We start from the raw sequence: 72089 nt of genomic DNA, 5'->3' as shown, positions 1-72089 counted from the left end.
CTCCCTGCTGTGTCTGTCTCCGAGGCTAAGGGAGGCTGGGGAATGGGTGAGCCGTGCACTTACCTTTCCTCTCAACCCGTCCGTCTTCTGCAGGACAGACGAAGACCCAACACTTTTGCTTCTCTTGTAGGAGTCTTCAACTTACTTGTTACCTTTGAGATTCTGTTTCCATATGCAGTCACTTTCTAAGACAATGGGTTTTTGTTCTCTAGCATGATTTCAGTGGGACAGTAACCAACACATAATGTATTACTTAATGGATAGAAGAAAATCTCATAGGAAATTGTTTTGGACATGAAAGTTATGGTTATATTTTTAAAAAATAGCAAAAGAGGTACAGGTTTCTTTAGAGCTTGTAAAATGAGTATGAAGTCTTGACCTTAAACATGCCAAATTCTTACCCTGGCACACACTAAATTCCTAGCAGTACTGTAGGATTGAACCCAAAACCCTGTACTTGTGAAAAAGCATATCTATTACTACCAAACTTGCAGATTATAATTGGATTGTTTATTTTGAGGTACTATCACTATGCCTTGGCCTTCTTGAACTGTAGTCCTCCTAACACAAGCATAAAACATTGCACCCAGCAAATGGTCAGAGTTTCTGAAACTTCTTTTTGTGTCTGGGCTTGCCTGGAACTGGAATTCTCTAATCTCTTTTTTCCAAGTAGATAATATTATAGCTTTGAGCCACTTTATTCAGTAATAGTATACAATTTCAAAATATCTTGATATTACCTATATCTGTGCTTAACATATATAGCTAACCTTAATTTTCTCCCTCTTTTTTTTTTTTTAGTACTCTGAGTTGAGAACATTGGCTTTCTTGATATACATGGCTTTGTTTTGGATGGAAACCCATCACAATCAAAAAAATCTACCAAACGTTTATGTCAAAAATCATGGAAAAGAAGGCTTCAGGTTGGAAAAAAAACACTGATCCCAAGTCATAAATGAAGTATATTCATAATGTTAGTCAATGCTTTCTTAAATATGATGAAGAAGGCAGAAATGTGAGATGTCAGGTCTCTGTAGAAATTCTCTAATTGTCACTTCACGTTAATTTCCTTCCTTAAGGCTTGCTTTATTAAAACCCTCTGGGTGAATATTGGTTGGACTGATTGGTAATCTTCTCCAGGAAATGAAGCTGATTTTAGAAGGCTGATGGTGTGTGAAATAAAGGAATGATGAGAATGAGCACAGATATTGTTACAGAATGAGCCGACTAGGTTAATTGCTGAACAGCAAAACAAAGCAAAGTTTCAAGTCTGATGATCCATATTGTAACATACATAGATAGATACATATACAGATACAGGTAAATATACATATACATATAAATACATACATGAAAAATTAAATCAGTACAATATAGAGAACCTTGGCGTGGCAAATATTAAACTAAATAAAACGTGTTTAAGGAAAAGTAGAGTAAAATATCAATAGTTTAGCATAGATTTTTGTAAAGGATGAAAATTCTTCCTTCATTATATACTTTACAAATATCCTTAGTATGTTTTAAGGTGATTTTTGGGAAAATACCATACAGAGGGGTTACAATTACATGGGTAAGGTAATGAGTACATTTCTTATCAAGCATTGTTACCTCCTCCTTTGTTTCCCCTTACTATCCCTTCCCATCTCCCCCTAATGGCCCTCCCCCCCACCCGGAGCCAAATTTGTAAATTTTGTTTTTCTACTTAACATCTTATATATCTCATTGTTGCAATGGGTCCACCTGTCCTAGCTGCTGAAAATAGAATGATTAGGTATCTTTTGTCAAAAGGTTCATATTTGTGGAAACAAATACCAGCAGTGGTAACTTTTTTTCCAGTCCTTGAACTCTGGTTCTGGGTCCTGAACATGGTTTTGCTGGTATATTTAATGTGAGTTAGTTTTTTATTTATTGGATTACTGTCCATGTGGGTAATTACTGGGTCTTAAGGGAGATCTATGTTTAGAATATTGAGGAATCTGCATACTGCATTCCAGAGGGGTTGAACATGTGTAATTTCCCACCAACAATGTAATAGAGTTCCCATTTGGCTACATCCACGTCAGCATTTGCTATTTTTAATTTTCTTGATAATGGCCATTTAACTGGGACGAGGTAGAATCTATCTTGTTTACTTGTAGATATATAGGCACTTTTGAGCTACCATAAATGAATGAATCTAAGAAACCTATATTGCTCTGAGTGTGCATTCCTTTCTCTTATTATAATTTTCCCAAGCCTTTCATTGTCCTTAAGACTGGTGAAAAGTCATCCTTTCTGATGGGTGAATAGAGTTTCATTGTGTGTGTGTGTAACATGACTATTTGCCCATGAGTTCATTTCTAAGCCTTCTGTATCTACTGAAATTTTGCAATTCCATATTAAATTTGGATTACTTTCTCTACTGTATTGAAGAATATTGTTGGGATTTTGATGGGTATTGCATTGCCAATTGTTTGGGGGCAGTATTGCAATTTTCACAATGTTAATTCTTCCAACCAGGAGCATTGAAATATTTTCCATTTCCTTGAATCTCCCTCAATTTTTCATTTTTAGATTTTTAAAGTTTTCACAGTAGAGGTCCTTCACATTTTTAGTTAAATTAATTAATTCCTAGTTTTGTTGTTGTTTTCTTTTGCTTAAATTTGATTTGATTTTGAGGCTAATACATATGTGGTTGTTTTTTGGATTTCAGCCTGGATCTTCTCATTGTTGGTAACACAGAAAATCTACTGATTCTTGTGGGTTTTATACCCTGCTTCATTGCTGAAGGTTAGCATCACCTTTACTAACTTGACTGAGAATCTATAGGGTCCTTTAAATACAGGATCATTTCATCTGTGAAAAGGGATAAGTTTACTTCTTCCCTATTTGGAACCTCTTTTTGTTTTGCTCTTGCTTATTGCCCTTGCTAGAAAATCCAGTATTATATTGAACAGTAGTAGATAGAGTGGACATCTTTTTCTCATTCCTGATTTTAATGTCTTCATGCCTCCACTGTTAGGTGCGTGCTTATAATCTCTTAGTCATATACATACTCTATTATACTGAGGAAAATTCCTTGTGTTCCTAGCTTCTCAGACCTTTTAATCATAAAGGGGTATTGGATAATTTTAAAAGCTATTTCTACATCAATATAGACGATCATGTGGTTCTTTTCCCTGCTTCTGCTGATGGTGTCTGTTATGTTTATTGACAAGTATATTGAATCCATTTGTATCCTAGGATGAATACTGTTTGATCATAGCATACAATTTTTTTGTTAGTTGTGAAATTGGTTGGTGAGAATTTTATTGAGAAGTTCTCTATCAATGTTTATCAAAGAGTTGGGTTCATAGTTCTCTTTCTTTGATGAGTCCTTATCTGATTTGGGGAAGAGTCTAATTCCAGCTTCATAGAATATGTTTGATAATTCCATTTCCCTTTCTATTCCAAAGAAGAGATATATCTGAGTATTGTAAGTTCTTTGCAAGCCTTAATTTCATGGTAAATCCATTGAGTCCTACATTTTTCTGTTATGAGAAATTGTTTATTGAAATTTCATTTTCATTACTTCTTCTATATCACTTCTTGGTTCAGTTAGAGTACAGGAAAGCATAAATTTCTCCAGGATTCTCCAGTTGATTGGCATATGCTTTTCAAGTACTCTCATATAACAGTCTCAATTTTGCTAATTTATGTTGTGGTCTCATTTTTTGTTTCTCTAATTTTATCTGTTTGGGTGAGTCCTCTTAGGAGCTCTTAGGAGCTGTGAATCATCTACTGAATATATTTAACTTGTTCTCTGGTAGGAAGCATGTCATATAACCACGTCCTGTTCTTCTTGATCTTTTCTGTGGAGGATATCTTTGATTAACTTCCATCCTGCTGATTTGGTGGAGATACAATGTTTCTAGTTTTCTTTGTCATGAAATATTTTTATATATCCTTTAATTGTAAAGGAATATTTGGCTTGGGACCATATTCATGGTTCATAGTTGTTTGCCCTTAATGTTTGTTATATATCATGCTGGCCTCTTCTTTTTTTTTTTTTACCATATCAGCTAAGAAATCTGTAGTTATTCTGACTGCATATCCTTTATAAATAATCAATCTTTTCTCTTTGGCAGCTTTAAGAATCCTTTCCTTGATTTCTAATGATCCTCTAATGGATTATGATGTGGTGGTGGGTTGTTCTTTTCTAGAATTCTCTGCTTGGTGTTCTAAAGGCTTCTCTTCTCTGAATGAATCTATCTCTTTGGATGTTTGCAATGTTCTTTGCTAGAATTCTGTAATATGTTTCCCATCAATTTAGTGTCCTGCTCTTCTTGATACCAATCTTCCCTAAATTTGATCTTCTCAGTCTTGAAGTTCTGGCAAGATCATTTCTTATTCTTTGGATTTGTTCTAAATTATTACTTCCTCTTTCCTATTAGACCTATTTGGTCTTTGACCCCTGAGATTATCTTCTATATCATCTATTTGCTGTGGAGATATTCTACTTTGTTTTTGATTTCCCTGTCTTCTAATTGGTCATTTTTTATGGCTTCTATCTCTTTATTAAAGCTTTGTTTTAGGTCTGGGTATGGACTTTCCTTACATCTTTTCTTTGGGTGGTGGGGAGGCGGTTGGAAGGGTTGTTTTTATAGCTGTGTCGTCTCTTATATCTTTTAACTAGGCATCCATTTTTTCCTTGGACTCCCTTGCATTTTCAGAATTTATTTCTGTTTGTAGTCTCCATGGGTTATTTTGCTAATCTATAGTTGGTCTTATCTTGTTCACAAATTTCCTTGTAGAGGTTTTGTATCTTTTCATTAATCACATTTTTCAGCAGTATTTGTAATGAATTTTGAAAACTGTCTTCTACGTCCTTAATTGTCTGTTCTAATGCGTGGTTATTTACTGTGTGAATTATACTACTTTGACATCTTTTTCTTGTATTTTTCTGATTTGTTTTGTTCACTTGGGGGATTTCTTTTGGGGCATCTATGATCTTAATAAGTGACTCTTTATGTTCTTGGTTGAATTGCTAGGTGTTGGTTTGATCTTCTGTTTTGATTTGTTTTTCTGGAATTAGGTTTTTGTCTAGACCATTAAGTGTAGGAGTAGAAATCAATTGTGGGAAGATGTTGTGATGTTAATACTTGTGGTTCCAGTTACAGTTCGGGTTGTACAGTGATATCTTCAATTGTCCCTGAGTATGGATTTGGCTGTCTCCGTTGTACACTTCTGATCCTCCTTTTTTCCCATATGGACCTTTTATTTCCACACTGCAGCTGTATTTTGAATATGTTGGCCACCACCTTCATAGCAGGCACCTGCCTGGCTGGGCACCTTTTCAAAGATTTCTGTTTGCTTGGAAGACATATAAAATCTTCTTTTGAATTGTATATCTATAAGTAATTATAGTTGACTTGGTGTGACCCTCTAGAAGTGGAGTACCCTGTAGGACTCTAAAGATCTGTTTCATTAGAGAGAGCTAGGGTAATTTTCTGTTGTTATTGTGCCATTGGTTTTCCTCGTGCTCAGATTTATTTTATTCATTGTTGATTTTTTCCACATAATTTAGGATTTGTGATGGTGGTATTAGGTTATTTTTGTTTTTTGTTTATGTTAATTTGATATAGTGATTTCAGGCTTGTATGAAGAGACAGTAAGAATATTAAATGTATGTTATTACATGGAAAGAAAGATAGCAGACACTTTAACCTATTTACTACAAGTAAATTAATATTAAGCAAAGCTAATTAAATAATTACATCTTGATTCTTCAGAGGATGAATATAGTACTCTTGGATATCTTGGAGGAAAAAACTTCAGACTCTTTACAACTGATGCCTTACATTGATATTACTGGCTAAACTATCTTCTTCAGAAAGGCAAAAGCTCCATGTCTTTCATATTAATATAAAATCATAATATCTGCATGTTGAATTTTTTTCTCTGCTATTTTCAATTCTATTCTTCATCCATTAAGTATCTAGGGCTTTGAATGACCAATTCCTTAAAATAACTATACTGCTTTTGATGTGATATAAATCTCAGTAATATTTTTTTCCTTATAGATTTTTTATTGTGAAAATACCATTTCCCTTATTGCAATAACTAGTATACGTTTGAATCAAGCAGAAAAGTAATATTAATATGAATTTTCCCCTGAGTCTTGTCTTAAGCTACATTCATATGAAATTTATGCAGTCTCAAGCAAAAAACCTGACAATTTCACCATTTTCTGTTTTAATCAATCATTCTCTTTAGAAATATGTTCTCACCTTTTATATTGCTCCAGTAAACATTATGTATTTCTAGTACTTTTACTGAAATAAATATAAAGTATGGAACATGAATACTAGCCCCCCTTATCACTTTAAAGTAAATCCTTGGGAACTATTTTATATATATAAATAAAAATAAAATTTGTGGAAGAGATGGGGAAAAACAAGTCGTTTAAGGATACAGGTGGACCCGTTGCAACAATGAAAAATACAAGTTGTCATGTCGAAAACGAACTTTACAACTTTGGTGCGGGAGGTGGGGAGAGAATTGGGTGGGGGGCCGAGGGGGGAGTCTGGGAAGGGATGTGAAGGGTAAACTAAGGAGTAGGCTGCAATGCTTGATAAGAAATATACTCATTATCTTGCCCATGTAATTGTAACCCCTCTGTACACTATGTTCACTAAAAATTAAACTTAAAAATAAAAAATAAAAATAAAACAGTGCAATGCACATATTTATACATGAATCATCTAATTGTTGAGTCAATTAGAAACAAGAACTACCATACCACATCAAGTCTCAATTTACTTAAAGGCACCAAAAATCTTAGTGTTCATGAATATCACTGATTTTTTAAAAAATGACTAGTCACAGCAAATTTTATATTACATTTCAAACTTAAAAAGTGAAAATTACCACCAGATTTGTTGTCAATATCCTGTTTCCAGGAATACATTTTTTCAGTAGAGAAACAAAAAATAAGGATTTTTCACATAGAAAGACAGATGTAGAAACAGACTGTCTTTCCTTAAGATGATAAATATTTGCATTCGAAGATACTATAGCAATTCATAAGAGAATTTGTGTTCAGAAGTGACAAGTAAGCAAAGCAACTGGAAAACTGTATATGTAGATTGAAACTTCACTATAAGATCACAAGTTTACAATAAATTAGTCTACAGAAGATGATTCTGTATCTCTAAAACACATCCAGTGTTCTACGTTTTCCCTCATACTCCTGTTCTCTTACCTCAGTTCCTGATCAATATTCTTCTACTTTCATGATGTCAATTCTTAATAATATAACAAGGTGGGTATATTTTGGTTTGTAGATCCAATAAATTTTAGTATTTTGGAATAGTAGGATGAATTCATGGAGTTTGACTTGAATGTCAAGATTAAAGATACTGCATTCAGGATACTGTTAATTGGCCTGAAGCAGCCAGGAACAAACTATCAATATATAGAAACAGTATACTAAGAGCAAGGGACTTGATTTCAGAGAAACTTTTAGGTCCAGGCAAGATCTTCAAGAAAAGAAAAACCAATGGAACAAATATCAATCAACTATCTTTACAAAGGAACTGAACTGATCTCTGATGTGTCTTGGTGGCAGCTGGGTGTGTGTGTGTTTGTGTGTGTGTGTGTGTCTGTGTCTGTGTCTGTGTGTGTAGAGAGAAAATTTTAGTGTGGCTTCCATATTTATAGCCCATAGAGCATTACTTGTTAAAAAGAAGGTGCTCATATCAGAGCTCTGATACCATTCATCCCTTTTTACTGAGACAAACACTTGCTTAATCTGTACTTAAAAAGAGAAAAATAAACTCACATCTTAAATGATTGTTTTGAGAATTAATTGGTATATTGAAGGCCAAAGGGAGGAATTGGAGATTAATATAATCTTTTTCCTCTCTCTTGCATATTACTCAGCAATAACTGTGATTTCAGGAGTCTCCTACTATGTACTTACAGCTGAATTACTAATATGCTTAATAACATGAAATATATGATAGAGAATTAGATCAGCCAGCAAATACAAAGAACTAGTGATGAGACAGAACTTTTGAGCAGGGTTGTCACATCTTTTAGGAATGTAATTCCTTCATATGAACTTCAAATTTTGTGGATTACCGTGTGTGACTAATTGGTTAGAAATTACTGTAGAAATGAGAATTCCTGTTAGCCAAGTAGAACGAGCTCATGATCCCATCGTCACGTTACAAATTTCCATTTCATAAAAAATCTCTTTTAGAATGCTTTTATTTAATATATTTCAGCACCTCACCCTTCCCTTTTGGAGACAGGAAAAAGATGATTTTTTTTGAATATTATCTTACATAAGTTAGTGTGTACAGGCATGATTTGTATGCTTACAGAAGTTAGTATTAAGTGTAAATAGGAATCATGTCACAACTAAAAATATAATTAACGTTATATAACAAAACTAGAAGTCACAGCATTTTGTTCATGAAAACGTATATTAGATTAGTTGCAGAATTTCTATTTTGAGATAAACTTTATATTAAAGAATAATGCACTTTACCTAAGGATTGAAACATCTTATTAAAAATATATTTTAATATATTTAACACATATAATATATTTAATATATATTTAAGATATTTTAAGATATTTTTGCTGCATAATTTTAAGAAGAAAATGCTCCCAAAGTAATCATTTTTCTTATTATTTTCCTGTTTCCATGTGATCAATCTCTAAATTAGAAATCCAGATAAATGATTTGAATTAATTTAAACAAAAATATTATTGAGTATAAGGACCTCCTACTCTCCATAATCTTCACATGAAGATCATCAAATATGATGAGTTTGAAATAATTAGACTCTGTGTGAACTATGTTAATATTATTTACAATGTGAGTTAAAGGTTTAATAAGTAGTATTTATTTTAGTTTAATTGCTTTGAAGAGACAATGAATGACATAATCAAAACCAAAAAAGGATTAGATTTAAAATTTACAATTCAGGAAATGTTTTTGACCACACTGTTTACTGGAGCCTTCACAACAACTTTATTAGATAATTTATGTTACTGATGCAAAAATTCCAGAGGTTAGACATTTACGAATAGAAAAACCATGTCATTCTGAATATGTAGGGTTACATAACAAACATAGAAAATTTAGCTTTTAAGTACCTGAATATAGTAATACATTTAATTGCAGGGAGATAAAAGGAGATAAAATTGTATTTATTTTGAAAAGTAAATATAAGTATTCATTTGAATAAAAGAAAATGTTTCAAACATCACCCATTCAAGAAAGAAGATGTACATTTAGAAGATTTTTATGCCAATCATGTTCTCTAAACTTACTAGAAATGCTAGATTAGTAAACCTAAATCATTGCTTTGTAGGGAACTAGAAATTTAGTTTATTAAAAGCCATGACTACTTTTTCTTTTTTTTAATTTTAATTTTTATTTTTTGTGAAGATAATCTACAGAGGGATTACAATTACATGGGCAAGATAATGAGTACATTTCTTATCAAGCATTAAAGCCTCCTCCTTTGTTTACCCTTCACATCCCTTAACAGCCATCCAACCCAACCAATCCCCCGCCCGGGCACCAAAGTTGTAGAGTTCGTTTTCGACATGACAACTTGTACTTCTCATAGTTACAACGGGTCCACCTGTATCCTTAAACGAAATGTTTTTCCCCATCTCCTCCACAAATTATACCGACATCAAATATAGTGAAAGCAGGGGTTATACTTTGGGGGAGGGACATACAAAGCAACAAACAAATAATCTTACAAATGCGTTAGAAGCAAATGCATGAAAGAAAAAACATTTAAATACATACCTAAGGGTTCATTTTCCTAACATCACATTATCGGACCATTTCTGCTTTACTCATACATATACCAGATATTGCAAATAAGGGAAACCATGGGACCTATGTTTCTTTGGGCTTAGCTTACTTCACGTAATATAATTTTTTCCAAGCCTTTCCATTTTCTAACAAATGGGGAAATGTCACTCATTTTGATGGAGGCATAGAATTCCATTGTGTATATATACCACATTTTCTTCATCCATTCATCTACTGAGGGGCATCTGGGTTGGTTCCATATCTTAGCTATGGTAAATAATGCTGCAATAAACATGGTTGTGCTGGTAGCTTTAGTGTGGTCTTGTTTGTAAACATTTGGGTAAAAGCCGAAAAGTGGGATTGCTGGGTCATAGGGGAGTTCTATGTGAAATCTTTCCAGGAACCTCCATACTGCTTTTCAAAGTGGTTGAACAAGTTTACACTCCCACTAACAATGAAGTAAGGTTCCCTTCTGTCTATATACCCTCCAGCATCTGTTGTTGTTAGAGTGCTTGATTATAGCCATTCTAACTGGGGTGAGGTGGTATCTTAATGTTGTTTTGATTTGCATTTCTTTTATGGCTAAGAAGGTTGAGCATTTCTTCATGTGTTTATTGGCTATCCTTCTTTCTTCTACAGAGAAGTTTCTTTTCAAGTCTTTAGCCCACTTATTTATTGGGCAGTTGTTTCTTTGAGGATTTGTTGCTAAGGAACTTAATTTCTTGAGTTCCAAGTATATTTTAGATATGAGACCCTTGTCCGTTGTATGGCTAGTGAAGATCATCTCCCAATCTATGGGCTTTCTGTTGATCTTGCTAGCTATGTCCTTTGCCATGCAGAAGCTCTGCAACTTCATGCAATCTCATTTGTCCAACCTTTCTTTGATTTGTTGTGTTTCCGGGTCTCTATTAAGAAAATTTCGGCCTCAGCCAAAGAGACCTAGGGTTTCTCCTATTCCAACCTGTAAAGTTTTCAGAGTGTCTGCTTTGACTCTGAGGTCTTTGATCCATTTGGAGTTGATTCTGGTGCAGGGTGATATACAAGGATCTAGCTTTAGTTTTCTACATGTAGTTAACCAATTTTGCCAGCACCATTTACTGAAGAGGCTGTCTTTCTTCCATTCTATTATTTTAGCTCCCTTATCGAAGATTAGATGGCTATAGGTCTGTAGGTTCATTTCTGGGTTTTCAATTCTATTCCATTGGTCCTGAGGTCTGTTCTTATGCCAGTACCAAGCTGTTTTGATTACTATGGCTTTATAGTAGAGTTTGAAATTTGGTATTGATATTCCACCAGCAGTGTTCTTTCCGTTGATGAGTGTTTTTGTTATTCGGGGTCTTTTATTGTTCCATATGAATTTTTGGATTGCCTCTTCTATTTCCTTGAAGAATGAAGTTGGAATTTTGATAGGTATCGCATTGAATTTGTAGATAGCCTTAGGAAGTATTTTCATTTTCACGATGTTTATCTTGCCAATCCAGGAGCATGGGAGGTTTTGCCATTTTCTAAGTTCTGTTTTGATTTCCTTTTTCAAGTTTTTAAAGTTTTCATCATAGAGGTCTTTCAGTTCTGTGGTTAAGTTGATTCTTAGGTATTTTATTTTTTGAGGGGCTATTACAAATGGAGTTACTTTCCTAATTTCAGTCCCACTTTTCTCATTGTTGGCATACAAAAAAGCCATCGATTTTTGAGGGTTAATTTTATACCCTGCTACTTTGCCAAAGTTTTGAATCACCGTGAGTAATTTGGGAGTGGAGTCTATGGGATTATTTAAATATGAGATCATGTCATCTGCAAAAAGGGAGAGTTTTATTTTTTTCCCTATTTGGATCCCCTTTATATTTGCTTCTTGTCTTATTGCTGTAGCTAGGCATTCTATTACTAGATTGAAGAGAAGTGGAGAGGGTGGACATCCTTGTATTGTTCCTGAATTAAGAGGAAATGGCTTTAGTTTTTCACCATTAAGTATAATGCTGGCTGTAGGTTTGTCATATACAGCCTTTATTGTATTGAGGAATGTTCCATGGATTCCTAATTTTCCCAAAACCTTCATCATAAAGGGGTGTTGGATCTTGTCGAATGCTTTTTCTGCATCTATTGAGATAACCATGTGTCTCTTATCCTTGCTCCTGTTGATATGATGAATAATATTAATTGATTTGCATATATTGACCCAGCTTTGCATCACTGACATGAATCATGTTTGATCATGATGTATGATTTTTTGGATCAATTGTTGAAGTCAATTGGCCAAAATTTTGTTGAGAAGTTTTGCATCAATGTTCATCAAAGAAATGGGTCTATAGTTCTTTTTCTTTGATGAGTCCGGGCCTGGTTTTGGGATGAGGGTTTTGATGGTTTCATAGAATGTGTTCAGTAGTGAACTTTCTCTATCAATTTCATTGAAGATTTGGAGGAGTATTGGTGTGAGTTCTGCTTTGATGGCCTTGAAAAATTCTGCTGTAAAACCATCTGGTCCTGGACTTTTCTTAGCTGACCAATTAGAAGGAAAAGAAATAAAAAACAAAGTAGAAAGTCTTGAAAGCAGGTTAGACCATGCAAAAATCAAATCTCGGGGATTGAAGACAGCCTAGATATTATAGAGAAATTACATACAAGCATCCAAGACAAGTCCAAGAAATATGATAGATCTATCCAACACTTGGAAGACACCATCACAAGGCCTAATCTAAGGATAATGGGTGTAGAGGTGCACCTAGAATCAGAAGGTAACTGTCTAGGAAATTTGTTTAACAGGATCCTAGCAGAGAACTTCCCAAACATGCAAAAAGATAGGCCTATTCAAATACAAGAAGCTTTTAGAACTCCAAATCGACCAGACCAGAATAGGACATCCTACCATCACATTATAATCCACACAGGATCAACTCAGACCATGGAAAAGATCCTTAACGCTGTGAAGGAGAAAAGATTAATCATCTATTAAGCAAAACCAATTAGAATCACCTCAGATTTCTTAGCAGAGACAATGAGAGCATGAAGAGCCTGGAATGATGTATGCCAAGCTGTAAACACAAACAAATATCAACCAAGAGTACTGTACCCAGCTAAACTCTCCTTCATAACTGAAGGCCAAATGAAAACCTTCCATAGCAAAGAAAAATTGAAACAATACATCACCACCAAACCAGCCATACAAAAGATTCTTAAGGATGCCCTACACATAGAAAACCAACAAGACCACAATAAAGGCCAAGAAACTGCACCCAAATTGAGAATACAAGAACCATAGGAAGAACCCAGTTTTTGCAGCCCCCAAGAAGGTGGATAAAATGGCAGGAACTCCCAAATACCTCTCTGTCCTATCTCTTAACATTAACGGACTTAACTCTCCAATTAAGTGGCATAAACTGTCTAGTTGGATTAAAAAACAAGATCCTTCTATCTGCTGCCTTCAGGAGTTACAACTTGCCCGTAAAAACAAACACATTCTCAATGTTAAAGGTTGGAGCAAAATCTACCAAGCACACGGCCCCCCAAAACAGACGGGAGTTGCAATCCTAATATCAGATAAAATAGGCTTCAAATTAAAATTGGTGAGAAGAGATAACGCTACATACAAATTAAGGGATCTCTCCTTCAGTAGGATATTACAATTCTAAATATCTATTCGCCAAACAATGGAGCACCCAAATTTATCCAAGAAACACTACTTTCCTTCAAATCCCACATAGATCCAAAGACATTAATAGTTGGGGATTTTAACACACCACTCTCCCCACTAGATAGATCAACTCGGCAAAAACTCAACAGAGAAACTGCAGATCTAAACAGCTGCATAGATCAACTAGATTTAAGAGACATCTACCAAATATTTCACCCAGCAGCATAAGAATACACGTTTTTCTCAGCAGCACATGACTACTTTTTCTCAAACAATTACTAACTGATTTATATTTTTTTATCATGGAATTTTATTTGATATATTTTTATTGATTAAGTTAAATAATTCGCCAATGGCAATATGAATTATGCATGAACAAATTTTATTTCACACAAGTATTTTATTCCCAAGACATATTATGGCTCTCTTAAAGAACACTAGATGGCAGTGTGTTATTTACTTATTAATTTTTAGTTATTTTGTTAATGGTTATTAATTATCAGAAGTGGCAGTTTCCTTATGCTCTTTCCAAAATATATTTAAAGCATTTGTTTATACTCCCTCTATTTCCTTTTCATTACTCCTTCCTCCAAAGATTTCTGTTTTTCACATAAAATTACATCTTTAAATATGCACATATAATCTAATTTGGAAGATTTAAGGTGAACTGCAACTTAATTCAATATGTACAGTGAATCAACAGGATGAATAAAAACTTTAATATTTTTTCTTATCTTCTGAATTGGGCTATTGTTATTATTATGGTTAGGGTTAGGATACCAGACAGAATTAGAATTAGGGTTAGAGAAAAAGAAAATTTAGGTTCAACACAAGATGACCCATTGCAACAATGATACTCAACACACTATATTTTAAATGAACTTTACACCATTGGGAAAGAGGAGTGAGAGAGGTGGGAGAGAGAAGTTATAGTGGGAGAACAACAAAGAAGAGAGTAACAATGTTCAACAAGAAGTGTACTCATTACTTTACACATATAACCATAATCTCTATGTCAGCCTCTTTTACAATAACTAAAATTTAAAAAAGTGTAAAATAAAACCTGACAGGAAATAGGAAAACACTTTAAAAACTTTAGGTTCAAAATGCAAGTAAAATTTAGACCTACATACTTAGCAAGAGTTGGGATAAATGTGAAATAGAGGCTTGCTATTAACATTTTGATTCAGTTATCTGTAGGTTTAGGATTCAACAAGGTGTTCTTGGTAGAGATGGGGTTTGGATGAGAAAAAGATGTAAGGTATTGTGTAAAACTGCAATATATTTTAAGAAGAATGAATGATATCAAAGTTAGAATGAATGAAAACCAACGTCTGTGTTGCTTTTAACATTCAGATATGATTTGGTTTAAATTGTGAATTGCTGTTTTAGTTCTTGTTAGGGTTAGCGAAGGATAGCATTAGGGTAAAATTTAGTTTTTCACTAAGAAGCAGAAGCAATAAAATGTGTGATTGAATAGAATCCAGACAATTTTCCTTACATTAACCATTTGGTGTTAATTCAGATTGTGATTAGGATTAGCTTTCTGGTTAAAGGGGGTTGAGGATAGAGTAAAGAATTTGGTTAAACTGGTGGCTTCCACCTATTATCAGAGCTGCTCAGGAATCTGATTTCTGAGGACTGCAGTTCAAAGCCAGCCCTGGCAGGAAAGTCTGAGACTCATGTCCAATTAACCACCAGAAAACCTGAAAGTGGTGCTGTGGCTCAAGTGGTAAAGTGCACACCTTGAGCTAAAGAACACAGGGATCTTGCCCTTGCCTAGTGCTCAGGGATCCTGCCCAGGCCCAGAAACCAATCTGCACGCCCAACAAAAAGAAAAAAAAGGAATGGGTTAAATGTTAAGTAAATCTGAACTTATTTTAGGTTCTAGGAATTCAGGAATAGCTGGGATAATGGAAATACAATGTATTTCATAATATTAGGATTTGAGATCAATGGGTATAATGATTCCTCTTATGGAACAAGATAGGTTCAAAGTTAAGTGTGAGAAAATCTATAGGGTTTAGCAAAACCTGCAATTTATTTCAAGAATTACAAGTGGAATTTCAGTTAGGATGACACAAACAAGCATTTTTCATAAATTTTAGATTTGAGATAACATTAGTGTCAAGGTTATGGTTAGGATTCTATCCATGGTTAGGGTTAGAGTGTAAGAGAAAAAAATGAGGGTCAAATTGAAGGTAAATTTCTTTTTTGGGGGGGCGGTCGTGGGGCCTGAACTCTGGGCCTGGGTGCTGTCCCTTAGCTCTTCAGCTCAAGGCTAGCACTCTACCACTTGAGCCACAGCACCACTTCCGGCTTTTTTCTTTTTGCTTATGTGGTGCTGAGGAATCGAACCCAGGGCCTCGAGCATGCAAGGCAAGCGCTCTACCACTGAGCCACCTTCCCAGCCCCTGAAGGTAAATTTCATATTAAGCCAGGTAAGAATTAGAATGAATGTGAATTAGAGTATTGCTATTAATTTTAGAATCTACTTACACTTAGGCTTATGGTTAGTTTCAATGTTCCAGTTAAGATTAATAATGGTTAGTAACCAGTGTGGTCAAAAACATTTCCTGAATTCTAACTTTTAAATCTACTCAGTTTTAGCCTTTGATTATATCATTTGTTGTCTCTTCAAGGCAATTAAGCTAAACTAAATACTACTTTTTAAACATTTTGCTCACATTGTAAATAATATCAACACAGGTCACAAAGAGACTGATTATTTCAGACTCATCATATTTGGTAGAGTTAGTCTTAAGAATGTAGAGAGCAGAAGGTTCTTATACTCAATAAATATTTTTGGCTAATTTGAATTAAATATCTGAATTTCTAATTTGGAGGTTAATCACATGGAAACGGGAAAAAATTTTAAAAAATAATTACTTTGAGATGATTTTTTATCTTAAAATATGAAGCAAAATATCTCTAAGAAATATATATTTTTCAATAAAATGTTTCAACCCTTAGTAAATTGCTTTATACATTAATATAAAGTCTGTCTCAAAATAGAAATTCTGCAACTAATTTAATGTATGTTTTCATGCACAAAATTCTGTGACTTCTAGTCTTATGTGATTTTAATTATATTTTATAGTTGTGACATGATCCCTACTTATATTTATTACAAACTTATGTAATTATACAAATCATGCCGGTACACACTAACTTACGTGAGATAATATTCAAACAAAATTTTTTTTCCTGTCTCCAACAGGGAAGGATGATGTGCTAAAGTATATTAAATGAAAGCATTCTAACAAAGACTCTTTATGGAATGGAAATTTGCCACAAGAGGATGGGAACATGAGCACTTTCTTCTTGGCTGAACAGGAATTTTTGTTTCTACAGTACTTTCTTGCCATTTAATCACACAAGGAAAGCCATGAAATTTGAAATTCATATGAAGGAATTGCATTGCTAATAGATGTGGCAACCCTGCTCAAAAGCTCGATCTTATCACTAGTTTTTTGTGCTTGCTGGCTGATCTATTTCTCTATCATATGTTTCATATTATTAAACATATTAATAATTCAGCAGTAAGTATATTACAGGAGATTCCTGAAAATCACAGCTATTGTGGTTTAATAATGAGAAGACAGGGAAAAGATTATATTAATCTCCAATTTCTCCCTTTGGCCTTCAATTTGCCAATTAATTTTCAAAAGAATCATCTAAGATGTTAGTTTATTTTTCCCTTTTTAATTAGAGATTAAGCAAGTGGTTTTTTTGCAGTAAAAAGTGATGACAGTGGTATCGGAGCTCTGGTAAAGGCACCTTCGCCTTAGCAAGTAATGCTCTATGGACTGTAAAAATAGAAGCCACACTAAAATTCTCTACACACACACACACACACGCACACACACACAAACACATACACACAAACACGCACACACACACACAGCTGCCAACCAGATATCAGAGATAAGTTCCATTCCCTTGTAATGATAGTTGATTGTTGTTTGGTGCATTGCTTTATCTCAGCTTCAAGATCTTGCCTGGACCTTTATCTTTCCCCGAGATCAAGTCCCTAATTCTTAGTATCCCGTGTGTCTGTGTATTCACAATAAGTTCCTGGCTGCTAAAGGCCAATTAATACCCTGAATACAGTATCCTCAAACTTCACATCCAAGTCAAACTCCATGACTTTAGACACCGTTGCAAAATACTAAAATTTATTGGATGTGGAAACCAAGGGAACACCCACCTTGTTATTTTAGTAGCAATTGACATCATGAAAGTAGAATAATTTTGATCAAGAACTTAGGGAAGACAATGGGAGTATGTCTAAAATGTAGAATACTGGATGTGTGTTACAGATACAAAATCATCATCTATAGGCTTATTTATTGAAAACGTCATCATATATTGAAAGCACTATTTACAAATACAGTTTTCCAGTTACTTTGCTTACTTATCACTTCTGATCACAAATCCGCTCATGAATTTCTATAGTATCTTTGAATAAATGACACGATTTGCATGTATGTATCATCTTAAGGAAAGACAGTATGCTTTACATCTTTCTTTCTATATGACAAGCCCTTATATTTTTGTTTCCCTGTTTGCTGGATAAATGTATTCCTGGAAACAGGATATTCACATGAAATCTGGGTGTAATTTTTATTTTTTAAATTTGAAATATAAACTTTGTTGTGACTAGTCATTTTCTAAAAATGAGTGATATTCATGAACAATGTGCCTTTAAGTAAATTGAGACTTGATGTGGTATGATAGTTCTTGTGTTTAATTGACTTAACCATTAGATGATTCATGTATAAACATGTGCATTGTACTTTTTTATTTTTATATATAAAATAGTCCCCAAGGATATACTTTAAAGTGATAAGGGGGGATTGTCTCCATGTGACATATTTTATATTTATTTCAGTAAAAGTACTAGAAATAAATGATGTTTACTGGAACAATACAAAAGAACATATTTTCTTTAGAATATATTTCTAAAGATAATAGATTTATTGTTTAAAGAACAGAAAAGAGTAAAATAGGTTTCTTGCTTGAAACTGCGTAAATTACATATGAATGTAGCTCAAGATGAAACTCAGAGATAAATTCATATTAATATTACTGAGATTTATATCACAATATAAGCAATATAGGTATTTTAAGGAACGGGTCATTCCAAGCCCTAAATACCTAATGTATGAAGAATGGTATTGAAAATAGCAGAGGAAAACAATTCAACATGCAGATGTTATGATTTTATGATACTAGTATGAAAAAAATGGAGCATTTGCCTTTCTGAAGAAGAATGTTTAGCCAGTAATTTCTGTGAAAGGCATAAATTGTTATCTGTCTAAAGCCTTTTCCTCCAATATATCCAAGAGTACTATACTCAACCTCTGAAGAGTAAATAAGAGTTAATTAGCCTTGTTTAATATTAATTTATTTGTAGCAAATAGGTTAAAATGTCTGCTCTCTTTCTTTCAATGTAATAACTTACATTTGTCTTACCTAGACTCAAGACCACCCGAAGACCACCAGAGACCTCGACCAATGCAAATAACAAAGGAGTCTTTTATTTGCAAGCTCCAGGCTGGTACTCTGTGCAATTGGTAACCCATGACACTAAGAGACCCAAAGCATAGAATCAGCACAGTTTTTAGAGTATTGAACAAACCACTTTGAGGAAGATTTACATGAGAAATTACTTGATTGATTAACATTTTAAGCAAACTAAGCTATACATATGTGATTGGCTAATATTATTGAGGTGTTATTGACAGGAAGTGTCTGGCCACTGGGTCACTGTGTCCTGCATGGCCACCCAATGTTTGGTAAATGCATTTTGAGAAAATTCCTGCGGCTTTCCCAAGGATTGTTTATGTCTCAGTTGTCCAGGAATTGATTTCCTTTTTGTGTCATTTCTGGGTCCAACCCATGGTTATTTTCATAATTCATACCTCACAAGATGGTTGCTAGCCTGTAATGGAGTTACTTAGGCCTTCATTGTGCCACTTTAAGCTTTAAGCTCTTCACATTTCATATTATTACTGACTCTTCATACAAGCCTGAAATCACTATTTCAAAGTAACACAAACAGAAAAACAAAAATAACTTGATACAACCATCACAAATCCTAAATTATGTGACAAAAATCCACAATATAATAAATAAACCAGAGGAAGTGGATAAACAGTGGCAGAATAACAACAGAAAATTACCCTAGATTTCTCTAATGAAACAGAGATTTAGAATCCTAGAAGGTACTCCATTTCTAGAGTGTCACACTAAGTTAGGTATAATTATATATGGATACACAATTCAAAAGAATATTTTATACTGTCTTCACAAGAAAACAGAAATCTATGAAAAGTTACCCAGCCAGGAAGGTGACTGCTGTGACTGTGTTGGCCAACATATTCAAAAACACAACTGCAGTGTGGAAATGAAAGGGCCATGTGAGAAAAAAAATCATGAACAGAGACACTCACATATAAACACACATAATTCACCTTACCACTGGATAGTCGGAACTTTCGTTGGAACCATTACTATTCATTTGACAACATCTCTCACTACTGATCTCTTCTCCTACACTTAATGGTCTAGACAAAAACCTAATTCCAGAAAAGCAAATCACAACAGAAGACCAAAGCAACACTTGGCATATCAACCAAGAAAATAGATAGTCACCTATTAAGATCATAGATCCCCCAAATTGAAGCCAAGAAATACTTCAAGTGGACAGAACAAATCAGAAAAATATGACAAAAGTCATGCCAAGGGAACATAATTCACACAGTCAATAAACAGGCATTAGAACAATCAATTACCTAGAAGATAGTTTTCAAAATACATTACAAATACTGCTGGAAATTGTGATTAATGAAAAGATACAAAACCTCTTCAAGGAAATTTGTGAACAAGATGAGACCAAGCAAAGATCAGCAAAATAATTCATGGAGACTCCAAACACAAAGAAAAATAAATTCTGAGAACGCAAGAGAGTCCAAGGGAAAAATAGATGCCTAGTTAAAAGATGTGAGAGAAGACACAGCTAAAACACATACCTCCCAAGTCCCCACCCAATAAAAAGTTGTAAAGAAAATCCATACAAGACCTAAAATAAAGCTTTAATAAAGAGATAGAAACCCTAAAACAATAACCAATTGTAACACAGAGAAATCAAAGAGATAGATAGGCTCATTCAGATAAGAGAAGCCTTTAGAACACCAAACAGAGTGTACCAGAAAAGAACAAACCACCATCACGTCATAATCCATTAGAGGATCATTAGACATCAGTGAATGGATTCTTAAATCTGTCAGGAGAAAAGACTGATTATTTATAAAGGATATACAGTCAGAATAAATACAAATTTCTTAGCTGATATGGTAAAAAGGGGAGCCTCGCATGATATATGACAAACATTAAAGGCAAACAACTACCAACCGTGAATATGGTCCTAAGCCAAACTCTCCTTTACATTAAAAGGATATATAAAAATATTTCATGACAAAGAAAACTTGAAACAATGTATCTCCACCAAATCAGCAGGATAGAAGTTAATCAAATATATCCTACACAGAGAAGATCATGAAGAACAGAAATTGGTTATATAAAATGCTCCCTACCAGTGAACAAGGTAAATATATTAAGAGTAGATTAGACACAGAGCCTAACAACAGGTGAATAACATGGCAGGACTTATGAGATATTTCACAGTCTTAACTCTCAATATCAATGGAATTAACTTTCCAAATAAAAAACAGACTAAATAGTAGTATAATAAAACAAGACGCACGCATGTAGTATCTACAAGAGACACATTTTATTGACAAAAACAAACACATACTCAAACTGAAAGGCTGGAAGGAAAATTTTCAAGCAAATGAACACCATAAACAGGCCACAGTACTAACATAAGATAAAATAGAATTCAAAATAAAATTACTAGGAAGAGACATTATATATTGATAAAGGCACATCTCCATTAGGTGTATATATCAAGTCTAAGAATCAATGTCCTGAATCCTGGAGCACCCCACTTCATCAACCAAATACTACTTAACCTAAAAACACATCGCAACACATCATTGAAATGCATGGATAGGTTATCCAGGAAAAACACAACCAAGAAACTGAAGACCTAAATAACTACATTGAACGCTTCGCCTTAACAGACATCTACAGAATATACATTCAGCATCAGTATACACATTCTTCCCAGCAGCTCATGGAAGAATCTCCAAAATAGAACATATCCTATGTCACATAGAAATTCTATCCGAATTGAAAGAAAAATTATTTGAATTCCCATATCTTGTCAGACCGCAACAGAATAAACTTAGAATCAAAAAGCTAAAGCAAAAAAATATCCCTAACCCATGAAGACTGAACAACACATTGCTGAATGACCAGTGAGGCACTGAATACATTAGAATGAAAATCTGAAATTTTCTGAAAATTAACAAATTGAACACACAAAATACCAACTCCTCTTCGAAACAGTAAGTGCAGTACTTAGAGGAAAATTTATAGCTTTAAGTGCCTACATCAAGCAATTGGGGAAATCTGAAGTCTGTATTTTAATTATATACCTCAAAATTCTTGAAAACAGGAACAAGACTTAACCCAAAGCAGAAGACAGAAACAAATAAAAAAAATCAGAAATAACTAAATAAAGACAAACAAAAACATAAAAAGATCAACAAAACAGAATTGGTTGTTTCAATAAATTAACAGACAGCAAATCTAAGAAGAGAACTTACATAGATAGAAAGATAAATAGAAAGCCCACAGATTGGGAGAAGTTAGTTACTTGCTCTGCAACAGGCAATGGCCTTACATCTCAAATATATTTAGAGCCAAAAATGTTAACTCCCCCCAAAAACAAATCTTCAAAGAAACAACCCTCTTAATAAGTTTGCTGAAGATTTAAAGAGAGACCTCTCTGAAGAAGAAATATGAATGGTGAATTGAAACATGAAGAAATATGCCACATTTCTGGCCATAGAAATACAAATAAAAGCAACATTGAGATTCCACCTCCCCCCAGTTTGATGACCAATATGAAGAAAACTAATAATAACAGATGCTGGTCTGGTGGGAATATAGGCAAAAGGGAATGTTACTGCACTATTGGTTGAAAAGTATACTTGTTCAAATACTCCATAAAGAAGTATACAGGTTCCTCAGAAGATCTCCCCTATGACCCAGCAATCCCACTCCTGGACATTTACCCAAATGACCACAGACAAGGTCACACTAAAGTTACTATCACAACTATGTCAATTGTAGCATTATTTACCATAGCTAAGATATGGAACCAACACAGATGCCCCTCAGTAGATGAATCAATCAAGAAAATGTCATATATACTCATAACAAAATTCTATGCTTCCATCAGAAAGAATGACATTGCCCCATTTGTAAGGAAATGGAAAGACTTGGAAAACATAATACGTCAAACAAGCCACACCTAAAGAATCATAGGCTACATGTTTTCACTCATTTAAAAAAAACTAGAATATGTCTAGGATATTCTTATAAAAGATCACAACAGCTCAATAGCTATATGCATGTCACCATAGAAAATGATGCTTATTGAAATGAGCTCCAAGAAATGGATACAAGATGATTGTATAGTGAACTGCTTTTATGTATTTCTATTTACTGTTTCCATTTTGGTTTATTCCCTGTAGTCACTGTTTTTTTTATTGCAGTACCCTTTGTCTTATATACAAGTTTATCTGATTTGGGGAAGGGAAGGGAAATCACAGAAACGTTAGGACAAAGATTAACCAAAGCAATAGCGATATACACTAAACACTATGTTAGAAATGAACTTACAACTTTGGGGAAATGGGATATCAGGGTTGGGGGAAGCAGGAAAAAATGAGGAAGTGGTAACACTGTAAAAAAGTACTTATTACTTATGTAACTGTGACCCACCCCTTGGAATATCATCTTCATAATAAAAAAAAAAAGAGAGAGCTGACAGGAAGCTCGGCCTGACTTCTCTGCCATGCTCCCTAGGACAATGGGTGCTATTCAGTCCACTTCTTGTGGTGGGAAGTCCACTTCTTGTCAGTCGTGGGGCTTGAACTCTGGGCCTGTGCACTGTCCCCGAGCTCCTCAGCTCAAGGGTAGCTCTCTACTACGTGAGTCATAGCACCAATTCCGGTTTTCTGGTGGTTCTTCCAATTCCGGTTTTCTGGTGGCTCTTTGGAGATAAGAGTCTCACAGATGTTCCTGCCCAGGCTGTCTATAAACCATGGTCCTCATATATCAGTCCCCTGTGTACTTAGGATTATAGGCCTGACTTAAGTGTAATTCTGATGCTCTCTCTCTCTCTCTCTCTCTCTCTCTCTCTCTCTCTCTCTCTCTCAAGAACTTATTGAATGGGTGCTGGAGGAGGTGGCCCAGCATCCCCATGTGGCTGGAACCAATGTGGCCCTCTCATTCTGGTGCTGGGCTGTGGGTCAGGAGTTGTCTCGCTCAGTCTGTTGTTCCAGCTCCATGAGGTAAGCCCCTCTGTGCTCTGGCTAGACTGTGACGGTTATTCATTGTCCATCTAGCCTTACTGGACTCAGTATTGTGTTCAATGACCTTTTCTAGCAAAAATTTCTGGCTAAAATTATGATACATAGTTATGGAATGAAAAAGTAATGCCATCTTAAGAAAGTCATTTAGGGCTCTGGGAATGTGGCTTCACAGTACGGCGATTGATTAGCATGCATGAAAACTTCGGTTCAATTCATCAGTACTACATAAATAGAAAAAGAATCACTGGAAATGGTGCTGTGTCTCAAGTGGTAGAGGGTTAGACTTGAACAACAACAACAACAAAAAAAAAAGCTGAGGAATAATTCCCTATCACTGAGTTTAAGCCCCAGGACTGGCAAAACAACAACAACAACAACAAACATTTAGTTAGTAAATGCAAAATAAACAACTCATACTTGGAATATACCATTGCTCCTTCCATACTGATACCTGACAATAGTCCCTAATTCACGTACTTTACCTATATTAGTATACAATTTTGAAAAAAAAAAAAAAAAACTTTTGTTCATTAAATCATGGCAATTAATGCCAAGAATGTGCTTATATGTCAGGTGAAGATTAATTCTGGAAATTCAAAGATTCCAGGCTTTTGGGTGGTCATTGCTAATCACAATCAGAAGGGTAGTATGAGTGAGATTTGGAAATCTTTTTGGTAAGTCATGGCACCAAAAAGGCAGAGGCTAATTAATAGTTTTTACAGAAGAGAAGGAATAACTCCAGATGGAAGGAATAAATGATAATAACTAAGTTATACCACAAAATGTTCTAGTGAACCATTTTTGGTTATTAAAGAACTAGTCATCAACTAGGATTATTCCTCATTGCCTTTAGTATTCCAGTAATTAGGATAATTCTTAATCTCTGTGTGATAGGTTGTATATCCTTCTATGCTGTACTTTCATACCTGAACTCCTTTGCTTTCTAAAAATCTCAGTCATTTATATTTCTCTACGAACAATTTCTGATACTAAGTTGACAAATGCAGACAGCAGAGGATGCTAATGTAAGAGTCCCATGACACATGAATCATTAATGAAGCAACATGGAAAAGGAGATAAATTTATTGCTACCTCAATTTTTCTGAAAACTTGCAATGTCATCATTTGATTCAAATTTCCATTCTTTGTCTACATAGTGTCAATAAGTGCACATAAATGCAAATATGAGATGGATGCTGGTGGCTCACACCTGTAATCCTAGCTACTCAGAAATTTGAGACCACCGGATTGTGGTTCAAAACCAGCCTGGTCAGGAAAGTCCATGAGACTCTTATCTTTAATTAACCAAATGAAACCCAGAAGTGGTGCTGTACCAAAAGTGGCAGAGTGTTCAACTTGAGCTGAAGAACTGAAGGACAGGGTCCAGTATCAGAGTTAAAGGCCCATGACCAACAAAAAAAGTGCAAATTTGACTTTAAGTTTCCCCAAAAGGAACCACAAAGTCAATAGTAATCTTTCCAAGTAGAAAAAATAATTCCAAAATGATTCAGTGCACCTATTTTTGTTGAGTTATTTAAGTTATGGTTTCTTTGCTGGACATATCCTCTTCTTTTAAAAATTGTCAAATATTAGCTTTATAATAAATTTCATCTAATATTTCTTGGTTCAAAAGAGAAGTCCATACAGTTGAAGTCAATTGGATTTATTACTATTTCAGTTCAAAGCCAACCCAGGCAGGAGAGTCTGTCTAACTCTTATCTGTAATTAAATACTAAAAAAGCCAGAAGTGGAGTTTAGGCTCAAGCAGTAGAGTACTAGCTTTGGGGGCAGGTGGACAGGAAAGGCAACTGTACAGGGACAGGGTCCACCCTCTGGTTTCAAGCCCCCAAACCAGCACAAACTAAACAAACAAACAAGCAAATGAAAAAAAAAACACATATTTCTTTGAGACTATCCTTAAAGCACTGGTTTGAGAAGAGGCTCCTTTTGCTGATCGTACTCACTGGATCCTGCTTTTTGGAATCCTTATTGCTGTGGAGAACTCAGGATCAGACTAAAGAATTGGGTAACTGACTCCTGCAACAGGAGAATCATCTCAGGAATGAAATATCCGTGCATAAGTCTCTTTAAAACCCCCAAATCTTTGTTCTTTGCAGGAGAACACTTTTAAAACAAATTTATTTCCTTTTATTCTATGCTGGCCTTCAAATGGCATATTGTTTCCTTTTGTTATACTCTCAACTAGAAGTTTACAGACAAGTTTTATATAAGTAAAGACACACTTGACAAAGTCAGGGACAGAATTTCCTTCAGGCCTTGGATTCTTTTCTTGTACCATAAAAGGACAGCACAAATTACCTTGAAATTTGTCATTTCTCTATGTTCAATTCCTCTCTTGGGATCAGTTTCCACTTGCAATAACAGTTGCTTCCACTTAGTTCCAGTAACAATCTATGGTGCTGCTCCAGGTAAAATGAGTATTTTCTGGCTTCATTGAAATAGCACAAGTTATGTCTTTGGACATGAGGTAACATGTGTTTCAGAGATAACTTCATAACGAGAAAATATGGAATTTGCATGGCTTATAAAACCTTATTTATGTACATATGGCCATATAAGATGATGTTAAGTGAAATGGAACCCAAGATAGGGACACAACTTGCTTTTTCTTGCTTGTTATTTTTTTAATGTATCTAACATGTAGTATGTGATTTTTTTGTTTCTCTTCTATTTTCTTCCTCCATGGTATAACCCCTGTTTTCACTATATTTATTGTCAGAGAACTGCATCTTGCATATACATTTTTCTAATGTGGATAGGGGAAGGAAAATAACAAAATGCTTAATCAAGTATACAGTATGACCTATTGTAACAATGAGTTGTACATGGCACTATGCAGAAAATTAGCTTTACAATTTGAGGAGGGGACAAGGGAGTTAGGTTGGTGGGGAGGAAAAGTATTGTAGGAGAAAAACCAAAGGGCAGGTAACAATGCTTGATAGATAATGTTCTCATTAACTTTCTTTAAACCATTTTACAATAAAAAAACATGAAAAAAACATCCTGGACTGCTTTAAGTTCAAATTTTCTAAGTGCTCTGTAATTAAGATCAATTTTATGTGGGAAGAATATTCTCAGAAAAATTTTTGTGAGTGTGTTTTGTGCATTATTTCCCAAGTGTACATAAGTTAGCAGTAAGAGAAACAATAGGAATAATAGGAGAAAAAGAAGTTTTGTGCTTAATTATAATGGTTCAATATACTATAGAAAACTCTTCAAGTAAGACAACTTTTAAACAATAAATCCAAGGCCAGTATGTAGATCTATGGGAGTGATGTAGGGAAAGCATTACTACTAAGTGGAACCTGAAGGATGAGGCCACTCTTGTTTTCTACTAGATCTAAATCATGGTACCTAATCATGCGAATTTGTAAAAAGTAGAACAGAAAAGTAATTCTGGTTCCAAAACAAGTCAGATAGAAGAGCATGGACTTAACTGGAAAAAAAAGGCAATGTTGAGAGAGCAGGAAATATAGTAGCAATGAGCTAGTGGATAAGATCACATTTCTTTTTCTTTTTCAGTTTTTTTTTTTATGGTTGTGGGTCTTGAACTCTGGGCCTGGGTGATGTCCCTCCCCTCTTCAGCTCAAGGCTAGAACTCTACCATTTGAGCCACAGTGCCAATTCCAGATTTCAGGTGGTTAATTGGAGTTAAGTGCCTCAAAAAACTTTCGTACTGGTGCTTGATCTGAACTGCAATCCTCAGATCTCAACCTTCTGAGTAACTAGGATTAAAATTTTGAGCCACCAGTACCAGGCTTAAGATCACATTTCTAGCAGTGTACACTCAAGATGTGTAATGTGTATGTTCATCTATCTTTGTATGAATTCTTGAGTTAAAAATCTAGGCTACAGGTTAGACTTTACATTCACAAAAATGTTTGTAGTTTAAAACCATACTCCTGGAAAAAATAAAAACTAAGAATATAAAAGAGTCTGGAAAGTTCAGTTTGCATCCAGCCTGGGCAGAACAGTCTTTGCAACACTACCTATAATTAACCAGCCAAAAGCTGCATTGGATGAATGGCTCAAGTGATGGGATACTAGTTATGAACAAGAGTGCTGAATAATAGCCTGAGGATTTTGCATATATACATACAAACATTTACATGCACACAGAAGCACTTATATGTGCAAACACACATATGAAACAATTCTCAAAATGTGTAGAAAAGTTAGAAAACAATAGAAAATATGTCCTGAGTAAGACTAGAATCAAGTGATAATTTTTAATATTAGAAAGTCGTCAAGTGAACTTTCCCCCCAAAAGCATGAGACTATTACATAAGTAGTGATCAGAGATAGTAAAAGAGCCAAGTAATAATTATTAAAGGGATCGGATCCATGGAAGAATGAATCAGATACCCCTGCAGGTGCATCTGAAAATGTTCATATCCTGTGTCAAATGTTAGAACATCTTTGAAAATTGTAGAGAAACAGTTTGAACAGTCAGTCGTGGATAAGATCATCAGAGAAGTTCAGAATTACTAGTATGTTTCTCAATCAAATAAACCAACAAACTATGGCAGGGCAATGCGATACAAGTCTGGAATTCTAGCACTCAGACTAATATAGGAGATTACAGTGTGGATTAAATAGTCATACCTTCCCTGGACTAGGTAGTATAATTTTGCTTCAATAAAACAAACCAAAGAACAAGAAAGGAATTCACAGTTGGAAGTTTGGGCAAATTTTGTCATGTTTTGAGAAGTCATGTTTCCTATTGAAATACAACTCATATATCATCCTCAGTCATGTTTTAAATGCTCTCTTCATTACAGAATACTTCTAGATGCAAAATCGGTCATGATTCCGAACCAAAAATTTTAAAAATTTAGCATCATTCTGTTGGATTCCAAAGAAATAATGAAGGAATACAAAAGCTTAAGCCAGGAGAAACAGCAAAGTTATCTAATGTAGGACTTTGTAGACCTTACTAAATTAGAATTTAGATTTAAAATAAATATCTTTTGCTTGTAATTTCATATTCTATAGGATACTACAGAATAATTTTTAAGTAGAAGTTTTAATTTACCAATTCACAAATGATTCTGGCATTCTATTTGTCTAGAATAATCTTTCTTTCAAGAGAGTTGTAATTAGGACTTAGTTTATAGATAATTCCAACAGTAGATATATAACATGATAATGTGAATAATCTAGAAAAAGTTGACAATAAATGGATGGTATTAATTTATAAATTTAGAAAAAGAGCCATGTTTTGTGACTTTTGTGTAACATGGTATGAAGAGAATTATTGTTTGAAATCTTTTTTCTTCTACCTGTACATAACATAGGAAGAAATTTCCTTAATTATATACCTCTGTATACAATGAGAAAAATACTAGGTTTGGGGTTTGTTTTCATTTTGTTTTTGTTGTTTTGTTTGTCCTAGGGCTTGACTTCTGGGCCTGGGCACTGTCCCTGAGCCTGTTTTTTGCTCAAGGATACTGCTCTACCACTAGAACCTCAGTGCTACTTGTGTCTGGCTTTTCCTGAGCAGTTTATTGGAGATAAGAATCTAAGGAACCTTCCTGGCTGGGTGGGCTTTGAACCATAATATACAGATCTTTCCCTCTTGAATATCTATGGTAGACGAAAAGATAAGTATAAATAATATTTTCAAGTTTTCTGATCTCAAGAATGCCACTTGACGAAAAACGATGCAGCAAAATTTAGTGTAGTGTTCTTTCAACAATGAAAAGGGTATAACATTAGCAGAATTGTAGAGTTTTTTCACAATAGTGATAAGCTAGTCATGCTGTGAATTTAGGGAATTTTAAGGTGCAGCTTACAAGGTGGAAACTGTTGGGCTAGAATGACTTTACTGCATAAAATTGTGGTATTGATTGTCATTGAAATAATAGCTTACTATGATGAACAAATGTTTACTCTAGAGGAATTAATTATTATAGATACTTCATAGTTTTATCTTCTACCAGAATGTGGCTAGTTTCTCTGTTGACATTTAAATATGTAATGCCCCATTGGAAATTGCATCTCTTGCAGAATTAGATAAAATGCGTACAGGCACTGTTTTAAATATCTCTGGTATGGCATACTCAGAATTTAAAAATGAGTAGTTAGTAGAACACATATATTCTGTCCTCTTAACAAATATTCAGTTTTAATAATTAGGAGTTTTCAGAGAATTGAACTATTTTTTATTTAGTATGAGACAATATTAAAATAATGTTTTTAAAAAAAATAATGGCAAGTATATTCTGTAAAGTTTGTATAGTTTGATAGCATTCAAGTTGATGACCATCTGAAAAAGAAAGGGGCAATTAATTCAAATTAGAAGCCAAATATTGTTCATTTTTTTAAAAAAATGTAATACACATAGAATATCATTTACTATAGAAATATAGTGAAATTATATTTTATGTAGCTTATTTTTAAGTTTAATTTTTTTGTCAAGGTGGTATATAGAAGGTGTTGCAGTAATTGTAAGGTAGTGAATATCTAAAAGTCGAACTTTTTATGCCCTCCCTCATTTTTCTCACACTTTTACTTCACCCCAATATCCCTCACAAGTTGTAATGTGAATATCCTACATGTTGTCTTGTGAGTATTGCTATTGCATTGGTTTGCCCTTTGTCCTAAAAGAAATCACATAGTACTGTAAAAACAATAACCACAAAGGAAAACCTCTGTTTCCATGTCTAGGAGTTCATTTTGCTCAGCATCCTCTTATATGGTTATATATACATAGCTATTGAGCCGTTCTGCTCATCCGCTAGGACTATCTTAGCCATTACCTAATTATTACACATGAGGAAAACCATGGAATCTGTTTCTTTGTGTCTTGCTTATTTTTCTTAGTAGGATTTTTCCAAGTCTTTCCATTTCCTTATTAATTGGAAGCATAGAATTCCACCGTGTGTGTGTTTAATGGATTTGTTCATCTTCTGAGTGGCATATTGGTTTAAATCATGATTGCATGTAAGTATCATTAGGGTCATACAAAAATGACAGATGCCACCTCCCCAGATATACTAAAATCACGATTTCTAAGTAAGATAGTTTTTGATGGTGGGACAAGTGTTGAGATACCTGAATAAGTCTAATGTATTTCTTGCACTGAGTTAGGCAGGAAGACATCATATAGGATAAAAATGGTAGTGACAAAATATTCCCTTGAGAAAGATTTAGGAGGCTTCCAGAAATATGAAGAAATTCAGATAATTTTGAAGAATTTAGAAATGCAAATTCAAGTATGTCTCTTTAAATAAAAATTATGTAAGTGGAAGGGCAAAAGAAGAGGAAGAGAAGAAATAACTGACAGCAGATCATTGTTCCAAGTTAGAGTATAAGAAGAAATAATCTATAACTTCCCAGTTAAAAGGAGACCAATATAATACGTCCCACTTAATTTAGGTACATGCAAAATATTTACTTGGCTTTTTCCTACTTTAATGCTCCAAAATAAAGACTTATAAGAAAAGTTATGTGATTGCCATTACTTCAACCAGAACACTAATTGTGATGAGCCCTCTTTTTTATAACATTGCACTTGGAAAATAGTCCATAAGTTGAAGATGTTGTGGCTGATTAGAGTCAGAGTTAGGGGCTTCTACTTGTACAATTATCCCAAAATAGTTTAAAGCAGTTTTTCCCCCAAGATATCCAACTGCATTGTCTGAAGCTGTACTTTGAACACACCCTCAAATGTGAGTACGTAATTTGAAATTATACTTCAGCATTTCCTTGGCACATTCTACTTTGTGCCTTTATCTTTTTTGCACATTCCTTTTGAGTTCATAGTTGCTCTATTTCAATTTCATCTTTATAAACTACTAAGAACATTGTTCAACTACCACTTCTTTTTTGCACACACCCAGTGTATGTATCAAGGTACTTTGTCTATGATAAACAATAGGGTAGTACTCACTCTCTGAGGAAAAAATTGCACAGTATAACCCTATGCCCACATTAGAGGGTGTAGAATTTAAAGCAGTTTGAGACAAACAGTGATATTAGAAGTGAAAGCCTCGCTAGGGAAATTTGCTTGGAGCTCATTAGTTTTCCCAGGAGAAATATAAATATCCACAAAATTTGGAGCTAATTAGTAAGTAATCAATTTAATACTAGATCCTAGAAGTTGTGTTAATTCAAGTCACCATTGTATTATTGTTATATCAGAATTCTTCCCTATTTGCCAATGTGTATGAGAAAATGAAAGACTTGGATTAAATGGTGAGGTCAATGTCTGAACTCTTCCATTCAATAAAAGCTTGAAGTTTATTATAGCACTTCCTACATATAAGAATTTGTGGCAGGGGCTGGGAATGTGGCTCAGTGGTAGAGTGCTTGCCTTGCATGCATGAGGCCCTGGGTTCGATTCCTCAGTACCACATAAGCAAAAAGAAAAAAGCCAGAAGTGGTGCTGTGGCTCAAGTGATAGAGCGCTAGCCTTGAGCTGAAGAGCTGAGGGATAGCGCCCAGGCCCAGAGTTCAGGCCCCACGACCGGACCCCCCCCCCCAGAAAAAAGAATTTGTGGCAGGTTGATTGACAGGGTTACTTAAGCATGGAGCTATCCCTAACAAGAATTAGATTTCAATAAGGTATATGGCAGTTATGATTTGTTAATGTTTATTGAGGCATTTTCTGTTATAAAGAAGAATCAATTCAAGGAGTCTTCAGTCACATCAGTAAAGCTGTATGTTTAACCTAATACTTGGTGTTAATTGTCCTACATTTGTGATGATTAGGCTGATAAGATATCCAAACAATATTTCAATGAAATCCCAAACTGATGTGGATACATGAATCACTCACTGGAACTGTAGGACAAATTAGGCTTGTCTGTGCTGTAGTTCAATCTCTAATCTGTCTAAACAGTCTTGAAACATATTCACAAAATACCTCTAAGGAAAGTTTATGAGAGTTATAACTGTATAATTCTTCTAAGGTCAGGATAAAAGCATTTGTTCCCAGCATTTAAAATCAACAGGATCTGTTGAATTCATGGATCCAAAATTTTATAGCTTCACATTCATATCACAAAATTTTATCAATATGACTTTCACCAAAACAGTGTTCTTATTGAACTTATCTATGTCCTTTTACTTTTCAAATCCAAATAGAATATTTCCTTCAAAATATTCCTGCAAATTCTTTCCTTCCTTTACTTCTGTAAATCTGTGTTTATTTCTTGTTTCCTTATTTATCTCTTTCATCCAATCTTGTCCACACTGGTGCTCACATTGCTCACACTTGTGTCAGAATTTTCCTTTTCCTCCTCACTTTAATAATGCCCCCGATTTTATTATTCTTTTGCATATTCAAGGTCGTGGATATTTTGATGATGTCTAAACAGACATATATTTGCACCTCTTTAACATAAACCTTAGAACTGAGAGTTTTTTTCTCTAAGTCCATATTTTCCATCTGTAGTCCTTTTCACCAAGAATATAACTAAGAGTTTCCAGTCAGAGATGTGGATGCATTTTAGATTTCTTCTTACCTTTCTTTTTACCTTTCTTACCCTCCCCTTAGATAAGATGAATGATTAAGATTTTCTCAGTTTCTGTCACTAATGCAATTTCTATGTACTCCTTTTTATGCCCATGACACCAGCCTGTTACAAGTATTCATCACTGGTAACCTAGTCCTAAAACAACCGCTTACAAATTATGCTTTTTTTCCCCAGAGTCTTTTCATATTGGTCCTCTCCATCATCAAATTACTCTCTTTGTAAGCACACAGAGTGAAGAGCCCAGACAATAATTCTAGTATCATTATTTACTCACTACATTGACGGTTTGCCTTACATTTCTCATCTGTAAATGGATGGAATCTACCAGAAATATTGAAGAATATTTGTTGACTTCTAGAACAAGAAAAAAAAGTGAAGAGCCCTTACATTTTCCACTTTAGCTTACAAATAAGGAAAGAGTCAAATTCAGTTTGTTGGTATGAAGTTGAAAGTTGTTTTATGCAGAAATAAAAATAAATTTTAACTCCTGGCACTACGGCCTATGTCATTTTGTGGTAACTTCAGGTATGTAAGTGGTATTATGTAAATTGTGTCACGTGTTTACAGCTGTACTGAAGGACATACTCTTAATAAATTATTAGAAACATTTGTTATTGAATATTACCTATAAGACAATGTTATTTGAATTAATCACACTGAATTGAACACTATATCTTAGTCCATCAAAATGTTGAAGTAAAAAATTTTATTTATAAGAACACAATACCAGCAAGAAAAGTGAGTATACATTAGAGAGACTGCAGGAATAACATTAGGGTTTTTACTGTCTCTACCTATTAATGTAATTTTATTTCTTGGTATAGAAACTCTCCTCTTGTTATTGTTGTATGTAATCCAATTCAGTTTATAACTATGTATTCAATGTGGGAACACTAGCTTCAAAGAAGTGTAAAGTTTTTTTTTCCTTTTCAATCACCTTATCATTGTCAGGCTACACTGTGGTCATCATCATCATCTTCATCAAAATTATTATTAGCATCATAAGTACTAATTAATGAAAATCTTATATGTGCCTATGATTTTGCTATTATTTTTCTTTTGATTAATATTTTTAATGGTAACACTGTGCATGCATCCATATTAAAATTTTGAACAAATAAACAAAAAAAAAACTAAACCATATCAGGTAGCTTGACTATGTATTTATAACAAATTATGGAATAGATTTTTGAAGCATTGCTAATTCCTAACCAGTATGAATTAACTTCCTCTCTTCCCCTCACTACAAACAAATATTTAAGAGTTTGGACAGAAATTTTTCAAGTAATATACTGTAAATATTACTACAAAGTCATATGTGTATCTAAAATTCCCTTGAAAGTAAAAGCTCTACTTTCTATTGAAATATTAGTTATTTTATTCTAGGAAACTTTTAGAAAAATAGACTGTATATCTTTGAAATGTAAAAGGTCAAAAATAGTAGCAAAAAATAGAGTGAATACGTCTTCAGAAATATATGTGTATATATATATAGATATATATATTAATGTTATGTGTTGAATGACATTTTTAGAGATTGTCATCAGAAATATATACATATCTAAATTTATGGGTAGAATGATGTACACTATAGTGAAACAAAAATCTTAAAACATAATTAAAATAAAAAGTACATCAAAAAGTGCCAGTGACTCACTCTTATAATTCCACCTATTCTGGGTAATGAGATCTTAGGAATGTGTTTGAAAGTTGCCCAGAGAGAAAAGTACTTGTTATATTCTTATCTCCAATTAACCACTAAAAACATGAATTAGCTCTGTGCCTCAAGTTGTAGATTGCTCTCCTTGAAGATAAAAAGGCTTAGGGATAATGCCCAGGCCTTTCAAAAAACAACAACAAAATGTATCACATTAATTTCACAAAAGTATCTTTTAACTGCTGTGAACCTTTCTTAGAAACATGAATACAAGCCGCTGGAAAATGTTAAGTAAAAAGTATAGAATATTTACGTTTATGTTAAAGACGTGACTATTTAGATTGTTTAAGATATTTTGGTAATGATTAGGAATTAAGAATAATGGTGGGTAGGTAATATATTGGGACTGGTTTGTTATTCTATTTTATGATATTTATAATGATTATATTAAATTACTCTTGCTTTATATTTGAATTATAATAAATGATAAACATTTTTAAATGTTTCCAATGGAAAGCAATATCAATTCTTAAGTAATTTCAAAGCAATTGAGAAAATTATTCCACGGCTGGTTTGCTTTAAGACTGTATTTCTTTTCTTGTTCTAGTTTTCATATGTACATAGAAATTAAAATTCCAAAATTTCAATGGATGTTGGCATTCAGGAACATCTTCATAGATAATAATATTGGAGTCCCTTAAGTGGAATTGTTTTATTTCATTTGTTACTTTCACAAATAAATCAAGATGATAGTGTATTTTGTTTCTTTTCACTGCCATTGGCTCTTATCTTGAGAATACTTTTTCCCTAGCAAAGTAGAGAAAAACAATTGGATTGACCAAGTAACATATGGCTTTCATAACATGGAGATGCATAGATTTGTGTCTTCTGTCATTTGCCAAAAGTTTCTTCCAGAAAAGGTTATCAATTATTTATAAGTGTTGCTTAATTCCTAGGTATTCCAGTTATCACATACACTTTTTGATTTAGTTATCTCTGAATAAACTTAAAATAAACAACTAAAAATACTTAAAATGAACAGAAATCATATTATTGTTTTAAATGTTGTAGTTTACAAAGTTTATAAGCAAACACAGAAAATATCTTCTTGTGTATTCTACATTTTGGGTGAAGTATTTTAACAATAGCTTTTTTTTTTGCTGACATGTAATTCACCTCAAATATATTATCTCCTTTTATTGTATGCATTTTAGTGATTTGGAAGTGAATTGTACAATCATAGGTTTTCCAAGCCTAAAATTTTCACAAATTTGCTTTTCTTCAAATAGAAATGCTGTAAATTTTAGAACAGACATTAAAGTAGATATAAGATTTATTTACAGGAATTTGTCCAGCATACATCCTCGATAGTGATCCTTTTCAAAATTTGGTTTTGGGGATTATTTCCAGGGTCTCACCCAAAGTATTCAAGTGCAATCTCAATGAACTACATTCCCTGTCCAAACAAGTTTTTTAGTTCTCTTTAATACATACATAGACGTGTAATGGATAGAACCTATTCAATTCTCTTTGACCTTTTGAAAACTTGCTTGCTTTAATGATTGAAGTATTATACAAATTCATTTGCTATGTGGAGTATATCAATTTCTCTACAAGTGCATTACTATATTTTGTGTCATCTTTTTATATTATAGTCCTACTAGTGAGTTTTCTCTTTATTATTTCTTGGATACTAAAGAGGAACTTATTTTATATGCTCCTACTATCTACATATATTCTTTATATTTTGGGAAAAGTTATATAGAATTAGAAGATATAAAAATACTTAGACTCAGAATCATTGTAGCATTAACATTGTAGCATTAACAATTATGTGTCTTCTATCTGTTAGATATTTTTTCACTTCTGTTATATTGTCCTTTGAATTATGAAAGACTATAAGTTGATATTATCCAGATTATTCTTGCTTTTCTGTACCCACTAATGCTTTCCATGTCATATTTTAGAAACTTTTACTGATCCAATGCCATGAATTTTTATGTTTATGTTTTATGTTTTTACATCTCACATTTAGTTTGATAATCATCTTCTATTTAAAAACTTCAAATTTTTGTATAAGGATTGAGGTAGTAGTCTAAGAAATTTTTTTAAATAGAGGGAGGCAATAGCCACAACAACCATTTATGATTCTATTTTTATTTCATAAAGTCATGACATCCTTTTCAAAATCTATTGACCATAAAACTGAGATTTTTACTGTGAAAATACCATACAGAGGGGTTACAATTACACAACAGTATTAACCAAAGCATGCTATTTGCAGAGGAGTATTTAAAAGGTGTAATTTCTTATAAAATTGAACTTTTAATCGAACAAAATTAATACCAGGAATCTATCACTTGAAAGATGTGAGCGGAAGTCAAAGGGAAAGAATAAAGAGAGTTATGGAGGAAGAGAGTGAAGGCATAATATTCAATGCAGATAGTATGAAACTAGAAAACATGAAAGTGGGGTGAGGTTTGGAAGGGTATAAGAATGTTATTAAAGATCCATTGTACTTATAAACTGATTTGTGGAATGGAAATTCCTTTGAACAACTATTTAATAAAAATCTAATTAAAAACAATGGAGTCATCTGATCTTCAACTGTATTCTCTTAAATCATGAATCAATATAATAGTTTCCTCCTCAGAAATTTTCTTTGCAGGTATTTTCCTCATAATGTCAGAAAACTGACCAATGCAATGAATATCAATATATCACATTGCCTATTGTAAATAGACACAATATAAAAATCACAGTAAAATTTTTAGAATTCATCACATGAAAAAATAACAGGTAGAAAGTATCAAATGATGAATTATAGTTTTTCCAACTACTTTACCTATGGTATCTAACTTAATCCTCACAATAATCCCATAAAGTGGAACTACTTCCATTTTTAATTCTCAGATGATGGTATTGACATCTTCAGAATTGGAATTACTAGTACAGCATTGCACACATGGTAAGTGTTAGCCTGAGGCCCATCTCCTGGTGTATCAAATAACCTCATTTTATTTTATGACTAAAATACCAGCACTTAGTCTACTAATTCTAGGAAAATTTCCCAGAATTATTGTGTACACTCTAATTATATTTGACTTTATCTTTGTTAGAAAATAGGTAGCTGTAATATGAAAACTCCAAGTTCATAATTAATTTATACATCACTGGTGAAAGGAACTGCTAAAGTATAACATTCTTGATTTCTAGCTCAAAATAGTAGAAATCATAATCTATCCCTTCACTCAACACTGCACTGCCTGGGGACCCCATTTCTGTTTAACACAGTCATACCGAAAGAGTGTCCTGCCCAATTCCTGATGGAAACAGACTGCAGGTGTTATGGACCAATCATTTCCACATTGTAGCTCACCTAGGTTGTTTACCATTAGAAGTATTTTGATTGCTTTTTATACCAAACATTCTGAGAGAAATATACTACTTTAAAATGTTATTAAAGCAAGACTGATATAAAAATCACCTTTGACCCCAGATAAATATTTTACCTTTCATATACCCCAAAATGCCGTCTGAGCTATCATTAATGTTAGCAACAAGGGATTAAAAATCATAGACACCAAGACCGAAGCATGAATTAAAGACTCTCCAACTTGTCCATACAATTGGTTTAAAAAGTCATCAATACTACTGCATTTTTAAAATTTTCTTGTGAAGATTCAATTATAAACTATTAACAGTTGAAAATAACTCATTTTCTTGGGAGTAGGACACAAAGCACAAGGTTAATCCTAATCATTTTAAAGGACCTTTATTTATACTACAAATTCACTCCCATAACTACAATGATACGAAAAATAATTGAAGTACAGAAACACAAAGGAAGTAATTTAACTGCATCATCTACATTCAATGGAATGTGTTAATAGAAAACAAAGTTAAACTAATAATTAGCTTACCAAATTCACTTACATTCTTTTATTCTATTTCACTTAGTTTCATAAAAACTGGATTTTCATAAGATGATGCATAAAAAGCCTATATACCCACATACATTTTCAGATCTTAACAATATTTATTTCAGAAATGTCTTTAGCTCCATAGTGAATGAACTGAAATAATACTAAAATATTCAAAGGGTTTTCAGAAATTGCAAGACTCACTCTGGGATGTTATTCATATTGGAAAAGATATTCAAAAAGCCTTATTTGTTAAGTTGCGATAGTTACTCCCACAAAAGAGCCATTAGCCCTTTGCATGTACAAAACAACTTCAGATACATCCACTATCTAAAGATGACACATGCTTTTGGTTTGTTTGTTTTTGAAAGGAATAGCTAACAAGCATATCAACAATACTAATTTTCAGTCAATATGATGGGATATTCAAACTTGATAAATATTGGGTTGATTACCTCTTAGTGTGAATAGATATGATCTTACAAAGAAAGTTATTTTCAACAGAAAGCCAGAAAGAGTTTATCCACTTTGTGTTTCACGGGAATAACCAGAGAGCAATACCTATTTGGTCCAGTTGGTCAAACTTACTCCATGAGCATATGTTAAAGGTATAACAAATTTAAGAAGTCAAATACATATTTTGTTCCGACAATCATCTTCCAGCACAAAGCACTAATTTACTACCTAAATATGTCTGAATCTTCTCACCTAACATATAATAAGAGCTGAAAGTGTTCTCTTTCATCTAACTTAATATTGTAAATCCTTTGATTCTGATGATATTATTTGACAAATAAAATGTACAAAAGGGTGGTCCAACTGAAATGACATGACAGAATACTGATCCATAAAAACATTGCAACAAATTTAGCTCTTTTCAGCCTCACCCTGTCCACATTGGCAAGCAACATTGCAACAGCACATGCACACATATACACATACATACATATGCACACATGTACACACACCTATAGATGCATGCTAAATTCAAGGTTTATTGTTCAAAAAAAGTTCAAATAAAAAATTAATGATTAGTACAAATGATATTTTGCCTTACTACAAAATAATACACAATCCAGTCACCACGGATGTTACATTTTACCTGCCTATCCACATGTGACCACTTAATTTATATTTAATTACTTAATTAACTAATTAATTCAATCATTTGTTTGGTGCTAATACTAAGGCTTGAACTCAGGGCCTGTCTCTGTCCCAGAATTTGTTATATTTTTTGTTTTAGTTTTCTCAAGGATATCATTTTACTGCTTGTACCACAGCTCCAGTTCTAGCTTTTGTTGGTTTATTTCAAATCAGAATCTAATGGACTTTTTTTTTGTTTGGTCTGGTTACAAACCACAATGCTCAGACTTCATCTTTCTGATTAGCTAGGATTAATGACATGAGCCACCAGTGTGGCTTCTATTTTTCCTCTATAGTTGTCTAATGCACATACTTAGTAATTTAAAAATGAGAGTATAGAAGCAAGATGTACAGTGATGATACTGTCCTGTCAGAAATTCAAGTTAGTAATGTAAATTTCTTCTTAAGAACACACACAAAAAATACCATGATATAGTATAAGAGAACTCACAATTGGACATATGAGCTTTAAGACCTTTCTAATAGATCCATTATTTATTGGTACCCAACATTAGAAAAAAATGTATAATGTAGTACTAAAATAGAAGTCCTTTACATGACTACTTACATTCCTTGTTTTTTTAAGACACTTGTGTTCATCTAAAAAAGTAGGCCTGTCTATTGTCTTCATGTGGTTTCAATGATTGAAGGTGCTTAATGAGAAATCAAAATGTATTAGTAGTCCTTTGCTATCAATTAAATCTCACTTTTTCTTTTTGGAGAATATAATGATCAAATAAATCGTTGAGAATCAGCAAGCAATTGTTCAGAATCATGCTTCCAGTGCAAGTGGATCAACAGTAAGTAATCCTCAATATCATTTTCCACAAAGTTTTGTCACAGATACAATCGGCCTGCCTTCTCTTGCTGCTTTCATAGCCTGGACCTATTCCTTCATTGTACATGAAAAGTGTGATTCAACTGATTTCATTCAGATCTGATCCTAGAATTATCAAGGATTTAGATTCTTGTCTGCAATATGATTAAACCTATGTCTCTTCATGTAGGCTGCTAAAAATGTATTTACCAAATTCAAGTAAATACATAAATTCTATTTCCATCTTTTTAAAACATAAAATTCTGCTTGCTCTATAAATTGATCAGAGGCATGCATTTGTGGCTATCTAGGTCATTGCAATCTTTCTCTCTTCCTCTCTCTTTAATGTTTCTCATAGATAATAGGATTGCTTTATAATTATCGTAATTTATTTTGCTTTTATATTTTTGGTTGCATCATTTTACTTTCTGCTCTGCCATTTCCCAAATCATTTATATAGAAGGCATTATTTCATCTTTTCTCATTCCTAGAATAAGCTGCACATGAAGACACCACTGGTCCTTATTTTCAGTCTGTATCTTTGAATACAGAGGAAAATCTTTCCTCTGCTTCCATTAATTCCCTACTCTCCAGTTAGAATAATTTCGAATAGTAAAAATGTAAAAAGGGAAAATAAATCATGGTTAAAAAACAGATGCAGAAAATTCACCGGATTTTTCTGAGCAGTTCAACTAACTTGAACTATTAAGGAAATACTTGGACACCTCATTCCCACTGTCACTCAAAGTCTCTGGTTAGGCAATTCTGATGAAGACGAGGAATATGATGAAAAAGTGAGGAATGGTATCAATTGCAAGAAAAAATGGAGAAAGATCCATGCAACTTTCTTCTTTTGGCTGCTGAAAATAATCAGGTTATTACAGTGCGGAGACTACTTTCCAAAAAGGCCACTCATGTGAATACTAGGGATGACGATGAGTATACACATATTCATCAAGAAGCCTACAGTGGACACTTAGACACTGTCTGTGAGTTGGTGGCTGCAGCGGCAGATATTCATGCAATAACTGTAGGTGGCTGGACAACCCTGTGCAGTGCTTATATGTGGAATAATACTAGAGTGGCTTTTTTCTTACTTCATCATGATGGAGATACCAATGGGCCCCCTTGCATCTTGCTGATGGAAGTAGAGATAGCAAAGACATGTTGGATCTGCTTCTGTTGAACCATTATGTCAAATCAGGTCTGAAGAACAACTTGGAAGAAACTGTATTTGATATTGCCAAAAGGATAAGTATGTATCACTACCTCTTTGAAGTTTTGGAAGGCTGTACAAATTGCTCTCCTAAGTCATGATGGTTCGGTTAAGTTTCTTAAATTTCAAAAATGCCATTTCATTCTGTTTCCATACAAAATATTTTCACAATCCAACTAACAATAGCTTGCTGCAACAATTCATGGATTCCATGGAAGTCTTCCAAGTCAATTGCCTTACTTTGATGTCAAAATGTATTCAAGAATTAGTTGTATATATCTATAATGATTTCTGGAGAGTTTTTGCTTTTTTATTGTAATTAAGTGGTTACATAATTTCCCTAATTTCACAGTATTGTGGTTTATTGACATTCAGTTAAAATCACAAACACATTCTAACATTTCTGGAGAAAATTGTCTATCACAGTCATAACATTTATGAGTTCCATGAGCTTTGCGATACTGTTATTTCTTCCATATTGGTTGGTATGTACATTTATTTTGTTTTGCATAACATCAGCTCTTCCCTTTTTCCCACTTGTTCCCTCCCTTCTATCCCTGCCATTAACTTGCTTAGTTCATTTTGTTCAATGTCCAGTGCAACTAATGGATTTTTCCCTGATTTCCTCTAGTTCTATGTCATCTTCCTGGTTCCCCTTCATTGTACACGTATATACCATACATGTGATCAACAGCATGGGGTTATTTAGTAGAGATTTGACCAGATGAGTGAAAGTCCTTTGTTTCCGAAGTCCTGTTAAATATGTCATATTACCTAACATTTTGATTTTAACATCCACTTATCAGGGAGACCATGTACTGTTGGTCTCAATGCTCTTGGCTTCTTTGCTCAACATGATCACCTTCTAGCTCCATCCATTTCCCTGCAAATGCCATTATTTTGTCATTTCTAATGACTGAATAATATTCCATTGTGTATAGATACCACAATTTTGGGATCCATTCATCTGTGGTGGGACATCTGGGTTGTTTCCATATCCTGGCTATTACAAACAGTGCCGCAATAAACATGGAGGTGCATGTGTCCTTGTATACTGGTTCCTGTTGTTCAGGATGGATGCCTAGAAGTGGTATGACTGGGTCATAAGGGAGGTCAATATTTAGCTTTCTTAGGACTCTCCAGACTGTTTTCCAAAGTGGTTGTATAAGTGTACATTCCCACCAGCAGTGTAGTAGGGTTCCTCTTTCTCCGCATCCCCTCCAGCATTTGTCATTGGCTGACTTGAGGATGTGGGACATTCTGACTGGGGTAAGGTGGTATCTCATGGTTGTCTTTATTTACATTTCCTTTACAACCAGGGATGGTGAACATTTCCTAATGTGTTTCTTTGCCATTTTTATCTCTTCTTCTGAGAAGTCTCTCTTTAGTTCCCTTTCCCCTTAAGTAATTGGTTTGTTAGGTTTGGGAGGGCTTGGTTTCTTGAGATCCCTGTATATACTGGATATTAACACCTTGTCGGATATATTGCTGGTAAGTAGTTTTTTGCAATTAATTGGTTGTCTTTCTAGCTTGGTTGCGATCGCTTTGCATTACAGCTATAGCTTTGCTATAGTTTTTTATTGTAAGGTAGTCCCATTTGTCATGTCTCACTCCAATTTGTTGTGAGCCTGAGACTCTGTTCAGGAAATTCTTTCCTGTGCCTATAAGTGCCTATAAGTTCAAGTGTCTCTCCTACTCTGCCTGCAGTGGTTTCAAAGATTCAGGTTTAATGCTAAGATCTTTAATCCATTTTGAGTTAATATTGGTGTATGGTGATATGCTGGGGTCTACTTTTATTCTTCTTCATGTGGCCACCCAGTTTTCTTAGCACCAGTGGTTGAAGAGGCTGTGTTTCTTCCATTGTCTGTCTTTGGTTCCTTTGTCAATTCTCAGCTGACTGTAGGCATGTGGATTTATTTCTGGATCTTCTATTCTATTCTATTAGTCTTCGGGTCTGTTTTTGTGCCAGTACCATGCTGTCTTTGTTATTATGGCTTTATAGTAGAGTTTGAAGTGCTGCATGGATATCCCTCCCATGTTGTCTTTATTCTCTAGAATTGTTTTGGCTATTCTAGGTCTTTTGTGGTTCCATACGAATTTTTGGACTGTTTTCTGTATTTCAGAGATATACATCATTGGAATTTTAATAGGAATTGCATTGAATTTGTATATTATTTGGGGCAGTATTGCCATATTCACTATATTGTCTACCTATCCAACAGCATGGGAGGTCTTTCCATTTCCTAGTGTCTTCTGTAATTTTTTTCTTTAACTTTTTATAGTTTTCATTAAATAGTTCTTTTACATCTTTGGTTAGGTTAATTCCTAAATATTTTATTTTAGGGGAGGTTATTGTGAATGGTGTTTCTTCCTTTATTTCCCTCTCTGCTTGTACATTGTCAGTGTACAGGAAGGCAACTGATTTTATTGGATTGATTTTTGTATCCTGCTACATTGCCGAAGTGATTTTTGATTTCTAAGAGTTTGGGGATGGAGTTTTTGGGATTGTGAAGGTATAGTATCATGTCATATGCAAAAAGGTATAGTTTAATTTCTTCTTTCCCTTTGCATATCCTTTTAATGTCTTTTTCTTGCCTTATTGACCTGGCTAAGGTTTCCAGGGCTATATTGAACAGGAGTAGACACAGTGGGCATCCTTGCCTTGTTCCTGATTTTAAGAGAATTGGTTGTAGCTTTTCCCAATTAAGTATAGTATTAGCTATTGGTCTGTCATAAATGGCTTTTAATGTTTTAAGAAATGTTCCTTCTATTCCTATTGTCTCCAGAGCTTTTAGCATGAATGAATGTTGAATTTTAACAAAACCATTTTCTGCATCAGTGGAGATAATCATATGATTCTTGACCTAGGCTCTGTTGATGTGTTGGATTATATTTATTGACTTACGTATGATAAACCATCCCTGCATCTCTGTGATGAAGCCTACTTGGTTTTAGTGTATGTATTTTTTTATGTGTTTCTTGATTCTGTTAGCTAGAATTTTGTTAAGGAACTTTGCATCTGTGTTCATCAAGGAAATTGACCTGTATTTCTATTTTTGTTGGGTCTTTGCCTGGTTTGGGGATGAGTGTGTTATTGGTATCATGGAATGAGTTTGGGATAGCTCCCTCCTTCTCTGTTTCTCTGAAGAGCTTGAGGAGTATAGGTATTATTTCTTCTTTAAAGGTCTTATACAATTCTGTTGTGAATCCATTTGGTCCTAGGCTTTTTTTCTTTCTTTTTAATTTTTTTATTATTTTTTACTGTGAAAATACTGTACAGAGGGGTTGCAATTACATGGGCAAGATAATGAGTATATTTCTTATTAAGCATTGTAGCCTCCTCCTTTGTTTCCCCTTCCCATCTCTTCCCATCCTCCCACCGCCCACCCACCCAATCCTCCCCCCCACCACCAAAGTTGTAAAGTTCGTTTTCGGCATGACAACTTGTACTTATTGTTGCAATGGGCCGACCTGTATCCTTATTTAAAAGGCTTGTTTTTCCCCTTCCTCTCCACAAATTATAACGAGATGAAAACAGTGAAAGCAGGGGTTATACTGTGGGGGAGGGACATACAAAGTAACAAAGAAATGATCTTATTAATGTGTTAGAAACAATCACGTGAAAGAAATAAACATTTGAATACATATCTTAGGGTTCATTTTCCTAACATCACCTTATCTGGCATTTTCTGCTTGTCTCATACATATACTAGATATTGCAAATAAGGGAAACCATGGGACCTATGATTCCTTGGGCTTGGCTTACTTCACTTAATATATTTTTTTCCAAGTCTTTCCATTTCCTAACAAATGGGGCAATGTCATTCTTTCTGATGGAGGCATAGAATTCCATTGTGTATATATACCACATTTTCTTGATCCATTCATCTACTGAGGGGCATCAGGGGGGGTTCCATATCTTAGCTATAGTAAATAATACTGCAATAAACATGGTTGTGCTGGTGGCTTTAGTGTGGTCTTGTTTGTAAACGTTTGGGTAAATGCCCAAAAGTGGGATTGCTGGGTCATTGGGGAGCTCTATGTGGAGTGTTTTGAGGAACCTCCATACTACTTTCCAAACTGGTTGAACAAGTTTACACTCCCACCAACAATGACAATGAAGTAAGGTTCCCTTCTGTCCACATCCCCTCCAGCATCTGTTTTTGTTAGAGTTCTTGATTTTTGCCATATTAACTGAGGTGAGATGGTATCTCAAATTTGTTTTGATTTGCATTTCTTATACGGCTAGGGAGGTTGAGCATTTCTTCATGTGTCTATTGGCCATCCTTCTTTCTTCTTCAGAGAATTTCTCTTTAAGTCTTTAGCCCACTTATTTATTGGGCAGTTGTTTCTTTGAGGATTTGTTGTTGGGGGATTTAATTTTTTGAGTTCCAAGTATATTTTTGATATGGGACCCTTGTCCGTTGTATGGCTAATGAAGATCTTCTCCCAATCCATGGACTTTCTATTGATCTTGCTAGCTATGTCCTTTGCCATGCAGAAACTCTGCAACTTCTTGCAATCCAATTTGTCCAACCTTTCTTTGATTTGTTGTGTTTCCGGGTCTCTATTAAGAAAATTTCGGCTTGTGCCAAGGAGCCCTAGGGTTTCTCCTATTCCATCCTGTAATGTTTTCAGAGTGTCTGCTTTGACTCCGAGGTCTTTGATCCATTTAGAGTTGATTCTGGTACAGGGTGATATATAAGGATCTAGCTTTTGTTTTCTACAAGTAGTTAACCAATTTTGCCAGCAACATTTACTGAAGAGGCTCTCTTTCTTCCATTCTATTTTTTTAATCTCCCTTATCAAAGATTAGATGGCTCTAGGTCTGTAGGTTCATTTCTTGGTTTTCAATTCTATTCCATTGGTCCTGAGGTCTGTTCTTGTGCCAGTACCAAGCTGTTTTGATTACTATGGCTTTATAGTAGAGTTTGAAATTTGGTTTTGATATTCCTCCAGCAGTGGTCTTTACGTTGAGGAATGTTTTTTGCTATTCGGGTCTTTTATTGTTCCATATGTATTTTTGGATTGCCTCTTCTATTTCCTTGAAGAATGAGGTTGGAATTTTGAAAGGTATCGCATTAAATTTTTAGATAGCCTTGGGAAGTATTGCCATTTTCACAATGTTAATCTTTCCAATCCAGGAGCATGGGAGTTTTTCCCATTTTCTAAGTTCTGTTTTGATAACCTTTTTCAAGTTTTTAAAGTTCATCATAGAGGCCTTTCACTTCTTTGGTTAAGTTAATTCCTAGGTATTTTATTTTCTGTGGGGCTATCACAAATGGAGTTGCTTTCCTAATTTCAGCCCCACTTTTCTCATTGTTGGCATACAAAAAAGCCATTGATTTTTGAGGGTTCATTTTATACCCTGCTACTTTGCCAGAGTTTTGAATCACCGTGAGTAATTTGGGAGTGGAGTCTATGGGATTCTTTAAGTACAAGATCATGTCATCTGCAAAGAGGGAGAGTTTTTATTTCTTCTTTCCCTATCTGGATCCCCTTTATGTCTGCATCTTGTCTTATTGCTGTAGCGAGGCATTCTAATACTAGGTTGAAGAGAAATGGAGAGAGTGGACATCCTTGTCTTGTTCCTGAGATAAGAAGAAATGGCTTTAGTTTTTCAACATTAAGTATAATGCTGGCTGTAGGTTTGTCATATACAGCCTTTATTGTATTGAGGAATGTTCCATAGATTCCTAATTTTTCCAAACCCTTCATCATAAAGGGGTGTTGGATCTTGTCAAATGCTTTTTCTGCATCTATTGAGATAACCATGTGGTTCTTATCCTTGCTCCTGTTGATGTGACGAAAAATATTAATTGATTTGCGTATGTTGACCCAGGTTTGCATCACTGAAATGAATCCTGTTTGATCTTGGTGTATGATTTTTTGGATGAATTGTTGAAGTTGATTTGCCAAAATTTTGTTGAGAAGTTTTGCATCAATGTTCATCAAAGAAATGGGTCTATAGTTCTCTTTCTTTGATGAGTGCCTGCCTGTTTTGGGGATGAGGGTGATGATGGCTTCATAGAATGTGTTTGGTAGTAAACTTTCTCTTTCAATTTCATTGAAGAGTTGGAGGAGTATTGGTTTGAGTTCTGCTTTGAAGGCCTTGTAGAATTCTGCTGTAAAACCATCTGGTCCTGGATTTTATTAGCTGGGAGGTCTCTTATTGCTCTTTCTATTTCAATGTTTGATATGGGCCGGTTAAGATGGTTTAACTCATCTTGGTTTAGTTTTGGCATTTCAATATTTGCTAGGAAAAGGTCCATTTCTGCCAAGTTCTCAAACTTATTAGCATAAAGTTTTGAGAAGTATTCCCTTAAAATGTTCTGAATCTTTTCTGGTTCCGTGGTGACGTTTCCATTCTCATCTCTGAATTTATTTATTTGTGTGTGTTCTCTTCTTTTTCTTATAAGATTTGCTAAGGGTCTGTCAATTTTGTTAATTTTTTCGAAGAACCAAATCTTTGTTTTGTTGATTCTTTCTATAGTTTTTTTGGATACTAATTCATTTAATTCTGATTTAATTTTAATTTTTTCTTTCCATCTACTGGATTGGGGTTTATCTTGCTGTTCTTTTTTCAAGGAGGTTCAGATGTCTCATTAAATTTTTGGTTTCAGATCTCTCCAATTTGTTGATGTAAGATCTCAGAGCTATAAACTTGCCTCTGAGTACTGCCTTTTCTGTGTCCCAGAGGAGCTGGTAATTTGTGTGCTCATTTTTGTTGAAATGCATGAACATTTGAATTTCCTTTCTAATCTCTTCCTTGACCCTCTCGTGATTCAGCATTGTGTTGTTCAGACTCCATGTGTTACCGGTCTTTCTTCGGTGACTTTTGGTGTTGAGTTCTAATTTTATTCCTTTGTGGTCTTAGAGAATGCAAGGTGTCACTTAAATGTTTCTGTATTTGGACAAGTTTGCTTTGTGTCCTAAAATGTGGTCTATTTTAGAAAATATTCCTTGTGCTGCTGAGAAAAACGTCTATTCTTATGCTGCTGGGTGAAATATTCGGTAGATGTCTGTTAAATCTAGTTGATCAATGCAGTTGTTTCGATCTGCGGTTTCTCTGTTTAGTTTTTGCCGAGTTGATCTATCTAGTGGGGGAGAGTGGTGTGTTAAAATCCCCAACTATTAATATATTTGGATCTATGTGGGATTTGAGGGAAAGTAGTGTTTCTTGGATAAATTTGGGTGCTCCATTGTTTGGCGAATAGATATTTAGAAGTGCAATATCCTCCTGAAGGATAGATCCCTTAATTAGTATGTAGCGACCATCTTTATCTCTTCGCACAAATTTTTATTTGAAGTCTATTTTATCCTATATTAGGATTGCAAATTCCACCTGTTTATGGGGGCCGTTTGCTTGGTAGATTTTGCTCCAGCCTTTAACATTGAAAGTGTGTTTGTTTTTATGGGCAAGATGTGACTCTTGAAGGCAGCAGATAGAAGGATCTTGTTTTTTAATACAACTATACAGTCTATGTCACTTAATTGTTAAGTCCGTTAATATTAAGAGATAGGACAGAGAGTTATTTGGGAGTTCCTGCCATGTTATCCACCTTCTTGGGGGCTGCAAAAACTGGGTTCTTCCTATGGTTCTTGGATTCTCAGTTTGGGTGCAGTTTCTTGGCCTTTATTGTGGTCTTGTTGGTTTTCTATGTGTAGGACGTCTTTAAGAATCTTTTGTAGGGCTGGTTTGGTGGAGATGTATTGTTTCAATTTTTCTTTGCTATGGAAGGTTTTTATTTGGCCTTCAGTTATGAAGGAGAGTTTAGCTGGGTACAGTATTCTTGGTTGATAGTTGTTTGTTTTTAGGGCAAGGCATACATCATTCCAGGCTCTTCTTGCTTTGATTGTCTCTGCTGAAAAATCTGAGGTGATTCTAATTGGTTTCCCTTTATAGGTGATTAATCTTTTCTCCTTGACAGCTTTAAGGATCTTTTCCTTGGTCTGAATTGATCATGTGCAGATTATAATGTGATGGTGAGATGTCCTATTCTTGTCTGGTCGATTTGGAGTTCTAAAAGCTTCTTGTATTTGAATAGGCCTATCTTTTTGCATGTTTGGGAAGTTCTCTGCTAGGATCCTGTTAAACAAATTTCCTAGACCATTAACTTCTGTTTCTAGGTTCTCCTCTACAATCATTATCCTTAGATTAGGTCTAGGAAGACCTAATTAGGTCTGGAAGACACCTTAGATGGTGTCTTCCAGGTGTTGGATAGATCTATCATATTTCTTGGATTTGTCTTGGATGGTTGTATGTACTTTCTCTGTAATGTCTAGGCTGTCTTCAATCCCTGAGATTCAATCTTCTGCATGGTCTAACCTACTGTTGAGACTTTCTACTTTGTTTTTTATTTTTTTTCTTCTAGTTGGTCAGCTTTGATGGCTTCAAATTCTTTGATGAAGCTTTGTTTTAGATCTTGTATGAACTTCTTTACTTTCTTAATTTGGTGTTCAGTGTTTATTCTCAAATCACTTAGTTGATTGGTTGTGATTTCCTTGGACTCCCATTCCTTCTGTTGGTTTCCATTCAGCATTCCCTTTGTGGTCTCCCTGACTTCCTTCAGATCTTTGTTAATGGATTCCATGAATGCTTTTAGTGATCTTTGTGTATTCTCATCCTGCTCTCTCAATTCCTGTATTACTCTTTGATTAGCTTCCTCCCATTCGTGACATTCCTGTAGTTCTCTTTGAGTGTTCTCAGCCTGCTCACGCCATTCCTGCCTTTCTCTTTCAGTATTCTCAAGCTACTCACGCAAATCCTGTATCAGTTTTTGAGTAGCTTCCTCACGGTTATGATATTCTTGTATAAAGTTTTAGATTGCCTCCTCTCTCTCCCTATCATGCTCATACAGAGTCCTTTCTATGTTTTCAATCTTTTCATTTATCATGTTTGGCAGCAGTGTTTGTAGAGCTATTTGGGAACTCTCCTCTGGATTATTCATTATCTGTTCTGTCCCCTGGTTATCATGAGTGGGAGTTGAGATACCCGGACTTGCCATTTTTCTTGTGTTTTTCTGCCTTACTCAGCTCATTTAGGAAGAAATTAACACCAGTTTTGTGCTAGAACACTATGTTAAGGCAAGCATCAACCAAAGTCTGTATTTGTATAGTCAATAGTCTGCAGATACAATGTAGTTCAACAGATACATCTATTCAACATCAAACAACTATATATTTATGGGCTATGAACCACAAAGAAGAATTTGGTAAACCAGGAATTATTAGGTTTAGGAAGAGATGTGGGTAAAAAATAGGAATAGAGTGATGTGGGAAGGCACAGGGAGTGTTAGCTAAGTCCTAACCTTAAAGTAGGCAATAGGTTGGATACGATGAAAGAAGACAGAAAGAAATAAAAGAAGAAAGAGAAAGGGAACAAAAAGAGACCAGAAAAAATAGAAAGGTAAAAATTAAAAACATTATACAGAAAGAAAACAAACTATTCAGAGAAGAACATGAATATAATGAAAGAATGGGAGGGATATAAAGGAGATATGAAAAACTTAAAAATAAAAATACTTAAAATATTATATAGGTATAAAGATGTAGTACTGCTATTAAGGAACTTACTTGTAAGAGGTTTTGAATTGAGTAATAAATTTGTGGATTAAGTGTGTACACAATGGGGGATAAGGTCTAGTAATCGACTACGGGTTTATCTGAGGATGTGCAGAACAGCAATTAAGTCACATAAAGAACGAAAGAGAAGAACAGGTGAAAAGGATAAGAAAGAAAGAAAAAAAGATCAGAAGTTCAGTAGAGCTAAACAAAAAACAAAACAAAACAAAACAAAAAAACAAAAACAAAAAAGGGAAGAAAAACGCACACACACTTATACCCCTAAAGTAAAATTCTAAGAGAAAAAAAAAATTACTAGAAAACAATTTTTTTTCAAAAAAAGTTAAAATTAAAAATTACAAAAATTTTTTAAGAAAAAAAAATTTTTATAAAGGTACAACAAAAAAAAAAGTTCTTTGATTTCTTTGGGACCGGTGGGAAAAATCCTGTGTCTCCCTTCTGTCCATAACCAGCCTCTTGTTGGAGTCTCTGGTCTTGTGTTTCTGTGGCTTGGTTGGTTACTCAAGTCAGTTTCTTTGAACAGGCAGAAAAATGCTCTGCGATCCTCCTCCCAGGTTCGTTAAATGGGAGGAGATGGCTTTTTCATCGAGTTTGGAGATGCTGTGATGAGGCTAGGTTCTGGGTAGAGTTGAGGCCTTTCAGCAAACAGAAGCTTTTCCCGGGGGCTGGTTTGTGAGAAACTCACAGAGCCCAGCCTGGAGCCACTCTCAGGGTTTCTGTTTACTGAATTTCAGTTGATTGTCAAGGCTGCTAAATGGAGGGGCAGCCTCTGGGTCTGATTACCCGGTGAAGAAAGTCACTCCTGGGGCTGGCAACCAAGCTTGGTGACTTTTCCCTGGGTGGAGCTGAGTCTGGCATATCAGGTTAGGCTCTTGTGATCTGCTAGAGGACTCTAGATTTATTCCAGGGCCTGTGTTGGAGCTAGCAGCTCCGCAGGGCTTTGTCGGTATCCAAGATGGAGATCTCTGGTACTGGGGGGGGGGGGAGGAAGGGTGGCCTTCCCTCCTCTGCTCCCTGAGAAGGAGTGAGAACATCAGGCTTCTACTCATGCCGAGTCTTGCTTCCTGGGTCATCTCTGGTCTGCAAACTGCAGGATGAAGATGTTTGCTCCTTGTCGGTTCTTACTGGTGTTGAGTGGAATCCGCTCGCCGGCTGCGTCTGGCTCCTTCGTCCTGGACTCTCTGTGATTCAGGTATGGCGGTGGCAGTTGCCGCTGCCACCATGGCTGCCGCCGTGGCGGCTGCTGGAAAGTGCTCAGGGCTGTCTCCCTGCCTGTATTTTCTCTCTCTGGCCTCACTCTCTGTCCTGTGAAGGCACACTTGGTGTGATTCTCTGGCTTAGGACTGTTCACTGGAACTCTAAAACTGCTTTCTATGCGAGAGCTTGTTTAGCCTCCAGCTTCTCCTCCACCATCTTCCTGGAACCTCCCTCAATTTCTTATTTCTTATAATATTTCTGGGCCCCAATTCCTTGAGACACAAGAATTAGCAGCAAGCAATTGTGTAATGCAAGGCAACTTAAAATGAAAGATGAGGTCACAAAATCAAAAGAAAGTACTGTATTTCAAACTCAATTTACAGATGACCAGCCCATATGAATGAACAAGATCAGAAAGTGTCACAAGATTATTTTTAATACCCTTCCCCTAATGATTTTTGTAATATTTCAGTCTAGCATAAGTGGTCCCAAAAATAGTTCCTGGAAGTATAGATCAGTGATTGATCTATCATGGCCAGGAAAACTTGACATAGAGGTCAAATGTAATTCAGCAAAACATTAATTGAGAAGATTGTTTGTGCTTCAAAACACTGGTACTTTAGTACCACTTGGTTCTGTGTTATAAAAATGTCATTCTCAAACCAATGATAATCTATATTTAATCTCCTGAAAGTGTATTCCTTTTCAAATAAACTTTTTGAAATCACAGTTGCCAAAATAACATTTGCTAAGTAGATGACACTTAGTGACATTACGAGTTTTTCAAGTGTAGGGAGCAAGTTACAATAGAGTTGATTTCTTTACCCATCACTAATGCGAAACAGGTTCAACCATTCCTTAAAGTGCAGAAATGGTACCATGCACCATTTGTGTTGTTCAGTAGGTGTCTTCCAGAAATTTGTTAAATAGATCAGACTCCCATATTTCAACCCCAAACGTTAGCTAATAAAGTAAATTTCATCACTTAATAAGGGACATTTTAAAAAGTCACAAATACTTGCCTTATCATATGTTGTTTTGTTTTCCCTCTGTCTAACATAGTTAGAAATATGTCTTTAAGTCTTGAATATGGGTACTCATCTGAGATGTGACAAAATCTATCTTCTATTTCTATCATATTCCTTTATAGTAGTAAATGTTAGTTTTCTTTTTTCTCCAAAACTTATAGGTAGTATAAAGTCTTATCCCATGTAAAATATAATAATCACACACCATTGTACAAAGCCATTTATAAAAATTGGTAGTTAAGAATATATTCAAAGCCATATTTAAACTTTCTTGTTGCCTAAAGATTAATCTGCAAATGGATGAGTATATAATCATGTCTAGGTGTTCCAAGTCTCCAGTCTTGCAAATTCTTATTGCAGATGAATGAATTATGGAAATATAACCTGACATCAGTTCAAGTATATGCAGGACAGAAACTCCATGGAATGTATATAAACCTTTCAAAGTACTAACAGATAGTTTAGCAAAATGACTATCAGGAAGGTGAAACCAAAGAGGAATAATAGTAAATACATAGAAGGAATGAAAAATGGAACAAGGGGCAAGTACAGCTAGAATACTCAATGTACACATTTGAGAAAGGAAGTGGTAAACCAGAAATAAATCTTGTAGAAGGGGTGGTTTAGAATGATAGAAGGAGTCACTGTGATCCAGGAGCAATGGATAATTAGGTGGACATATTTAATTTTAAGACACTTGCACAACCTTTGGAAATTCAGTTAAAAAACACAAAAACAAACAAAAACACACAAAAATCACCAAACAGCAATCTCTAGAGAGTACGAATATGACCTCTCAAAAATTTTAAGCAGTTAATGAAGGGAAGTGTTGGTAAAAGCAAACAAAACTGTTCAAAGCGGGCAGTTTAGCGTAGGGGAGGATTCTAAACAGATTTAAATAGATTATCTAAGGTTATAAATCACCTATATCTGCTGCAAATATTAACTTTCTCCTATGAGTTCTCTTTGTCTGAACTGGATACTCCAGTCCTGAGCCACAATTGATAGCTTGTGAAGATGGAATGTAAGAAACAAGAAGAAGAACAAATTACTCCACTGTAGAGAAAACAATGCTCTATTTTTTCTCTCATCTCTCTTCACTACTTTTTATTCATACTTTTAGGTCAATTCATTTTGAATTACATTTTCCTTCTTTATTCTGGCAAAGTAATTGGTCAAATAATTCACTAAATATTATTTGCCATTTTTTTGATTATGCTGTTTAATTGACTAAGCGAGTCCATTAAACTTTTCTCTTGCACTTGGTTGCCATGAAACAACATCTATGTTAATGTGGACAAATCTAATGTAAAATTTGTCTCCAGAAAACCAATTCAAGAAGCTATGATCACAAATACTTGGCTATAATTTTTTCTTTTTTCTTTTACCTTGAAAGTCTTCTTGTGTCTAAATTACACAGACAAATAAGTACTCCATCACTTTTTGTTTCAATCAATTCTAACCTCAAGGATATATTTTGCTAACAAGATGCTTAGAGGAAACCAAAAAAATACTCCATTTTTGTCTTCTCTCTTAAGACTCTCCTTAGATACCATATCAGGAGCAGTGAAGTTATTCTTTACAAAATTATTTAAATAGATTATTTTTCTCGTGGTCTTGCATTTGATCACCAAGGTGTATGGAGAAGAATAGAGTTAAATCACCCATACCTTTGAAGACAGGTCTGTTACAAAAGGACAACGCTTCTGTGTCCTACTTCTATGTCCTCCTCTTAGCTCTTCCCTGATTTTCTTGGCTTCAAGTCTAGTGAAGCTTCAGCCACTGCTACATCTTCATGTTTTCTTTTTTAACACTCTTTTAAGTTGCCTCATTTGGATGTGGAATTTATTTTCATGTCTTCATTCAATCAGTTCTGCATTGTAGTGAGCCAAATAGGCTCTGTAAAATCACTTTAGGTAGCAAAAATATTAAGATAATCTATATCAAAAAGTTTTGGCTTCCTTCTAATGCTGAATCCAATACACTTAGCTAGGGCTTCTAAGAACACTATTTTCTAAACTTTCCCATTTGCTAAATTCTTTTCTGAACCCAAAACATTTTTGGGGTGGGTCCTGTGATGGGGCCTGAAACTCTGGGCCTGGGCACTGCCGAATCGAACCCAGGGCCTCATGCATGCAAAGCAAGCGTTCTATCACTAAGCCACCTTCCCAGTCCCTGAACCCAAAACTTTTTGGCTTATGAAATTAGAGAATTCTTCACTATCTCATGTTAATAAGGATATTATATTTTGTGAGCCACTTAGAAGTATGAAATCATTGGTTTGAAGTACCCAATCAGATTTTTTTCTGTATTTCACTGCTTCACGTGCAAAGACATTGAGGAAAGTATTACAAACAGAAAAGTGTAAACCCAATAATCTCTTTCATTGTAGAGGGCATTTTCTCCCTAAATATTTTGACCCAAATTACTTTTGTTTTATTGTTTTTTTGGGGGTGGGGGGTCATTTCGTGGGGCCTGAACTCTGGGCCTGGGTGCTGTCCCTCAGCTCTTCAGCTCAAGGCTAACACTCTACCACTTAAGTCACAGCAACACTTCTGGCTTTTTTCTTTTTGCTTATGTGGTGCTGACGAATCGAACCCAGGGCCTCAGGCATGCAAGGCAAGAGCTCTACCACTGAGTCACCTTACCAGAGTGACCCAAATTATCTGTTTGATAATTAAATTTTAATTCACAAATTTTGATGTCTTATTTTTTAAGAATTTGAATTTAAATTCCACTACAACCTTGTTTCACACAGTGAGTAGATTTCCTGGGGAATGACAATTCTCAAGTGAACCTACTGTATTTATAGCAAGTTTTCCGAGGTTTGTTTGTTTAGTGTGAAAAAGTGCCATCTTTACCCACATTGCTTCCTCTCTACAAAGTCTCCATGGATTATTTTGCATGAAAGCCTATTTTCCCAGGCAATTTTAAATTTTCTTAATAGGCTAAGGTATTAAAAATTTTGAACAATTAAAATTTACCTGTCATAACTTTAAAACTCTTTTGAAATTCCTTAATCAGAATCGCAAATTCACCAATCCTAATACCACCTTTACCATCAAAAAGATAACAAGTTGTTTTCATGATTTAGTGTTCATGCAACTATTATTTTCCAGTGTCATTGTTATGTGTGTATATGACCATATAAGCTGATGCTGAGAAAAACGAACTCCAAGATATGGAAACAGATTTTTATTTGTGGTTTTTGTTTTTGATGTACTATGTAATAGATATTTTCTTTAGGATTTTCCCTATCGTTTCTCCCTGCTGTATTTGATTTTGGTACCCTGTGTATTGTGTACACATTTACCTTAACTAGGAAAGGGAAGAGGAACAACAAAATGGTGAGAGAAAGCAGAAAGGCAAACCAATGCAATAGCAATATTCACAAGACAATATTTTGGAAATGGACATTACAACTTGTGAGGGGTGAAGGGGGAAAGGAAAACTGTGAGAAAAATGAGGGAGAGGTAACAAGTTTGAAAAGTTATGCCTTCACTACCTTACAATTACTGTAACCACACTGTACATCACTTTGATAATAAAATTTTAAAAATAAGCTGCATAAAATATAATTTCTCATTATTGGTATAGTAAATATTATTCTTTATGTAGTAACTTTTTAAAAATCAAAACTATTTGACTTCTAATTTGAATTAATTACCCTTTCTTTATCAGCAGGTCATCAAATTGAATGTTATCCATCTAGACAATACTTTCACAATAAACTTGCCAATATTTTGAGAAAAGAATAAATTTAGCACTTTCTCATACTAAAACTGAAAAGAGATTAATTACATGGAAACCCATAACATTTAAAAGTAAATAAGTTGTTAAAAGGACAGAATATATGTATTATTAAAAATCCCTATGACTAGCCGGGCGCTGGTGGCTCACGCCTGTAATCCTAGCTACTCAGGAGGCTGAGATCTGAGGATCGCGGTTCAAAGCCAGCCCGGGCAGGAGAGACCTTGAGACTCCTATCTAAAATAAACCGCCAGAAAACCCGAAGTGGTGCTGTAGCTCAAGTGGTAGAGCGCTCGCCTTGAGCTGAAGAGCTGAGGGACAGAGCCCAAGCCCAGAGTTCAAGCCCCACGACCGACAAAATAAATAAATAAATAAATAAAAATCCCTATGACTAATTATTGATTTTTAAATTATCAACATTCCATACCTGAGAGATTCAAAACAGTACCTGTTTGCATGTTATGAAATTCTGCCATAAATACAGCTTACAATGTGCTGTTACAACTTGAGAAGTCAACAGAAAAATAGCCACATTATTATAGAGGATAAGACTATGAAGCATCTGTAATAATTAATTCTTCAAAAGTAAGCAATTGTTTATCAGAGTAAGCTTTATTTGTATGAACATCAATCCCAAGATTTATGCCATAAAGTCATCTTGTTTCCATCTTGTAAAAAGTGCACCTTAAAATTCCTAAATTCACATCATGAATAGCTTAACCCTATTGTGAAAAAATACTACACCTCTGCTAATGTGATGCCCTCCTTGTACAGGAAAGAGTGCCACAATAAATGAGCTGCATCATTTTTCCCTCAGTGGCATTCTTGTGATCAGAACACTTGCAAATATTATTTATATTTTACTTTTTAGCTATCATAGATATTCAGGATGCTAAGATCGGAAAATTATGGTTCAAAGCCAACTCAGGCAGGAAGGTTTCTTAGATACTTATCTCCAATAAACTTCTCAGAAAAAGCCAGACACAAGTGGCACTGAGGTTGAAGTGGTAAGGCACGAGCATTGAGAATAAACAGGCTTAGTGACAGTGTCCAGGCCCAGAGTTCAAGCTTTAGGACAAGCAAATAAAACAAAAACAAAAATGAAAACAAACCCCATACCTAGAATTTTTCTCAATGTATAAAGAGGCACGTAATTAAGGAAATGGTTTCCTGTGTTACATATAGGAAGAAGAAAGAAGATGTCACACAATTACTCTCTTCACACCATATTATACCATACCCTCAAAAGTTAATTTTTCCCAAATTTATAAATTACTGTCATCCATTTGTTGGCAACTCTGTCTAGATTACTCACATTATCATGTTATACATGAATTGTTGGTATTATTTATTAACTAAGTTCTAATTATATCTCTCTTGAAAATATATTCTAGGAAAATAGAATGCCAGTATAATATGTGAATTTGTCAATTAAACCTTCTACTTAAAAAGACTTTTGTTGTATCCTATAAAATATGAAATTACAAAGAAAACCAAAATATTCATTTTAAATCTCAATTCTAGTTTAGCAAGGTCTAAAATGTTCTACGTTAGACATACTTTGCTATTTCTCCAGGCTTGAGCTTTTGTAATCCTTCATCAGTTCTTTGGAATCTAACAGAATGATACTTACTTTCGCAATTTTGGGGGAGGGAATCATGAGCCATTTTGCATCTAGGTATGTTCTGTAATGAAGAGAGCATTTAAAACAAGTGAGGATTGTATATGTGTTGCATTTCAATAGGAAACTTGACTTCTCAAAACATGTTAATGAAATTAGCCCGAACTTCCAACTGTGTATTCCTTTCTTGTTGTTTGGTTTGCTTTTTTGAGACAAAAGTATACTACCTGGTCCAGGGAAGGTATCACTGTGTAATTCCACTGCTTAATCTCCTGTCTTAGTCTCCAGGATTGTACCATATTACCCTGCCATAGGTTGTTGGTTTATTTAATCTAGATAAAGACTAGCAATTCTGAACTTCTCCTATGATCTTATCCACTAGACTGACTGCTCAGTCGGTTTATGTACTATTTTCAAAGATGTTCTAACATTCGACACAGGATATGAACATTTTCAGATGTACTTGCAGGGGTCTCTGATTCATTCCTCCATGGATCTGATCCCATTAATAATGATTATTTGAATCTCTTACTGTCTCTGGTCCCTAGCTATGTAATATTCTCAACTTTTTTAAAGAAAGTTCACTTGAGGGCTTTCTAATACTAAAAATTATCACTTGATTGTAGTCTTATTCAGGACATATTTTCTATTGTTTTCTAACTTTTCTACATATTCTGAGAATTGTTTCATTGTGTATTTGTGTGTGCACATATAAGTGCTTCTCTGTGTATGTGTATGTTTGTATGTATTTATGCAAAAGTCTCAAGCTCTTATTCAGCAATCTTGCTCATGTCTAGGATTCCAGGTTTGCCTGATTAATTATAGGTAGTGTCTCAAAGCCTGTTCTGCCAAGGCTGGATACAAACTGAACTTCCCAGAGTCCTTTACATCCTTAGGTTTTATTTTTCTTGGAGTATCAACTTTTAAGCTACAAACATTTTTGTGAGTGTAAAGTGTAAGCTGTAGCCCAGATATTTAACTCAAGAATTCATATAAAGTTAGATTAACATACACATTACATATCCTGAGTGTACACTGTTAGAAAGGTGATCGCAAGCCTAGTGGTGGTTGGTTCTGAGGATTGGGGTTCAAAGCCAGCCTGGGTAGGAAAGTCCTGGAGAATTTTTTCTCCAACAACTACCAGAAAACTGGAAGTGACACTGTGGCTCAAGTGGTAGAGCAGTAGCCTTGAGCTGAATAGCAGAGGGACAGCTCACAGTCCCAGAGGTGAATTGCCATGACCAACAACAGAAAAAAGAATATAAGAAAATGAAAGAAATTTAATGTGATATTAGCCACCAGTTTCATTGCTAGTATAATCCCTGTTCTCTCAATATGGACTCTTTTTTTCCAGTTAAGTCCATGATCGTATATCTGACTTGCATTGGAAACAGGATTATTCTTCCATTCTACTTTTTACAAATTTACGTGATTAGCAAGCATGATTTAGAAAGGGAGTGGCCTCATGCTTCATGTTCCACTTAGGAGTAATGCTTTCTCTATATCGCTCCCATAACTCTACATGCTGGACTTGACTTTATTGTTTCAATGCTGTCTTATTTCTAGAATCTTCTCTATTGTATTGAACCCTTATACATAAACACAGAACTCTCTTTCTATTATTATTGCTATTATGTCTCCTACTGTTAAATCATGTATACTTGGGAAATTAATGCACAGCACAGACACTCAAAAAAAAAATGATCTGAAACCCTTCTTCCCATTTAAAATTCGCCTTAATTTACAGAGCAATTAAGAAGTTTGAACTCAATATACTAATGGATAATGTCTTTATAAGCAATTTAAATTTCACATTTTCTCTTTACTAAGTCTCTGAAACACATGTTACCACATGCCCAAAGGTGTCCTTGTGGTATTTCAATGAAGCCAGAAAACTTACATTTTATCTGGAGCAGCACCATAGATTGTTACTGGAAGTAAGTGGAAGTAACTGTTACTGAAAGTGTAAACTGATCCCAGGATAGGTATTGAAAGTAGAGGAATGACAAAATTCAAGTTAAGTTTTGTTTTCCTTTTTACAATACAAGAAAAGAATCCAAGGATTGAAAGAAACTCTGTTCCTGACTTTTTTTAGTGTGTCCTTTACTCATATAAAATTTGTCTATAAACTTCTAGTCTAGTTGAGAGTATTACAAAAGGAAACAATATGACATTTGAAGGCCAACATAGGACAAAGGAAATAGCTTCATTTTAAAAGTGGTCTCCTGCAAAGGAGCAAAGGCATGGAGGTTTTAAAGTGTCTTATGGATGGATGTTTCACTCCTTTGATGATTCTTTTGTTGCAGGAGTTATCAATTCCTTTAGTGTGGTCCTGAGTTTTCCATAGCAATAAGGATTTCAAAAGAGCAGGATCCAGTGAGTATGATCAGTAAAAGGAGCTTCTTCTCAGACCAGTACTCCTATAAGAGGGTCCCAAAGAAATACCTGAGGTTTCTTTTGTTTGCTTGTTTTTTTAGTTTGTGCTGGTTCTGGGGCTTGAACTCAGAGGTTGGACCCTGTCCCTGTACATTTGTCTTTCCTGCCTACCTGTCCCCTACTGACTGACTGACTCTACTGACTGAGCCAATACTCCACTTTTGCATTTTATGGTGTTTAATTACAGATAAGAGTTTGACCAACTCTGATGCCTGTATTTTTTTGAACTGAGATAGTAATAAATCCATGTGACATCAACTTATGGACTTCTCTTTTGAACCGAGAAATATTAGATTAAGTTTATAATAAAGCTAATATTTGACAATTTTTAAAAGAAGAGAATATGTTCAGCAAAGAATCCATAACTTAAGTAACTCAGCAAAAGTAGGTGCACTGAATCATTTTGGAATTATTTTCTCTGCTTGGGAAGATTACTATTGACTTTGTCATTCCTTTTGGGTAAACTTAGTCATTTTTGCACTTTTTTCTGTTGGTCATGGGGCTTGAGCTCTGATCCTGGGCAATGTCCCTCAGCTCTTCAGCTGAAGTCCAGTGCTCTACCACTTTAGCTACAGCACCACTTCCGGATTTCTGGTAGTTAATTGAAGATAAGTGTTTCATGGACTTCCATGACCAGGCTGGCTTTGAACCACAATCCTGAGGTCTCAACCTCTTGACTAGCTAGGATTACAGGCATGAGCCACCAGTACCAGGCTCCTATTTGTATTTAGTGAAGTTAATGACACTAAGTATACAAGAATGGAAATCTTAATCAAATGATTTGACATTGCAGTTTTTAGAATAATTGAGGTAGCAATAAATATGTCTTCCTTTGCCATTTTGTTACATTAATGACTCAGGAGCTATGGGACCCTTACATTAGTAGCCTCTTCCATCTGTGTAGGTATATTTATTATCAGGAAATATTCATAGAGAAATTGAGAAAGACATATTTTTAGAAAGCACTGTATTTTCACAATAAAAAATAATAAAAAAAAGAAACCAAAGGAGACCAGGTATGCAAGAACAGCATAGAAAGAGATATATTTATCACACAGAGATTAAGAACTGGCCTAAGAGATTTAGAATGCTAAAGGCAATGAGGAATATGCCTATTTGACAACTAGTTCTTCAATAACCAAAAATGGTTCCCTAGAATGGTTTCTGCTATACCTTAGTTACTATCATTTATTCCTTCCATCTAGAGTCATTTCTTCTCTTCTGTCACAACTGTTAATTAGCCTCTGCCATTTTGGTGACATGACTGGCCAAAAAGGTTTTCAAATCTCACTTAGACTACCCTTCTCATTGAGATTAGCAGTGAATACTCAAAAGCCTGAAATCTTTGAATTTCCTGAATTAATCTTCACCTGACATCTAAGCACATTCCTGGCATTAATTGCCGTGACCTTATGAACAAAACTTTTTTTCAACAAAGTATCCTAATATAGCTAAAGTGCATGAATTAGTGACTATTGTCAGGTATCAGTATGGAACCAGCAATTATATATTCCTAGTATGGGTTCTTTATTTTCATTTACTAAATGTTTGTTTTTTGTTGTTGTTGTTGTTTTGCCAGTCCTGGGGCATAAACCCAGGGATAGAGAATTATTCCTCAGCTTTTTTTTCCTTCAAGGCCAACCCTCTACCACTTGAGGCACAGCATCATTTCCAGTGTTTCTTTTTCTGTTTATGTGGTTCTGAGATATTGAACCCAGAGTTTCATGCATGCTAGGCAATCACCATACCATGAAGCCACTTTCCCATAGCCCTAAATGACTTTCTTAAGATGGCATTACATTTTCATTCTTTAACTATGTATCAATTATGGCCAGAATTTTTTTTGCTAGAAAAGAAAATTGAACACAATACTGAGTACAGTAAGGCTAGATGGACAATGAATAACCGTCTTGGTCTAGGCAGGCACAGCAGGGCTTACCTCATGGAGCTGGTACAACAGACTGAGCAAGATATCTCCTGACCAACAGCACACCTCCAGGATGAGAGGGCCACCTTGGTTCCAGCCACATGGGGACGCTGGGCCACCTCCTCCAGCACCCATTCAACAAGATCCTGTGAGAGAGAGAGAGAGAGAGAGAGAGAGAGAGAGAGAGATTGAAAGAATGTCAGAATTACACTTAATCCTGGTGCAGGTGGCTCATACCTATAATCTTAAGTACACAGGAGGATGAAATATGAGATCATGGTTCATAGCAAACCCGGGCAGGAATGACTGTGAGACTGTTATCTCCAAAGAACCACTACAAAACCGGAAGTGGTGCTGTGACTCACTTGGTAGAGCTCTAGCTTTGAGCTGAGGAGCTCTGGGACAGGGTCCAGGCCGAGTTCAAGTCCCACGACTGACAAGAAGTGGACTTCCCACCACAAGAGGCGGACTGAATAGCACCCATTGTCCTAGCGAGCATGGCTGAGAAGTCAGGCCGTGCTTCCTCTCAGCTGGGAGTCATGAATAGGTCACTCGGCTACTCTGTGCCTCAGTTTCCCCAGCTGCAAAAATGAACAAAGTGAAGGATCCCCTTCCTCATGGGGATAGGGTAATAATGAAAGAAAGCCATGTTTTGTTTCATAATCCCATGCCTGGCGCACCATTAATAACACATACCATCTTATCTCTTTCTGGGTATCTTACTGTCATATGCTCACAGGATTGCTGAGAACTGTATCTGAAGGCCCCTCCCTTTGCCTGGCCCTGCTCCAGAGATCCCTCTGTATTAATCCCCTGTTTCCTAACAACTGTCACATGAGGAGATTGAAGTCCAATGGTCGAGGCCCAACCCAGAGCTTCACCTGTGGTCAAGAATTGGCTGCCATGCATCCCAAAACCAGGCAGGGACTCATCAAAGAAAGAGAACTATAGACCCATTTCTTTGATGAACATTGATGCAAAACTTCTCAACAAAATTTTGGCCAATCGACTTCAACAATTCATCCAAAAAATCATACACCACGATCAAACAGGATTCATTTCAGGGATGCAAAGCTGGTTCAATATACGCAAATCAATTAATATTATTCATCACATCAACAGGAGCAAGAATAAGAACCACATGGTTATCTCAATAGACGCAGAAAAAGCATTCGACAAGATCCAACACCCCTTTATGATGAAGGTTTTGGAAAAATAAGGAATCTATGGAACATTCCTCAATACAATAAAGGCTGTATATGACAAACCTACAGCCAGCATTATACTCAATGGTGAAAAACTAAAGCCATTTCCTCTTAACTCAGGAACAAGACAAGGATGCCCACTCTCTCCACTTCTCTTCAATCTAGTATTAGAATGCCTAGCTACAGCAATAAGACAAGATGCAGACATAAAGGGGATCCAAATAGGGAAAGAAGAAATAAAACTCTCCCTCTTTGCAGATGACATGATCTTGTATTTAAAGAATCCCATAGACTCCACTCCCAAATTACTCAAGCTGATTCAAAACTTTGGCAAAGTAGCAGGTTATAAAATTAACCCCCAAAAATCAATGGCTTTTCTGTATGCCAACAATGAGAAAAGTGTGGCTGAAATTAGGAAAGCAACTCCATTTGTAATAGCCCCACAAAAAATAAAATACCTAGGAATTAACTTAACTAAAGAAGTGAAGGACCTCTATAATGAAAACTTTAAAATCTTGAAAAAGGAAATCAACACAGAACTTAAAAAATGGCAAAACCTCCCATGCTCCTGGATTGGAAAGATTAACATCGTGAAAATGGCAATACTTCCCAAGGCTATCTACAAATTCAACGCAATACCTATCAAAATTCCACCCTCATTCTTCAAGGAAATAGAAGAGGCAATCCAAAAATTCATATGGAACAATAAAAGACCCCGAATAGCAAAAACGCTCCTCAACGGAAAGAACACGGCTGGAGGAATATCAATACCAAATTTCAAACTCTACTATAAAGCCATAGTAATCAAAACAGCTTGGTATTGGCATAAGAACAGAACTCAGGACCAATGGAATAGAATTGAAAACCCAGAAATGAACCTACAGACCTATAGCCATCTAATCTTCGATAAGGGACCTAAAACAATAGAATGGAAGACAGACAGCCTCTTCAGTAAATGGTGCTGGCAAAACTGGTTAACTACATGTAGAAAACTAAACCTAGATCCTTATATATCACCCTGCACCAGAATCAACTCCAAATGGATCAAAGACCTTGAACTCAAAGCAGACACTCTGAAAACATTACAGGATGGAATAGGAGAAACCCTGGGTCTCCTCGGCTCAGGCCGAAATTTTCTGAATAGAGACCCGGAAACACAACAAATCAAAGAAAGGTTGGACAAATGGGATTGCATAAGGTTGCAGAGCTTCTGCAGGGCAAATGACATAGCTAGCAAGATCAATAGAAAGCCCACGGACTGGGAGAAGATCTTTACTAGCCATACAACGGACAAGGGTCTCATATCTAAAATATACTTGGAACTCAAAAAATTAAACCACCCAACAACAACTCCTCAAAGAAACAACTGCCCAATAAGTAAGTGGGCGAAAGACTTAAAGAGAAGCTTCTCTGAAGAAGAAAGAAGGATGGCCAATAGACACATGAAGAAATGTTCAACATCCCTAGCCATAAAAGAAATGCAAATCAAAACAACATTGAGATATCACCTCACTCCAGTTAGAACGGCAAAAATCAAGAACTCTAACAACAACAGATGCTGGAGGGGATGTGGACAGAAAGGAACCTTACTTCATTGTTGGTGGGAATGTAAACTTGTTCAACCACTTTGGAAAGCAGTATGGAGGTTCCTCAAAAGACTTCACATAGAGCTCCCCTATGACCCAGCAATCCCACTTTTGGGCATTTACCCTAATGTTTACAAACAAGAGCACACTAAAGCTACCAGCACAACTATGTTTATTGCAGCATTATTTACCATAGCTAAGATATGGAACCAACCCAGATGCCCCTCAGTAGGTGAATGGATCAAGAAAATGTGGTATATATACACAATGGAATTCTATGCCTCCATCAGAAAGAATGACATTGCCCCATTTGTTAGGAAATGGAAAAACTTGGAAAAAATTATATTAAGTGAAGTAAGCCAGGCCCAAAGAAACGTAGGTCCCATGGTTTCCCTTATTTGTAATATCTAGTATATGTATGAGTCAAACGGAAAAGGTCAGATAATGTGATGTCAAGAAAATGAACCCTTAGATGTGTATTTTAATGTTTTTTTTCTTTCATGCATATGTTTCTAACACATTTATAAGATTATCTCTTTGTTGCTTTGTATGTCCCTCCTCCACAGTATAACCCCTGCTTTCACTATATTTGATGTCAGTATAACTTGTGGAGGAGATGGGGAAAAAACCAGTTGTTTAAGGATACAGGTGGACCTGTTGCAACAATGAGAAGTACAAGTTGTCATGTCCAAAACGAGCTTTACAACGTTGGTGCAGGGGGGGGGGGGGAGGAGAAGGATTGGGATTAGCGGGGGTGGGGGGAGGCTGGGAAGGGATGTGAAGGATAAACAAAGGAGGAGGCTGCAATGCTTGGTAAGAAATGTACGCATTATCCTGCCCATGTAACTGTAATTCCTCTGTACAGTATGTTCACAAATAAAATTAAATTAAATTAAAAAAAAAAAAAAAAAGAATTGGCTGCCATGGACTGAGTTTGGGACAATCCATCTAAACCAATGACAGAGCATGGCACCATATGTCTACAATTCCAATTACAGAGGACAAGGCCTGGTGATGCATGCCTATCACAGATAGGAAGACCATGATCCAGCCCAGCCTGAGCGTATATTAAGTCTCCATCTCAGAAATCCCCAAGACATAAAAGCTTGGCTTGAATGTTAGAAGACCTGACTGGCAAGCCTAAGGCCTTGAGGTCAAACCCTAATATACAAAAAATAACCAGAGGCCCAGTGCCGGAGGCTCTTGCCTATAATCCTAGCTACTCAGGAGGCTGAGATCTGAAGATCACAGCTCAAGATTTAAAGTAGGGTTGGCTTCACCCTTCAGACATCATAATGAGAAGACCTGGAGTCTGAGCTATGTTGTTGTACTCCATACCAGCAGGGCTCATATCCTTACTAAGTGTTGGCCATGCTCTCTTTCCCCCTGGGAAGCCACCCACTTCAGGCCACACTCCCAGGTCCTCCAAAGCTCCCACTGCCACCAACCAGGCCCAAGAGAGTACACAGCTCCAGGGAACAGAGATCCTTTGGTCTTGTAATTTAAAAATGCTGAGTCCCCTTCAAGCCTCTCTCCCTTGTAGGCCCCCAGACCTCAGCTGTGAAGCCCATGCACCCCCCAAAGATAGCAGGTAGAAGTTACCAAAAGCATCCAGCCTCCTTGTTACAGCACAATTCTACACACACACACACACACACACACACACACACACACACATGCACACACACACAGACACACACACACACATTCAGAACGGTGACGGAACAGAACACTCTTCCTTGCAGCACCTGCAATTTGCCAACAGATCACTCACCTTAGTACAGTCAGGCTGTACAAAGAGAAACATGACCTCTCTTTCTATGTCTCTCTCTGTCTCTCTATGTATGTCTCTCTGTCTCTCTGATCTCTCTGTCTCTCTTTGTCTCTCCCTGCCTCTGTCTCTGTTTCTGTCTCTGACTCTCTCTGTCTCTGACTCTCTGTCTCTGTCTGTCTCTCTCTCTCTTTCACACACACACACACACACACACACACACACACACACACACACACACACACACACACATACACAGAGCTGTGCATCTCCTGAGTTTGTTGGAGACCAGATGGACCGGGAGCACCAGCAGAAGCTGGTAGACATGGGAAATGTGATCAACTTGTGAGAACTTTAGACAGATGGGGGTGGGGGATTGTATGTGTGTGGGGGGGAGGAGGGGGTCTTCCCAGATACTCACCTTCTGTTCTGACCCCAGCATCCTTACCTCCCTGCTGGGTTTTCTGGGACCCTCTTCAGTTGAAAAAGTTTACCAAGCACAGAAGACAAGGTCTCACACAGAAAGGGGGGTCTATCTTCTGCATCCAACACCCTCACCCCCAGGAAAAAGGAAAAGACCCCAGAAGGCAGGTGTGGGCATGCAGCTCCCCACCTCTGACTAAAGCCTCAGGTTCTCACCAGGGAGAAGGGTGCAGATGTGCTGCTGTGTGGCTCCCACTGCTCCAGCCCGGGGGCTCTTTGGTGCCCACTCCTCATCCAAGCCTGCATCTTCCCGTTTCCTGGGACACTGGCCAGTAGGGATGGGGGTGGGATCCTCAGGTCAACACCCACTCCCACCCCTGGGGCACATTTGCCGCAGGGCCTGGCCCAGAGTGTGGGGCACTGTAGAGGTGCAGGTCCGGGCCAGGAGGGAGGAAGGGGGAATATGGGGTGTGGCTTCCATTCTTGTATCCCATTGGTCAGAAAGAACCATGAAAGAATGGGGGTGTAGCTGGAATCCTGTGATGCAGAAAGAATGGGCAGAGTCAAATAATAGCAGAACCTTTCCCAGGAAACTCTGTCCAATCCAGTTGGGAACAAGAGGGTGACCTGCTTTAGCAGGATGGCTGCACAGATTGTTGTATATGGCTGTTTATTGCCAGTCCTGGACCTAGAACTCAGGATTTAGGCACAGTCCTTGAGCTGCTTTTGCTCAAGGCTGCTCCACTACCACTGGAGCCACACGCCTCTACTTCTGGATTTGTTGGCACAAGTTGGAGAGGAGTTTCAAGGACTTTCCTGCCAAGGGTGACTGACCATGATCCTTCTATCACAGCTTGGTAAGTATCAAGGAGGACTGGTGAGAGCCACTGGTGCCTGGCTAATCATGGGTCTTGCTGATGTTCTTGGACAGAACAATGAGTTCCCTATCCTCAGGTTAAAGTAGTAGGAGCTGGAACCCACAATTCAAATCCTGGTCCTGCCACCTCCAAATGGCAGGAGATCCTAAGAAACTCATTTTTATCCATATAATGGAATGTGATGTGTGTCATGATTGAATAGTTCTGGAATGATTCTAGGACAAAATTATATGCAATTATATTATGGTACACTGATCAATTTTAATTAATACTTTATGAAGCATTTAAACAATCACATTCATTTAAATGGGGGCATAATGAAATACCTAAGAATTGGGCATCACATAGTGTAAAGGTGCCAGGACTAGGATTTGAACTTATGGTCTGGGTAACGCTGTTTCACTGTGTGGGAAGGTGAAGCTTGCCTCCTTGACGTCAAGAAATTCAAGTCTGTTCCTTAGGCCTGAAATCAATGCCCACCACTAGAAAACATCCTATTTGTATAAATTTTAAATATATGATTTATATTTATATACATATTTTGACTCCATATTACGTTCAGTGTAGTTATTCACTTTATTTTTTTGTTTTATTCCTGTATTGACTATTCATTTTATTGACTATTATGACACATAGAATAGTGAGTACATTGATTACATAGGATATAGGTCTGCATATGTATTCCACTTCATACCTGACACACAGAACTTTCACAGAAAAGGAAAACATGTGTCACCACCTGCTTCTTACTCCACGATTCATTTTTTGGGAGTGCTGACATCTGAACTCATGGCCTACAAGGCCCAATTCATGAATTGGTTAGTGTCAGCATGCCATCCTTGGGAAAACTGAGCTGACAGGCAGTTCCCAGGACCTGAGATCGAGCCCCATCAGTTGACAAAATAAGAACAGATTGACACAAAGATAGTAGTATGCTCATAAATATATATCTTTATAGAGTGACAGAGATGTCTATACATTATTCAGTTATATGGACTATATTCCTACCAATTCTTGGGTATTTATTATGCCTCCATGTAATTAATGTTATTGTTTTCATCATTAACAAACTATTAAGTAAATTAATCAGTGTCCTGAAATTATTGCATTCCTGTAATATTATTCTTTTAATGATTCATAAATATTAAATGAAATCAGTCTCCTGAAATGATGCTGTCTAATTTTATACGAGCACCATTCATAATCAACTCATTCAACCATGACATTAATAACATTCCATTGTTATTCCTATGGATGGGAACTAGTCTCTTAGTATCTCCTGCCTTTGGTTGGTGCCAGGACGGGGATTCGAAATCAGGACCTACCTTGCCATGTGGGCCTATGGCTTCCCCAATAGTCCGCCAACCTTCAGAATTGCAAGGTGAAGTACTCTTTGCAACAGTGTCATTCAGACCCAAGAGGGTCACCAGGCTATGAAAGAAAACCTAAAAAAGGCCATCATGCCATATTTTTTCGGTGCATTTTTTTCCACACAAGGCCTGGGGGTCTAGGATCCCGGGATCAGCTGTGGGTCCAGTGGCTGCACCCCAGCATAGGGTGATTGAAGCTGTTGCCACGACCTGAGTTCAAGCCACATGCTGAGGAAAAAAAAATTAAAAGAAATTAGCTCCCTGGCTTGCAATTCATCCTGTTTATTCTGCCAGGCTTTGGATTTGAACTCAGGGTCTGGGTAAATCTGCAGCACTGTGGAAGAAGGGGAAGCTCATCATATTTAAAGATAAGGAAGTCAGGCCTGTACTCTAGGCCTGAATTCAAGCCACAGCCCTGGAAAACATACTATTTGTATACATTGCAAAGATAGGATTTGTACTTACCTATGGATGTTCAGTCCATACACATTTGGTGTGGTTGTTCCTTGTACTTTTTGTTTTATTCATTTATTTACCGTTGATTTTACTATGATGACACCCATTCCATTTATTACATTGATTACATCCTATAACATGGCATCTAGATTTTTAGACGTGTACTCCAGCATGCCTGACAACCTGGACTCTCAGAGAAAATAAAAAAAGTTGCACACTTGGCTTCATACTCCATGATCCAATTGTTGGTAGTGTTGGGATCTGAACTCAGGGCTTAGCAGGACCAATTGGTGAATAGTTTATGGTGAACACACCAGCCTGTGAGCAACTAAGGAGTTAGGCCATTCCCAGGATCTGACATTGATCCCCAGGATGGGCCACAGTAGTCATAAATTCATTATTTAAACATAGGATCAATATTTACATGTGTGGACAGCATCTTGTATTTGGTGTACTTCTTCTCCTTATTTTCTGTCTTATCCATGGAAATACTGTGCATTTCCTGAGCATGTTTACAGATATAATAGTGTTTACATGGATGACAATCTATTGCTCTAGGATTATAGGACTTCCTATGCATTCTCCATCCTAGCTGAGACCCAGGACTTTCACAGGACAGGAAAACAGGTGAATTGATGGGCTTCTCACATCAG

Source organism: Dipodomys spectabilis, unplaced genomic scaffold, assembly GCF_019054845.1.
Source record: "Dipodomys spectabilis isolate Male_0828 unplaced genomic scaffold, ASM1905484v1 ptg000193l, whole genome shotgun sequence".
Classification (NCBI taxonomy): Eukaryota; Metazoa; Chordata; class Mammalia; order Rodentia; family Heteromyidae; genus Dipodomys; species Dipodomys spectabilis.
Note: the sequence above shows the minus strand (reverse complement) of the source record.